Genomic DNA, 51,170 nt, shown 5'->3' on the forward strand with positions numbered 1-51,170 from the left:
CATTTTCACTCTCCAGAGGAGGGATGTCCGTGATCACTCGATTTCTTTTAGAGAGTACTACTACTACTACTACTACTACTACTACTACTACTACTACTACTACTACTATTACTACTACTACTACTACTACTACTACTACTACTACTATTACTACTACTACTACTACTACTACTACTACTACTACTACTACTACTACTATTACTACTACTACTACTACTACTACTACTACTACTACTACTACTACTACTGCCTGTACAATCGTCATCGTATCTTTTTGAGCTCGATCTTACTATCTGTGCACCCAACACAAATAACCAACAACAACAAGTAATAAATAAAAAAATATATTTACAATAGTTTCAAAAATACATATGTAATAAACTATCAAAAAGTTTGATTAAAAAAAAAAATCATTAAGATCATAGCTATCACATCATTCTCGACCTTCCCATGCATAATAACAATAAAACAAAAAGTGCAACGAATTTAAAAATTGCTTTGTAGCAAATTGTGCCTTCCCTGTCTATGTCATTTACTAATGAAACCACGTTGTTTAATCACTAGAAATTATACTTATTTGAAATCAGGAATAACGTAACAAGACAGTGTTTATAGATATTTTTGTCATCAAGTGCGAAATTTGTTCTAAAAACCTTTTACATGTTTCCCGGCTATTCGATTTTTTAAAACATGATAATATCGTATCTTTACTATTTTTCGTGTAATTATAAAGAGTAACAAACTAAAGACTCGACAGCCAAGATCCGTTTTTTAATTGTTTAATTTGGTTAACGAATGTAAAGCCAAGGGTTCGAAGGGTCACGTCAATTTTATAAAACTTGTAAGGTACGATCCTTGTTCAAACGCATAATTGAATAGAAATTTACACGGTAAGAAAAATAAACTGTAAAAGGGAGTTCTACTCTGTTTAAATTGGCTTCTTAGAACCAGGACATTTTAGGAACAGGCGCGGATCCACGGGGGGCCCGACGGGCCCGGCCCCCCTCCCCCCCCCCCAAAAAAAAAGGGAAAGGAAAGGAAAGAAAAGGAAAGGAAAGGAAAGGAAAGGAAAAGGGAAGAAAGAAGGGCTAAAACACGAGTTAGGAGTGGACCCAGGGCCCTCACCTATCCGTATATAGGCCAAGCTCCCGCTGTTCAGCTGGACAACTGTGACCTCGCAAAAGACTGCCAAATTTTGCAAACTGATTGGTCTCAAAAGTTGCGAGACACTTAAAAGGGAAAAGGCACGTCACGATCTGAAGCAGGTTCGCGGCAGGCGTGGATTTTGTAAAGTGTGATGAAGGGGGGAGGGGGTCAAAATTCACCTCAGTAAGAATAGAGTCAAAGACTATCTGAGGGTTTGCGTCATATCACCATTATGGAACCAACATAATAACCGCGCCAATCTTCACACGTTGAATAGTGGGAAACACCCAAATACCCGATAATATAGACATCTGGATGGGAATCCTTTGTTGTTTGAAGGCTAGCAATCTTTTGTGCGTGCATGTATGAAGCCGTGATCGTGGGAAGAAACAATATTATATAGCAAGAAAATGAAAATAATTAAAAAGCAAACCACACGTGACTTTTATTATTGCTTACGAAATTGAGTACACATAATTATTTGTTCGTGTCCACATTTCCAGCACAATTTCTTCTCGTCATTGCACTAAGTCTGACTAAGATAACCAATAAACACACCAAAAAAACAAATTTAATGGCAGTATTTCCTTTTCCATCAAGACTCAATGAAAAATGATAGATTCACGCAAAATGATCTTGAAGAAGTAATTTTAAATTGATAGTGCGGGGATGAGGTCGAAATTCAACTCATTCAGAATAGAGTCAAAGACTATCTGAGGGTTTGTAGTCCAGTAGACGGTACCATATACCATGTGCATGACCTGGAAAAGTTGATAAGTATAAGGTTTTTTTGTTGATTTGTGTTCTAGATGGGTATTGAAGTAAATTCAGATAGGTTGCCAGCTTGGCGACCTTGGGCAACTTTTTTAATAGCCATATTAGCATATTCATCTAATTAGCATATGTGCAATAATTATGTAATAATGTTGCCAATCTCAATCCCGGAAGCCTGAAAATATGGATAATACGACTTTTCAAGGGTTCTCTATGACAAGGAACTCATTTATGACACCAATTTTTATTTTAAAGTAATACAATTGTCTTAAATAGCATAATTAGCATATGTACAATATAATGGACTTCATTGTCATTGTTTATCTATAAAGCCTAAAAATGGTGCAATGCAAAATTGTAAATCACTTTTGAAAGACTAATCATTAATTCATAAGAAGATATTCCATAAAGATGTAGTATAATTAGCCTAATTGGCATAATCATCTAATTAGCATATATGTGCAGTATGTAATAATTTTGCTAATCTTAATCCAGGAAACCAGGTCTGAAAAACTTCTACCGGACTATTGCGTCATATCACCGTATGGAACCAATATAATAACCGGGCCAATCTTCACACGTTGAATAGTGAAAAACACCCAAATACACGATATACAGTTGGTCCCAGAAAACACGCAACCGAGAATTATCGATGTTTTATCATATCTTAATCACAATTATAATTCAGTTTCAGTTTCAGTTTCATTTTTTCTCCCTTTTCAACGGAACAGTGATTTTGACAAGAAATTAGATATATAATTCCATATTCAATAATATAATACATTTACATAGTTTAAAGTAATGAAATTGAATGTATTCAATTCAATTCAATTCAATTCGGAACTTTATTTCAGACTCATCTACACAAGGCAGAGGTCCATAAAACATATGTTACATAGATATATAGGGAGTATAAACATGATGAGTATAATAACAACAAATCTTACAAAGAGTATAACTAAACTATACTAGGCCTACGTACAAACAATCTAAACTCTAAGAATAACATGTAACCTGCATACATGTATGTAAGGTTGATAACAGCATAACAATCTAACAATCTAACAATCTAATCTGTATATCTAAATATCCAGTATAATGGTTTTTTAAAAGTTTGGAGTTTCTTGTTTGTTGCTACGGCAGGCAGTTAGAGAAAAGAATTCGTTGAATAAATAATGGAAATGCAAGCACAACTTTAAACGAACATAACTTTGTTATTCCTGGCTCATTTTTCCTGATTGAGGTGTCATATAAAACAGCAGAAAATGAACTTTCTGGAAATGTGATTTTCTTTTTGAAAATCAGATACCGTTTGCAAAATTATCTTTAGATTGTTTTCAATCACTCATGCGTGAAATATGCATCATATGAAATGCATCAAATGAAAGGGGAAGATCTAAGCTTCACAAATATGTGTTACTTATTAATTATAACTGTGATAAAGTTATGATAAAACATCGATAATTCTCGGTTTTGTTTTTTGCGGGACGCACTGTATAGACATAATTGGTTGGAACCCTTCGTTTTTTTTTAAGGCTAGCAATCTTTTGTGCGTGAACATGGAAAAACAACAAATACGCCAAGAAAATAAGAATAATAAAAAAGCAAACCACACGTGGTTTTTATTGTCGCTTACAAAAGTGGGTACACAATTATTCGTGTCCACATTTCAATCAAAATTTCTTCTCGACATTGCACTTTATTACGAAACACACACACACACACACACAAAAACAAATTTAAAGGCATTAACTTTTCCATCAAGACTCAAGGAAAAATGAGAGATTCGTGCAAAATGTTCTAGAAAATGAAATCATTAATTACAGCCAGTTATTAAGATGCCCAACCCCAGCCCCACGACAGACTCAGACAACGGCACTATATATATATATATATATATATATATATATATATATATATACATATATGTCCCTAATACCGGACTCCTCTTAATACCGGACATGTCAAACATATTTCCTTACACCCGTAGGTATACCGACCATAACAGCTTACAAAAAAAAGACTTGTATCATTAAACATTTGTCCTCATTTAGTGGAACATTAAAGCCCTTTAAGTCTCCATAATATCACAATAATCCGGTATTAAACACAAATCATATCTTCTATCAAACATGGGAAAAGCTATTCGACTATATTGCAATGTTTAACTGGTAGACTAACACATGGCACCAAAAAAGCGATTGAGCTGTTAAAGCCTGCATAAGACCTGGCTACATGTTGCAATTTCCTAAGGTTTGTCCAAAAGTTAGTTATTCTGAAGGTTCGTTACACCCAAGATTCTATAATTCCGAATATCATTCAGGTTTACGAAAATGAAAAAGAACATAGATGCCTATTGTTTTTTTTTAATAAAGAACTTTTGGAAGACCGAACCCTTTTTTAATTTTCGGAATTATGTACCCTATTTCATTTTCACAATTATGAACCTTCGGATAAACGAACCCTGATTCTAAATAATGAACCTATTTTATTTTCGGAATTATAAACCACCTCTATCCACCTGGCATGGAAAATTTCTATGTCAGAGTAACAAACCTTGGGTAAACGGGTGCTTCCCTAAAGGTCTTCAGGCTTTTGATACATTTAGAATTAATGTAATCAAAACAAAATTCAATTGAATTATCCAATTATTCACTTATGAAAGAAATAACACTTACCATTTTCTTGAGCGAACACACTTATGGTGAAACACGAAAGAAGGATGCACAGGAATGAAAACATCTTGACTGTTCTGTATCTCAACAAACAAACAAATGATGAAAAATGCCGGTATCATGCTATATATATATAGCCTCTTGTCGATGGCACTCGCGTTGTTGGAGTCCGTAAATTCTGACGAGCTTCGCTTGCCAGAGAAACCGAGGCTAGAATTATGCCAGATGGGATGATAAATAAAAGCAAATATTGTCCAACGACTACTGGCGGTGCCTGGATTTTTAAAGTTTAGGTTAAAGCAAGTTCAAGGGAAAAAATGGATTTTTTTTTTTCTCGAGAAAGTGCAAAAATAAATCAGAAATGTTTTCTCCCTTTCGCAATGATGTAGACTTTCTAGATTTACTTTGTTAGTCAAGATTTCTTTTCTTTAATGTATAAGTGGGCTCTAAGAAGGATAATCATGCCAAAAACGTTCTTCGATTATTTTTTTTTCTTCTTACATCTGCCCCGATCCTTAACATCAACCCTTTTCCAAAAAGAAATCTTACACCAGTCCCCCTAATGTCCGTAATAATTGGACTGAGCAGTGGCGAATATCAAAGGTAATACAAAGTTTTGGGAAATTTTGAAAAAAGGTGGATAGGGATTCTTTACAATTTTGATATATTTGGATGCCCCTGTTGATGTATTATAAGCACTAGAAAATTTAGCCCCTAATACACGTCTGTTTTCGAGAAAAATTGAATATAAACATTTACCGGTGCTCCCGGTAAATGTTGATAAATTTCAAAAAGCGCCTACGGCCGTACAAAGGTAGCTGCGACCATGAAAATCTCAGAATATGCAGTTGTGATATATAATTTTCAAACGGGAAAAGCTAATTGGTCGATTTTAGTCAAGAAACATTCTTTTATAGCTTAAGAAATGTCTTGACCTTGAGAGGGAGCTATACAACATAAAGAGTTTATTACCTACAATTTCATAACTTTCGACTCGATTTCAACCTCGACAACGATCACTGAATATTGTAGTATCGCATATGCTTCTAATATGTTCATTTGCACCAAATTCATGACCCATTACCAAAACTTTGTATTACCTGTGCAAGAGGACACGTTCCTATTTCAGCCCTTGAAGGGACACAAAAAGGCGCAAATGGTGAAGGGTTTCTGCCCCTCCCTTCTTTTGTCTCATTGCCGCACAAACCTTCAAACCTTTCAAACTTTCTCAGGTCTGGCAACAAATATCTGTGCCTTTGTGCCAAATGCGTTGTAGTTGCAGAGCATCGCACATCAAACTTTTCCAATAAAATCTCCTCTAGCCGAATGTAAAAGGGAAGGAGAGATGATGTGCGAGGTCGAGGAAATATAATGGAAGATGAAAATGATTGGAATGGAAGATGAAAATGAATTAAAAGCAGGGACAGAGGGAATGTGAAAAGAAATATGTGTATACAAAGGATAAGATTCAGAGTGAGAGACGGCTTAAAGAGAAAGAGATATTGAGACGAAGGAAACATAATATAGAGAAGATTTAGAAATGTTCTATATTTTCTTTCATCCAATAATTTTCTCTTCTTCCAATAATTCACCACCCCTGCTCACAACACCCTCTCCCCTTATGTCTCTCACTCACGCTCTATTCATATCTCTCAATCACATACTTTTAACTTCTATAAATTATGATGAAAGTTTCCATCCATTTCCATTCACTAATAAATCCCTACTTACACACGGCTGCATACATTATAATAATATTATAATCTGATTATCACATACCCACTAAATAGTTACTATGTCTCCATTTAGCCTGTATCGTGCAAGCTCGCTCTCATTTTCCTACTCAAGCATTTAATATGGCTCTAGCAGCACCATGAAATGTTTGTATTAATGTTAATAATTTAAAAACTCAGAAACATGAACACATTTTCATTTTCCTTTTTGTTCTTCTTTTCTATCTTCCAACTTGTTATTTAGATACTTTCTGCATTTTGTTTTAACGTGACATTCCATTCTTCTCCTATCACAGTGTAATGTGGCGCCTCGCTTCTGGCTGCTATTGAATAGTTTGTATAATTTTGATTCTTATTAAAGGTCTCCAAAGTCTTTCATGATTTTATGGTGCTTAGCTAAAATTCCTTAACGATTGTTTTTTCCTCTTGTTATGATGCTGCGACCTCACAAATCTATAAATTAATTGCTCGTTGCTTGAATCGTTTGTAAATGAATATTCAGACCATCACACCCAACTGCAAAGTAGTATCTAGGACCATGTTAGGAGAGAAACAAAATATTGAAATCATCCCTGATAACGATATGACAATACCAATGTCTAATAGTTGTATTTTTTCGCATTCAGTTTTCCCCTTTGTAGGTGCCATTTTGTTTTACATCAAGTCCCTTTCGTTTGTGCCCCCTCCCCCACTTTGGAAGACAGCCCCCCCCCCCCCCCGCCGCTGTTTGTTCATTCCTAATCATATGAATTCATTGACAGGGTACCTATGAATATCAGGTATATTGGATGCTCTCTTTCAAATGCACCCAAGACTGCTGAGCCACCGATTCTCTGCTGCTTCTTCTCCTAAAACCAAAATGTGGCTATAACGCTACTGGCAGCGGGCTTCGCTGTGTCCAGTTTGTACAGCATTCGAGATTTCCCTCAAGCCAGTTTCAAAATGATTTTTTTTTGTGTGTGTGTACTGGATTTTCCCCCAACCTTTTATTTAAATGTTAAAGCCCCACTGCTCTAGACTGGCCAGGAGGGTTAAGACATCCTACATGGTCACTGACACGCGACATCTCATCAAATCAGCTCTCAATTAACATAAGAAACAGGGGACCATGGGGGACCAATGGTCCAGTTTTAACACGTTTTTTATATTTTTTTTAAACTGGATTTTCCCCAAAACGTTTACATAAGTGTTAATTTTACTTCTCCTTGCTCAGTCACTCTCTATCCATCCATGCATTTTCTAGTCTGTAAACTATTTTCCAATATGCAAACAGTGAGAGTCGGACATGAACTTATAACAAGGCGGTACAACTTGCATGAGTGGAACTTAAAGACTAGAACTTCAATCGTGTCAGAACGCAGGCGCGGATACAGGATTCAGGCTCCTTCTTCATGTTTGAAGGCGCAAAGGGTGGGGGAGCCATATGTTAGAGTTTCCTCACTCGTGTACAGGGTTCCCCCTGTCTCATTCGCTTTGATAGGCAATAGGGTAATATTTGACTCTAGGGCTTTTTACTCTATAGGGTAATTTTCTTGGGGATCATAGTTTTATTTAGGACCCCCTTGTATATCCAGGGGCGCACTTGAAATGCTGCATGCGGTACTTGTTTGCTTCAACCCAAACAAATTGGACTGATCTCGGCAATCAATAATTCCTCCCTGTTTTTATCATCCGATTAATATTCTTTTGTCTCATATCCGGCACATCTGCCTATAGTTGTGTCCTTCAATCCTTTCACACTATCTCAGGTCTGTTAACAAAATTTGATTTGGCCCTTGAAATATTTTTGTTTTGCACACTGTACGTTTCCACTAAAATCTCCTCTAGCCGAATGTGAATAATAATAATAATAATTATATTTGCTTATATAGCGCCTAACACTTACTTTATCAGAAGTTCATCTCGTACATCAACAGACAATACTTTTTGTTCCCCTAGTAAATTTCATTGACTAAAAAGGTTATAATTTAGACGCGAAAAAAATAGGCCCGGCAAGTGCATACACAAAATAGTCTTTTGTTTATTGAAAAGACGAATTTTCTCTGGAGAAGAAGCGATATGGAGAACATGGTGTAAAAAGTGAGATAGAAACGGAGAGAGAGAAAGAGAGAGACAGAGACAGAGAGAGAGACAGAGAGAGAGAGAGAGAGAGATAGAGGGAGGGAGAGTGAGAGAGAGAGAGAGAGAGGGAGGGAGAGAGAGAGACAGAGAGAGAGAGAGAGTGAGAGAGAGAGAGATAGAGGGAGGGAGAGTGAGAGAGAGAGAGAGAGAGAGGGAGGGAGAGAGAGAGACAGAGAGAGAGAGAGTGAGAGAGAGAGAGATAGAGGGAGGGAGAGTGAGAGAGAGAGAGAGAGAGAGAGAGAGAGGGAGGGAGAGAGAGAGAGAGAGAGAGAGAGAGAGAAGGGTGGATAGAGGGGAGGACAAATAAAGAGACAAACAACTTATTTTCAACTTGTTCTAAAGAGACAGCTAATAAGATAAGGGGGAGTACAGGATGAATCCTTTAATTTATACACTACTATGTGTATTGGGGTGTGTAACAAGTTTATGTGGTATTGGTTTTATTGAAAATTCATTTGCAACTAGATGGCTGAATTGCAGATTTGTGTACATTGCGTAAAACCTAAATATTTATACAAACATAAATAAACTACAGTAAATTATCCAGCAAATATATATGTAAGATAATGCTAAGGATGAGAGTGCAATATCAGACATATCAAAAATAAGGTAAAAAGTACAATTTCGACAGAGAGAATACTGGTAGATCCATAAATTACATTTTATATTTTTATTGGTGAGTTATGGATAACGTATTGATAGGAAGCTATATGCAATCAAATGAAAGACATGAAATATGGTAATTTTGAGGTTTTCTGGTAATACTAAAACCAAATTTCTTCACTTTCAATCCAATTTTGTTCTCATGTCCCACAGATCAGATTACGAATTGGGCAGTCTGTAATTAAGCCATCCTTTGTGGCTGGTAATATCTTGGTGTTGTTATGGATTCTTCCCTCACTTTGTCTCAAAATGTAGATGCCATTTGTAGCTGTAAGGAAATTAGGAAAGATTCTTATCCACGTCACATCTAGGCTAGATTGTTGCAATTCCCTTCTCTTTGGTCTTCCTGCCAAAATATCCTCAAAGCTCCAGTGTATCCAAAACACAACAGCTCGTCTTGTTTCTTGTGTTCCTCGTATACTTCTCATATTCCACCTGTTCTTCAAAAACTTCACTGGCTTCCTATCACTTCTTGCATCACTTACAAACCTCTCCTCCTTAGTTTCAAGACTTATCATGGTTTTGCTCCTTCATATCTTTCTAAACTCCTTCATCGATACACTCCTGTCCAGACTTTGCGATCTGCTTCTCAATCTCTCCTCTCTCTCTCTCTCTCTCTCTCTCTCTATCGGTCTCACCCTATTTCTTACAGACAATACGGTCAACGTTCTTTCGTTAATGCAGCTGTATTTCTTTGGAACTATCTCCCCCTTTAAACTCGCAATGCCAATCCTTTAAATATATTCAAAACAATGCTAACTAGATGGATCTTCGACTGCGCGCAGTCGAAAATAATACCTTCGGCCGCCATAGAGCGATTTTACAAACCAAAACAGAAGCAAATAAAAAAAGTTTGATTGTAATCCATTAATAACAGGTTATCAGAATATCGTGATTACAAGCTATTTTTCAAATACATGTATGACCCTTTGATCTTTGACCTCATGACCCTAAAATCTAATCAGTTCATTTATTTATTTTATTTTATTTTATTTATTTCTAATATTTTGACAGGGTAGCCCATTCACCAACAAGTAGTGGTCTTCCATGGGGCCCTGAATGAACATATTTACATCGTTTATAACATTTATACAGTCATTGGCTCTGCAATATACATAGGCCTACATGTCCTGAGTAATCCATCAATCTGTTCTACGGACAATGCGTTCAAGAGCTATGTGTGCATACATAATGAGCCCCATGACCTTTGGCCTCAAAACCCCAAATTCTAATCAGTTCATATTGGCTCTGCAATACATGACCCAAGTTTAGTGGTAATCAGTTCTTGAGATAAAGCGATCACTCTATCTATTTGTGCATACATAATGAGCACTGTGACTTTATGAACCCAAAATCTAATCGGTTCATTGGCTCTGCAAGATACACATGCCTACATGACCCAAATTTGGCGGAAATTCATCAATCGGTTCTTTGAGTTAGCGTGATCACGAGAACGAGACGTACAGACGTGCGGACGGACGGACAACAGGGGCGGATCTAGCTTTTTGCTAAGGGGGGGGGGGTTGACCAAAATAATGACGATGCAGAGCATCGTCCACGAGCCGCGTAGCGGCGAGCCGATTTTTTTGGGGGTGTTTATTTGAACCCCGTGATGTTTTCCTGGCATCTATTAACACAATGGAGACCATAAAAAGCAGTGCATGATAACGTCTTTTTAAATCAAGTAACAGCTTAATACACAGTTATATCCAGCCTTTTTATCATGTGTTTGGTTAAGTTACCAGATGAGTTGAATATCTTCTCACAATATTTGCACTTGAAAGGGTTTCTCTCCAGCGTGCGTTCTTTTTTCTTTCTTTTTTTCTTTCTTTTTTTTTGTTTTTTTTTGTTTTTTTTTGGGCCGCCCAAGGGGGGGGGGGGGGGTTTGAACCCCCTAAACCCCCCCCCCCCCCCCCCCCGTAGATCCGCGCCTGGACAACCCACAACATAACACCGGCTACTTTGTCGTGGAGGCATAAAAACACTTTAAGTCTTGTTCCTGATACGCCCTCTGCCCTTTTGCCTTTTATATCTTTTTGTAGATTAACGTATACTATTAATTCATGAACTATTTGTATTTTGGTTGTATTAGTGATTTGTAATTAACTAATTATGTACATGTATTATTTTCAATTGCAAAGTTTTAATGTTAATTGATTTGATGTAATTTGTAATGCTAATTCCGTTTCCTTTGCTTATCAACTGTTTACCTTCTTAACCGCTTAGAGGCATAATGCAGTTTACGGTATAGAAATGAATCTTATTATTATTATATAGGATTTCCCGGCCAAATTCGCGAGTTTGTCAGTAAAATTAATTTGTCTTGCGTTCAAATTCGACGGTTTTAGTGCTGTTGGGTATATCTCGGGTTTATATTCCTTTTTCTAGATTTCAAATCTATGAAGTTTTCGTTAGAATCTATGTATGTTTCATTCAAATTAATGAACAAAGTGCTCATTTCGCTATTTGGTCATTCGATTTAGCGCAACACGATTTTCTGACATCGCGACGGTGTACTTCTAGCATTCTAATTCATTTGTAGCATTCAAATTAGCACTTTGTGCACTAAAATTAATGGTCAATATACATTTCTATATCATTTTATAGCTCATTCTTTTTCTTTCAAGATCGTTTTTCATGTGTATTTTATCCTATTTCATTTTCTTGCATTTATACTCTTTATATGCTTTTAGATTTATCAGATATTCACCAGCCTTTAAATTTGATTGCTTAAAAAAAAGACTTACATCTACGGACTTGATGGTCTCAATATTTGTGTAAACTTTCATGTAAGGAAGTTGTTTGTCTTGTGTTTCATCATAAATTTATCACAATTTCATTATGATGGAAGGGTATAATATTGTGACTGGGGTAGGTGTTTTTGTATCCCTACTTTTCCGGGTATATTAACATGTCCATTCAAAGATGCCATTTCCCTTGATTTCACCCCTTCTTTACCTAATGTCTGACTACAAACATATGGTTTTTCCTCAAAATTAATAAATTGCATAACAGAAAAGACCCCAATGGCAAATCATGTATTTAATTGCATTTTTAAAAAACTGTAAACGTGTGTTGCATTTCTTCCCCCTAAAATTCGTAACTTGAATAAACATAATTCGAATACGAATGACAGGTGTTAATTTGAACGATAAAAATGACGCCTCGACAAGTGACGATTAATTTGAATGCTAGTTGAGCAGTTTCTAAATTGAATGACAGATCTTTGAAATCCTTCGACCAAAATCCTAAATTACATACAAAATCGGAAAAATTGAATGATAATTGGCATGGCAAAGCTGATCTGCGCTATCTTAAATGCAAAGTAAATGAATTCGAATGACAAACTCGCGAATTTGGCCGGGAAATCCTATATTAAACACAACGACCACATGAATATGTAAGATTTTTTAGTATATTTTATAGACCACTTCACATGGACTACACATTCAGACTTTATTGGCTCAATGGCGTATTGAGGACATATTTGATGTACATGTATACAAATAGATTTCTAGAGATAACTTTTAAGTAACACCGCATATCACCATAGGTTTGTTGTCATATGATGGATAATTAAAATACCTTCCAGATTTTAAGCAGAATTTTTTTTTTTGAGGATATGAGGATATCTTTCCCTCCCTCTAATTTTGGCCAGTATCTCATAAAATTAACTGGAAGATGGTGATTGGACATTTAGTAATACGGATGGTTCAACGGATTAGGAGTGTTAAGAACAATTGACAAGTACATGCACTTCTACAAATTTCATATACCGGGTATTCATGTTCAATTCAATTTGTTTTATCAAACCATTTAAAATCAAAATCAGTATACAAATCATGCATGTATGAAAATTATTAATACAGTGTAAATGGTCAGGGTGCATTTGTCTTGGCCATGGGAAAGATTTTAGCAGAATTTGACCAGCAGTTAGAAGGGGGGTGCAACTGCCCGTGCCCACATTTTCTGAAACATCACAGAGTATAGAAGAAGTACTGCACTCAACATTCTTTGAAATTTCTGAATTACTAAATGTACACTGTAATTACACTGTAAATACAAGGTCCAACAGAAATTATGTTCTATGGGGTTTTGGAATCCTCAACAGAATTAACAGACTAGCTCAATGTTGATGATGATCAATAAATATAAGCAATGCATGGGAAGACTACATAAACAGGTTGCAACACAATTCGGTTCAAAGTTGTAAACTATTTCTAGTAAAACAATAAACAATATAAGACAAACAGTAGGCTAATTGCAGGTGCACCATGTGAGAGAGAGTGAGGATTGAGGAGTCCTGCAAAGGACACTCGGTAATCTTTCTTGAGGGTTTGCAGTCCTGAAAAGGACTGTTTCCTGACGACAGATAGTCAACCTGTTTGAAACGTCGAGCCACTCCAGCAACTCATCCTCTCCAAGCACTATAGTTCTCCTTAGAACTATAAGCTAAGAACGATAACCAACAGTCTTTTTCAAGACTATACCAACAGTCCTTTTTCAGGACTACAAACCCTCAAGAAAGATTACCGAGAGACCTTTTCAGGACTCCTCAATCCTCACTCTCTCTCACATGGTGCACCCGCAAGCCTACTGTATATCTACATCACCATGCAAGCCGATACTTACAAGCAGCATCTAATATTAGACAATACTTGAAGATTAACCCAATAAGTTACTGCTACTAGGGCACATGGGAACAAAAAGAAGGAGAAACTCACAGATTGTTTTCCGTCGATACCCGGAGCACAATCTTCCTTTTAAATCTATCTAAGGAGTAAAATTCAATTTGTAAAACAAATCTAACTAAAATGCTCCAAAAGTTGTTTTCTGAATCATCATGTTTGTAAAGCTATTATAAACATAAAGAGGGTTATCTTACCAGTAAATCTAAATTATGTCTACGCATTGTAAACATAACATTAAAACTAAAGATTAGAACAGCATTGATGCCCCTACAGGTCTACATTAAAAACAGATAAAATCATCTTATCAGTACAAAAAAACTCATGTCAATACAAAAATTAAAAAAACAATCCATAACAGCAACCATACCCCTACATTACAAAAATGGATTATGTGATAACATGCACCTAAAGAGAAGGTTGAGTTCTGGGGAGAGGTGAAAAATAATTTGTGAGCGTTATCATTCTTATTATGCAAGTGTGGTAGAACATCAGATAAGACATGTTCCCTGAAAAGCATGGCTCTTCAAATGCCTTCATATTCTAAATATGTCATGTAACATCGTAAAACTCAGGGGGTAGGATTTTTACGGCACATGTTCCTTTAGTCCCATATACATCTTTCTGTGTACAGTGTTTTTAACTTTACCAAGACTTGGCCAAATTTCTTATCATTTTGATGATTCCAGAACCTTGCAATACACACAAATTCTTATATGCTAGATGATCAACCTTTTCTGGTCGATTCCACACCGTTTCTTTCACAATGCAATCACATGACCAGAACTCAACTTCATCTTTAAAGCATTGACCATTTTTAAGCCCTAGTAGACAAGCTTTCATCCACCGCTATGGGATTTCAGAAGCAAAGTGATTCCATCATTCTTCATACAGTTCCTTGCAACCTCCTGCCTCCCTCCCTCAACATCACTGCGGCGGCGAAGATAGGTCACAACGAATACCCAGATCTTTTTTTATCCAAATAAAATATTACATCTTTCTTGGCCAGAAATATATTTCAAATTCAATAACCAAAGCATCATCCTATCCAATATCATGTCCAGCATTTAAGTATTCTCTGAGGCTATCATCCCCATAACCACAGACTCTACCCACTGGACAAATATTCCCTACTAGGATAATGGCCCCTTGACACCTTAAAGATAAACTCCAGTTCTGGTAAAAAAAAAAAAAATTAATTCTCACAGAATCAAACGAAACTTACACTGAATGTTCAAGATTACAAATAAATGACATGTGCCATTCAATTTTGGAAGAAAATGTATACTGGCCGAGTAATGAGCATAGAAAGACAAGGACGTCAAGGTAGTACTAGCCCCGACACCATATGTGTTGTCCCATATATAGCTTTCTGTGTACAGTGCTTGTTACTTTACCAAGACTCGGCCAAATTTATTATGATTTTGATGACTCCAGAACCTTGCAGTACACACCAATACTTACATGTACATGCTACATGATCAACTGTTTTTGATCCATTCCACACCTTTCCTTTCACAATGCAATCGCATTACCAGTACTAAATTTTATCTTTAATTAGATATCCATCGGCAGTCAACCCAGATACCCTAGGGCTACAGCAGTTTATCCCAGTCGATGCCATTTACAAAGTCAAAGGCATATTGGGATGTGGATAGCTAAATCATTGATTCGGTTGGGCATGAGCCATAGTTTTCCTCATAGCATTTATCTACAAGTTCTCGGTGACCCAAGGGCACTTCTCTCACCGTCATTCTCCAACGTTGACATTTCTCTTTCAAGTCCCGAAAGCTTGCTACCAGGGAGTAGAATAGAATAATAATAATAATAATAATATTTAATTTTTATATAGCACTTAATACGAATGTCTCTAAGCTCTTTACAAATATACTATTACCCCCGTCATTGGCTTCAGTGCTTGCCCGCACACAACCTGTGCACAATCTCCACTCCCTGGGGTGCATTCCAGCCAGGCGTTACATGAGGCTCAAAAACTGTTTGACCGACAATGACGGTCGCATCCTACGGGGTACCCATTTAACACCTGGGTGGAGAGTAGCAAGTGCAGGTTAATATCTTGCCAAAGGATATTAGTGCCGGTGTCAGGATTCGAATGAAGTCCGCAGTTCAGTTCCTCATAGCATAGTATGGGTTGTAGGTATGATAAAGACTCCGCTCTTCAGTTCCTCATAGCATAGTATGGGTTGTAGGTATGATAAAGACTCCGTTCTTCAGTTCCTCATAGCATAGTATGGGTTGTAGGTATGATAAAGACTCCGCTCTTCAGTTCCTCATAGCATAGTATGGGTTGGAGGTATGATAAAGACTCCGCTCTTCAGTTCCTCATAGCATAGTATGGGTTGTAGGTATGATAAAGACTCCGCTCTTCAGTTCCTCATAGCATAGTATGGGTTGTAGGTATGATAAAGACTCCGCTCTTCAGTTCCTCATAGCATAGTATGGGTTGCAGGTATGATAAAGACTCCGCTCTTCAGTTCCTCATAGCATAGTATGGGTTGTAGGTATGATAAAGACTCCGCTCTTCAGTTCCTCATAGCATAGTATGGGTTGTAGGTATGATAAAGACTGCGCTCTTCAGTTCCTCATAGCATAGTATGGGTTGTAGGTATGATAAAGACTCCGCTCTTCAGTTCCTCATAGCATAGTATGGGTTGTAGGTGACCCAAGGAGACTTCTCGCCCTCGTCTTTATTCTTGGATAGGAAGAGGGACTTGTATACTTCGGTCTTCTTAGAGTTATACTCTGGTCTAGTGGTGGATGGGTCTAAGTCTTGCTTGTGTGACCTGCCTGGGACATCCTCAGGTTTTCCAGTGATTACTCCAGTGGCGGTGCCTTCCTTTTTACCTGGTATGAATTTCTTGTTGAGGCTGATGGCCTTGGTGGACTGTTTATCACTGCTGCTATCACTATGTGCGCTAGGTGCTCCTGCTGGTAAGAAAATAAAATTGGATATAAATTTAGTCAAAGGTAGTGCATTAATTACGTATTAATTGAGTATTTTCGCTATATTATCTATTAGTGACAGTGGTACTATCCTCGGTATAAATTGCTTCATTGTATGAATTGTATAAATTGCTTTATTATACGGAAAGAGGCTTTAAACTAACGTCCTAACATAATGAACTGATCGCAACTAATATTCAACCACTTCATCCTTTCCTTCCTAAAGCTAGGGTAATAAAGTCCAAAGCTCTTTGGAAGCGCATAGAGAATTTATTTCATAACGTATTATGCGCTATACAAGAACTGAACTATTATTATTATTATTAATGAATTCTTTAAAATAACAAGCCAAATAACAATACAGGAAATAACTACTAACAATTTACTGACATTGTTAATTGCACAAACACAACGCCTCTATGCTATCGTCGATCCAACAGTAAAAGTACTAAGAGAGGACCAGTAACTACGACCTTTCACATGCATTGCCTGGCTGAAATCATCGAATGACGATGGAAACGCCATTAATCACAACAACAACAACAACAGCTTTGTTGATGTATTCAAAGGAAGGAGATGAAGGCAATAAAATATTTTAAAAAGAAAATAAAGGAAGAGCAATTTTGAGAGGAAAAGAAGGATCAAAGAGACAAGGATAGACAGGGGTGATAGTGAGCACTAAAAAAAAAAAAAGTTTTTTTATTTTCCCCTCAACCCTGCCCCCCTTGAGTAAAAAAAAAAAAGAGGATTTGCGGGGAAAAAATGGCATCTAACAACATTTCCCCCATTCGAGTAAGAAAATTGGGAGAAAAAAATAGGGTAAAAAAGGGAAGAATAGAGAAAATAAGAGGGAAACCGGGAAAATCAGGATAAAAAGGGAAGAAAAAAAAATTGGTTAAAAAAAAAAATATAAAAAAAATATCTGGATTTTTTTTTTTTTTTTTTTAAATCGGGAAGAAAGAAAAATTTGGGAAAAATAAAAAAAATCGGGAAACCAATTTAAATCAGGTTTTTATCAGGCCTGGATAGAGAGAGGAGAGATATAGATATACAGTCAAACCTGTCAATAACGACTGCCCAAGAGAAAGACAAAAAGTGGTCTTTGTAGACAGGTTCCTTTAGTACATGTTTCATCAAGAAACAAAAAAAAAGCCTATACCGGTAAAACAAATGCAGGGGTGATAGTGAGCACTAAAACAAGAAAAGGTTTTTTCTTTTCCCCTCAACCACGCCCCCCCTTGAGTAAAAAAAAAAAGAGAGAGGATTCGCAGGGAAAAAGTAGCATCTAACAACATTTCCCCCTTTCGAGTAAGAAAATTCGGAAAAAAATAGGGCAAAATAGGGAAGAATAGAGAAAATAAGGGGAAAATCTGGAAAATCAGGATAAAATAGGGAAGAAAGAAAATTGGTAAAAAAAAAAAAAAAAATCTGAAAAAAATCAGAAAAATCAGGAAACAGATTTAAATCAGGTTTTTATCAGGCCTGCAAATGTCAACTGACGTCAACCTTGACCTACTAGCCCCAAAATGTAAATGGATCATCTTCCTATAGTAATACCGTCACCATGTTTAGATATTGCTATAGCAGGGCTAAAAACCTTAAATTTCAGAAATTGACCTCCGTGACCTTTGACCCATTTACTTTTAATCTAATGAGACTATCTTCCTATGGTGATACATACTATCACCAAGTTTGAGGCTAATAGTTTGAATGGTTCTTATTAAAGATATCGCAATACCAAGGATAAAACCTTAACTTTCAGAAATTTACCTCTATGAACTTTGACCATTGATCTAATAGCCCAAAATCTAATCAGATCATCTTCTTTAATATGGCATTACATATATTGTCACCAAGTTTGAGCCTCCAACCTTGATTGGCTTTTGAGATATTGTGATACCGAGGCCGATACCTATAATTTCATCAGTTAACCACTGTGACCTTTGACCCACACTGTAGTTACTCAAAAAAAATCTAATCAGATTGTCTTCCTATGGGGGTAAATAGTAAGCGCCATGAGCACCGAAAGGTGGACCTGTGCGCTATACAAGTAGCCACTATTATTATTATTATTATTATTAATACTTTCATCAAGTTTGAAGTTCATATCTCAAGTGGTTCTTGAGTTATCCCATTTTAACGAGAAAGCGGACATATGGACGGACGGACTGACAACTCGCAAACATAATGCCTCCGCCCCCACCTTCGAGGGGCAGAGTCATAACAATAGATGGATATCTCTGATGGTCATTTAGTCTAGGAAAACTGAGCCTATGCTCTAGCACAAGAACTAGGCTGCAAGCACAGACCCTAATTTGACACTTTATCAAAAAATCATTGTGCTTTGAGAGAAGCCTAGCCCAGCTACCTACTGGTTGTGTCAGCCACAGTGCATGGCCTATGGTAGTCTTATAGTGCAGACTCACTTTTAAGACTGACCAGGGTTTGTGCTTGCAGACTACACAAGAACAGCACCTGACTGGGCTGTGATTCAATCAAGGATTGGAATAGAAATTCAATTTCATCTTACCACTTTTTGTTTCAGCCTGCTCTTTTACACCATCCACTTTCCTCTTTTGGGCCTTTTTCGCTTTCTACAAATAAGAGATAGAAATAACTCAAATTTAAAAAAAAACTCTTAAAAGGTAATACAAAGTTTTGGGGAATTTTGAAAATTGGGTGGATAGTGATTCTTTACAATTTTGATAATTTGGATACCCATGTGGATGTATTATAAGCACTAGAAAATTTAGCCCCTAAAACCCTTCTGCTCTCGAGAAAAATTGAATATAAAAATTTACTGGTGCTCCCGGTAAATGTTGATAAATGTTGAATATCGACTACGGCCGTACAATGGTAGCTGCGACAATGAAAATCTCAGAATATGTAATTGTGATATATGATTTCCAAACAGGAATAGCTAATCAGTCGATTTTAGTCAAGAAACATTGTTGTAAAGCTTACTTAATATATTGACCTTGAGAGGGAGCTATACAACATATAGAGTTTATTATTTAAAATTTCACAACTTTGAACTCGATTTCAACTGCGACAACGATCAATGAATACGCATATGTTTCCAATATGTTCATTTGAACCAAATTCATGACCTCATACCAAAACTTTGTATTACCTTTAACAATATAAAATAAGAAGGAAGAGAGGAGAAAAATACAGAAGAGAAACAGAGGATGCAAAAGAAGAGAATAATAATAATCTTGAGATAACGAAAAAGGGGGCTGGAGGACTAACAGGCTGGTGGATGGACAGACAGAAAACCTGAACACATATTCCTCTGGTACTACCTTTGAAAGGCAGGGGCATGAAAATGAATGTCAAAAACATCTAAAGAAAGATAAATACTGAAAAAGCAAGCAATTTAATACTGAACAAGAAGAGTAGAAAACTAGACCCTTGATCGTCCCAACAATACACAAGTGTTCTTGAAGAAATATTTATTCATAGGAGTACTAATAAGTTGTTTAAGGTTATAATTGTCATAATGATATTCAACATCCTTACTATGATCGGAGAGATATATTGTGATGATGATGATGATGACGATAACAATGATAATACAATAACAAATGATGTTGAAATTAACAGTAATCATACAAATGGTGATGATGACGATGACGATATCAAAGAATGCAAAATTTAAGAAAACCCAAATTATTGATTTTTGTATCAATATTTGTCTATAAACACATTTTTTTTTTTTTTTTTTTTTTGGGGGGGGGGGGGGGGGGGGGTGGGAGAATCTTTTCAGGAGTGTGTCTTATATGGCATCCTCTTTCACATTATGATACAATTTAAGTGAAATTTTGCCATCAAATGTTTGGGGCTCTTACTTTTTAGAGGGGCTTTAAAGAACTTTTTAAATACCTTTTCTGCTTTGGCAAGTGCTCTTCTCTTATTCATTTTTTCTGTCAGGATTTTGACATCTTCTTCAGATCCATTGATGAGGATTCCATCTTCTATTGACAAATCTTTGCCACACTACAAAAAAAAAGAGATAAAATAGTTTAGCCAATCTAAATAATAACTAAAATTACTTGGAGGAATGCACTAAAAGAATGTAGAGGTGCCGTGGTCGAGTGATTATGTAACTGGACTGTAGATGACAAGGTCCGCGGTTCAAGTCCCGCGGCGGCACTAATGTCCTTTGGCAAGACTCTGAGAAACATATAAAAGCAATTTGATATCAATTCATATCTTCACATTTCTGCTTGTACATGAATATATGCAATTATAGCACTTTTTTGATGACATGCGCATACTAATTGTTATGTAACACCTTACAGGTATATCCGATTTTGACGAAAATGGTATCAAAATGTGCGCAAGACTTGAGGGGAAAAAGTCATGAAACAACAATTCAAAATTCCAAGCGGTTGCGGCGCGATCTCTGAAAATGTCAAGGGGGGGGGCCTCCCAGCCCCCCCCCCCCCAGTACAGTAAGGGTTAAAGATACTACATGAGCATTTGTCTACATCAATAACCCACTTCTTGTAATGGCCAAAATTAAACTGATTGAATCTTTGCGCAGCATAAAACGTACGACCATTTGGTACGACCATTCGGTACAACAGTCTGAAAAATCAGACTATTACTTACTGGCTATATAGCTCCTAAGTCGATTCAACAACTAATAGTCGTTATTTTCCCACTTAGAGACATTTTCAAGTCCCCTTTTTTTAGGGAAGTTCTAAATTAGTATTGTCTTCCAAATGCCGTTGAAATTTACCTTTTTTATTTTTGGGGCCTGCAAATGGGACATAGTACCTTTAACTTACCTTATGACACACATCTGATTTGACTTCTTTGAAAGCTTTTTCTGAAACCACACATCCACAGTGCCAGATAAAACAAAACCTTATGGGAAGAAGGGAAAAAAAGAAAATAGCCACATACGACACATCATGTATTGTGATAATTTGCAGTTCAAATGATGTTCTTGCTCATATCAACCCTTGGAAATCATCCCCTAATGGCCTTTCATACTAACATAGTAATGCAGGGTATAAAATGGCGTCTAAAATACCCCATTTGACAGATTTTTAAAATCCGGCGTCGATATACCTGGCACTTGGCCACCCAGAATATGCTTGCAAGATTTTGAGCAAAACAAATTGGGGGCTAAAAGCGTTCTGAAAACTGACGTCATAGTCAACTTGTGTTATAATTGGGTGGGAGCCAACTGGAATCTGTATTGTGCCATTCTTTCAATTGGGATTTACTCCAAACGTTTTTTGTAAACATATACTGTGTTTAGTATCCTTTGAAAGAGCATTTCATTGAAGTCATTGCTATGCATACGTAATGTAGTACAAGCATGACGTGTTAAAGTGTTATGGAATGCATGGTAAACTCATTCTTTGGGCGATAAATTCATGATGACGTCATCAAATTCAACCAAATCTGGCAGACGTGTCAAGTACATGTACATGCACATGTCTGCCAAGTTTCATAGACCTACATTGTAGGTATATAAACTTAGTAATTTCAAAGCAAGATGTAGTAATTTTTTTTTGTGTAGTAATGGTTTATTGAAATAAAATCAATCACGGCTCAAAAGCCAAATTACAGGTTTTGTACTATAGTAAAATCAAACATCAAAATTACAGGAAACAAAATTGGTAATAAGATGGACATGTAATAATCAAAGCAATGAGATCATAATGACAAAGATTAAGTACAAATAACATAAATTATTTCTTACAGGCAGTGCCAGTTAGCACTCGTTGACTACACCACTACACCATACTACTATTGATATCATTATTATTATTATTATCATTATTTTTACTATTTTCAGTATCAACATTATGATAACAATAATTTATATCAATATCGTTACTATAATTACTATTCACAATGGTAAATATCAAATAGTTTACACAAAATATTGCACTTAAATCAAGTTCAAAGTACATACAAATTTCAAATTACATAAAAATTATTTTAAACAGTAAAAGGGCAATTAAATCTATAAGGGTTATATTGCAATGTAATAAACAGATAAAGTTACTTCAGAATTTTCAGAATTTTCTGCTACTACTACTACTACTGCTACTAAAAGCATTCATGATTTTCAACAGTAATTTTTTCACAAAGTCAGTCAGTCAAAGGGTATATTTTTTTTTAATTTGGCTGAAAGGGATATATCTTGAAATATTTAAATTTAAAAAAACGGTACAGGCATGATGGAGCTACATTGAACGGCCACACAAACAGAGCCTTTTAAAAACTTTAGAGGGCGCTATTTATATCATGTGTGACCCTTGGTGCCCTTCATTTGGCAGGGGTGTTTGCATGCACTAATAATATAAAGATACTCTGAAGAAGAAAAAGGAATTGATGGGAGAAATTTATTGCAATTTTTCATTTTAGGGGTCACTATTTGAAGAACGATTTTTGATACAGTTTTGAATTTAGAGCATGAAGATGACATTTTGACCGGCAGGTTGTTCAGCGCCGATAAACGAGCGATTAAGGATAGTGGAGATAGGTATGCCAAAAGAAAGGCATAAAGTGGCCCTAAACGGACAAAATAGCGTTTGGACGGTCACGCATGAGAGATATCGGGAAATAAATAGCTCAGTGACCTTGATGGGATGCTAGTGACTATGCCTACGAAAACTTGGAAGGAATCAGGATAAAGGAAGAGACCTACATGTACTGGTAGGTAGGGACTACGTGTAAACCGAATGGGATTGGGGGAAGTAGATCAAGAATAAGAAGAAGAACTCAGACCGCAAACGAAAACAAGGCATCGACAGAGGACATCATTACAATTATCAACTCGTTCCAGTATTTTTTTCATTATCAGAACATTCTTTCATCTTTAATCAAATATGGGCTGAGATAACTCAGCCTTGAATCCATAACAACCAATATTACAAAAGTGTATTGAACCAAAATAGGGACTTTTAGATTTGCGTGGATTGATACGTGTGACATCGATTCAAGGCAGTGCATTAAAAGGACGTCGATCGTAGCAATCCACATTGTCTTTGTGCGAATCTAAAAGTCCCTAATGTGTAGTCCATCAGAAAAACCATTTTATCTATAAATGAGGAAACTCACCTGTACTTTCCATTCATCTCTAATCCAGTTACAGGGCATATATACGGAGCAGTATGTGTGTCTACATAGCCATCACCTTTCTCTCCCTTCTGACCTTGGTATGCTGGATTGTCTGTCAAGACAAGCTGTTTCACATCCTGGTTTAAAGATAAAGTTGAGTTCTGGTCATGCGATTCATTGTGAAAGATACAGTTAGAAAAGGTTGATCATCTAGCATATAAGTATTCGTGTGTATTGCAAGGTTCTGGAATCATCAAAATGATAAGAAATTTGGCCTAGTCTTGGTAAAGTTACAAGCACTGTACACAGAAGGATGTATATGGGACTACACGAACATGTTGCGTAAAAATCCGCCCCGATTTTTACGATGTTACATGGCATATTTAGAACTTGAAGGCATTTGAAGAGCCATGCTTTTCAGGGAACATTTTTTATCTGATGTTCTTCCACCCTTGCATAATTATAATGATAATGCTCACAAATTATTTTTTACCTCTTCTCAGAACTCAACCTTCTCTTTAAACAGACAATTGGGTACATGATTTGTGACACACACCGGTATGTCAAAATTCATATGATTACAATATGGCAGGATATAAAAGTTACAAGGTCAAATGAAAAACAAAATGCTCCTGAGTTGTAACTGTATTCACAGAAGTATTTAAATGTCTGTGTACACTTGCAGTGCTTTGCAATGTTTGGTATTTTAGCAAGACTTTGTCAATTTGCTATCATTGTAATAATCAGACAAACATAAAATGTAGAAAATATGGATATATTGTATATACTTGCTACCTATCCACTTGGAATAACTCCTTTCAAAATATAACTATAGTTCACAATAAAGTTGTAAGAACTCAAAGTACTCATATTTGGTGAATAAATAAGGAGATAGATTAAGCTCCAAAATTTGCATTTCTCAACAATAATCCTAATCCTAAAAATACATGTTTGAAGTAAGGAAAAATAATTTAATTTTTGACCTTTTTGGAGACACATTTGGTATATGTTTTTAAAAAACAGTGCCATATACATTACATATTTGCTACCTTACCATCCACTTGGAAAAACTCCTTTAAAAATATAACCATACAAAATTATGACCAGGGGGGTGTTTCACAAAACTTTTCATCAATGACAATTGACAGTTTGTGTTATAAGCTACTGAAATCCTTGCTTCTGATTGGTTATCAGCAGATTTGTCACTGATTTTTGTCATTTGTCATTGACAAAAAGCTTTGTGAAACGGGTCTCAGTACTCAAATGCTTAAAGAGAATCAGAGAAGAATCTGAACTTTGAAGCAACAGAAACATTAATTGATATTCATGCTGAACATTTTCTTTTAATATCATCTTTTCAGCATAAACCTCAGATGTATCTCTCGATTGGTGGGACTTTGGGCGGGCACGATAGGAGGGGGCCCTGCTGATATGACTTTACCTTGAGACTCTTGATGTGTAGTGCTGACTCAGATTTAGATTTATCAAGTAAACATTCAAGTACTGCCTCCTTGTTGTATAACCTACATGTACAGTACATGCAAGAAAGAAAACAAAAATTCTCAAATCAGAAAGCTGACAAGTTATGTTTTTTGAAGGGAGGAGGGGTTGTTTAATGGGAGAAAGCTGACATTTATTTTCGCTACTGCTTCCTTATATCAAAATGGTCAAATGTTTTTAAAATAAAGAATACACAAACACATAACGGAGGTGCAATAGCTGAGTGGTAGAATAGTGGTCTCGTAACCGGGAGATCCCAGGTTCAAAACCAAGTCAATGTGCACAGTGCTGGTGCCCTTTGGTAAATCATTAGTTATAGTCCCCATTTCTAAGTCCCTTGGAGAGGACCTAAAGCCGTGGGTTCCCTGGTTGCTTTAATACTTAAAAGTATACACATGCTTTCTTAGCAGTCAGGTCCAAACAAATACAACACAATAAACTGATAATATTCATGAAAGTAATTTGGTAGAAGATTATTTTGTCATGTTTTCATCTGTTATGTTCATTTAAATCTACATTTTCTCTTAACATTAGGCAAGATGAATGTGACTTTGCCTCTAATAGCCTCCACCTACATTCAGTTAAGACTACAAGTACATGTACATATTGTACAGTGTGCAACAACAGTAAAGTACACCCTGAGCAAAAGTGGAATGTTGCAATACAATATTTTTTTAAGTGGTATTAACAATGCAAATTTTAAGAGATGATAACTTTGACATTGTGTGATATATTTTGAAGGTACAAAATATCAATAAAAAAAGTTAACCAACCTTCCTAATTCACAAGCCACCATTGGCTGTCTAAGTTTCTCTTGTGTGAGGGCACAATGGTGCCATCTTGCTACTCTCTCCATGTTCTGATCAGCCTGAAATAAGTGAATGGAAGTAACTGTTAAACAAGCCAATGTTTCATTATTATTGTTATATTTCCCTTTCTTTTTCAAACAGAAGATCTGACAAAATGCATTTCCACGATTAAATATTAAAAAAATAACAAATAGTCTTAAAACTGGGTTTTGGCAAGAAGTTTGGTAAGAATCTATCAGTCGGTTCTCGAGATAACGCGATCACGAGAACGGGACGTACGGACAGACGGACGGACAACCCAAAACGGAGGCATACAAATTATTCTGTACGTTTGCATTAAATTATTTGGTACGTACGCTATAATATTCCGTACGTAAGTGACACGCTTTGCATGCATCCAACTATACCCGTGTAGTTGTGAAGACAACGATTGCAGTTTCTCCAACACAAAAACTGCAACTTCCAAAATGTCTGAGCGTCTTGTTAGACAAAGTTTTTTGACTTAGATGTCTAACACTCAGTAGAATTTTATGTTTTGATGACAAAAAGTACAAAATTTCTTTCTGGGAGAATCCCAACTCAAAATAGAGACAGGCAAGGGCTTCCCGTCTTTCTCTAGTGTTAAAGACCAAGTTTTGGGTAAATCTTAAAAAGTTGATATTAAAATACAGTGGGTAGACATGCGTGCGCATATTTATTAACACTATCGCACAGAATAATTTATTGCGTATACGTAAAGAATTTTTTTTTTTCGTACGTACAGAATATTATTGCGTAGGGGTCTACGTACAGAATATTTTAATGCGTACGTACCGAATATTGTCTGGTACGTACGGAATAATATCTTGTAGACCTACGTACGGAATAAATTTAAAAAATTGGTTAAAAAAATGGCATGTTTGGGGCTTTGTACAATAGTGTGTGGTGTGTACATGTATAGACTCTATGTGTGTATAGAACTGCCTCTCAGCAAGTATGCATAATTGCTAGAGCGAGGTCAATACGCATTAGTATTGACTCTATGCTTTGCTGGAGTGGGTGGGTAGGTAGTAACTAGTATAGGCGGTAGGACCACTCCAGCAAAGCATAGAGAGTCAATGCTAATGCGTATTGACCTTCAGCAAAGCACTACGTGTTAATAGGCAGCATTTGAATACACGAATAGTTAATACACTAAAACACATGGATGCACACAATCATGCCGATGCGGCTGATCGGCAAGTTTAACAGTGGACTCACAATTTGAATTTTTAAATTATTCTTTCTAACATCGGAAAGCTAAAAAATTTGTATTTAACTGCTATTTAGGTGTCATCAATTGTCACTAAAGTACCGATTTTGAGTGAAATCAGTTGAGTTTTGTACAGTGGTGTTTGAAATGTTGAAAATCAAAAGCACAGCTTTTACTACACAGCCAGGATAGTGATGCTCCTATGTGTGAAGCAGGACCCGATTATTAACATAACAAGCGACGAAAGTCACGAAACGTTACCTTTTCGGGTTTTCTCTTTGTCCTGACGAGATCCTGACGGCCAGGAATACTTCCCCCATCTCCTCCCATCCTCAAATACAATCTTTTTACAAGCTAAATTAGTCTGAAATTCAACAACACGCAGCTTTTTGATCGGGGTGTTGGATTGTGTTGCGCGTTGCGTGACCGTACCAACATGTACATTCGCTCCTGCAAGCAAGCTTAAAACTAGCGACCATTCCAATAAGAGTGGTTATAGAGTCTCCAAAACGTCCAATTGAAAAGGAAAAATAATTGTTTACACGTCTCGGGTGACGGTATACGGCAAGAGGAATAAAAGATTAGATTTGTATGGTTTTAAACTAAATAATGAACTACATTATTTTAAAGTTGGAATCTTCTTTTTTTTTACTCTAGCTGGTATAAGTCACAAGCCGGAACTTCTTGTCTGGGTCTTATTGTTTTCAAGATTGAAGTTAGGACTCAAACCGCCAAATCAGAAGGCTTATCCGCACTGTACATAATTATGTAAACAATAATGGCTAAAATACGTTTTCAAATTTGTGTGGCCATGCCTTGAACCATAATGCATGGCCCTGCAGAGAATTTTTTCCTGTTGGGGGCCGGGGGGAATTCAATGAATTTTTGACAATTTATTGCATTTCCTTCGTTTTTGGGGGATTTGTGGAAGGGCCGGGCCGCGTACCCTAGCAAACACTGCGTACAGTCATGATTCAGGGGCTAAGCAATGGCCTCGTTACTGTGAGGCCCCAGGATAAAAATCGTGTCGATCAGCTATATATTAGTGCCCTTTTGTGAGGCATTAATCCTCATTACTGTCAATTATGACTTAATGACGTAGGTCCCTTAGCTGATTAGCATAGTAGCACACATATGATTTAACAGTCACGCAAAACAAACACTCGCAAATTAATATTCAATAACATCTGAGAATGTATGCCATTATCTAGATCTATTAGAAATAAATAATTTTTTTAATCCTTCCCTAAACTGGGGTAAAAATAAATATTCCACCATTATGACCAACAGTGTAGTTAAGGCACATGAATATAAATCGAACAAATATGCCCCATTAGTTACCGATATACCGACTTCAAACTATTATTGTACGCAGATGACAGCGTACTACTCTATTCAAATCCTGGTCCTAAATATATTGAGGAAAAGCTCAGAGCTGTCTACGTGTGTCGATTGGATAACTGATAATAAGCTTTCTTTACACTTAGGAAAAACAGAAATCATTTTATTTTGTTCTAAAAGTAGTTCTAAAAAGTAATTTGAATTCAAAGTGACACACAATAATCAAGCAATCAAGAGAAAAGAGTCTGTGAGAAGTATTTAGGCATTGAGTTGGCTAGCGCAATTTCATTTTCATCTTTAGTAGAATCAGTTGTAAAAAAAGCAAATTCTCGTCTGAAATTTGTGTACAGATATCAAAGTTGTATGGATTTAAAATCAAGACGTACACTCTGTTTTGCTCTTATTCAATGTTTATTTGACTATGCTAACCCAGTAACATAAACAAGTCATATCAAAAGAAGTTGAAGATTATACAGAACAAAATGGTGAGATTTATCAATTGTTCTGGTCCAAGAACTCATGTTGGCTACACCCGGCCCCCCCCCCCCCCACTCAGTGTTATTTAGGGTACGCATATGCTCGTACCCTCTTTTTGAAAGCACCCCCTATCTGAGGACTGCCAACATTTCCGAACCCCCCTTTCGCGGGCTTTTCGCGGGCTTTTCCTGCCTTGGAGACCCCCCTAAATTAGGAAAATTTCTCAATGTACCCCCCTAAATTCGGAATAATTTCTCAGGAGTCCAAAGAGATGAGAGAGAAAAAGAAAAACACCCCCTTTTTAAAGAAATCTCTGGGTGAAAAGTCAAATACACCCCTTTTTTTACAAATCTCGGGCCGGACTTTGTCGCACGAAAAGTACCCCTTTACCGGACATTTTGGCAACACGCATGCGGTCATTCCGACCTCTGAGTGGGGGGGCCGGGTGGCTACAGCGAACTTTCTAAAGCTGGTTTTCTTGAAGTCGACCAAAGATCAAAACAACTCGTATTGCATCACGTGCATAAAATATATCATACTAGGTGGAATCATTATATTCGATCCAACTTCGATCTTGTTACTGACGTACATGATTATAATACAAGAAATAGCCGATTTAACTTTAACTTACCAGAAAGAGTACGTAGTATTGGAAATTCGTTTTATTACAATGCCATAAAACATTGGAATTCCCTTCCCAATGGTGTAAAAGAAATAGGAAACTATGATCATTTTAAGAGGAAATTAAAGGAATACCTAATACTTGACAGTCAGAGAAGAGAAGTGAATGACATGTTATATGATTGAAATTTTTATTCTTCTGTCGGTTCATACTTTTTCATGTTGTATACTTATGTTTTCGTACGTTATAGAAATTCTACAAATTAATCATTATTTTCCTCTTCTTCCTTCTCCTCTTTTTCTTCTTCTCCTTCTTCTTTTTCTTCTTGTACTTAATATCATTCTATCATCAGTTTAATGTTGTTATTATTATTATTATCTTTAATAAGTAGTTCTTTTAATTTTCTTATCTGTCTGTAAATATTACTATTTTAACTTATTAATTTTATACATGTCTGTAAGGGACCCCACTGGAAATAAGCTCTCGAGCTTTCGTGGGTTATCCTGTTCAAGCTGACTTCTTTTTTTATCTGTTATTATTGTATATTGTTGTATGTTGGAAGCTTGTCGAATAAAAATCAATCAATTATACAGGCTAATGGATATTCTGTGGTGTATCTTCCTTTGGGAATCGGCTCTAGAGGTCATATTTCGCCAGACAATGTGACGAGACTAAAGCAGCTGTTGAAATGAATTGGAAAACCTGTCCATTTGAAACAAGTTCGACAGAATCTATCCAAACTATATATTGTTTCTTCGTTTGTCATCTACTACTCAAAGAATGCCAATAAATGGGAAACCAAAATTCCTCTTCGCATTTCAAGTTTGTAAGGGATTAATTACTCACTCACACACACACACACACACACACACACACACACACACACACACAGACACATACACACACACACACATACACACACACACACACACAAATTGTTTAATACACCTTGTTACCCAGGCGCGGATCCAGGATTTCTTAGGGGAGGGGGCCCAACTTTTTTTTTTTTGCTCCCGAAAATTTGAAAATCGCGCCGGCCGAAAAGTCGCTCAGTGGGGGGGGGGGGGGGGGGGGGGGGGGGGGGGGGGGGGGGGGGGGGTAGTGAGCACATTTTTTTTTTTATCCTCAAAAAAATTTCAATTTGCACCCCCCCCCCCCTTGAGCGCCAGGGGGGGGGGGGGGCCCAACCCCAAAAAAAGGTAAAAATCACGTGATTTTACATGATTTTTTTCTCAAGGGGGGGGGGGCCGGGCCCCCCGGGCCCCCCCCCCCCCTGGATCCGCCACTGTTGTTACCAGTCTATAATATTTTCTTTCTATTGCTCGTCTCTGTTCATTGCCTGGCACTGACAGAATCCTCTATGTATTAAACATTAACTCAAATGACACTCTTATTATGTATGCTTACTACTTATTAAGTTGATATATCAAATCATTCAAATGAATTGGCAATAATTATTTAGCTCCTCTTATTTCATCTATAGCTAGGAATATCCATAGCTTCTCAGTTTTCACTATGCTGTAAAATTTGTTATTTTTATTTGTTATTGTTATATAACGTTATGTGCTTTTAATGCCCTGCAGTTTTCCAGTAAAATGTAATAGTCCTGGGCTATTGTATCTTCTCCTATGTTGTGCAAGTTTGAACAATAAAGTGATGTTTACAAAACTGAATGTATATTAATCATGTTCAGTTACAATGCCAACATCAATTATATTACTTAAATTCATTGAACTGGATCGTACATGGCAAATTATGATAACAATTTGAACTTTTATATCATATTGATGGAAGCTTATTGCAAATTTTGCAAGCATTAACCATAATATTGATTTTAAAATGTGTCCACACAGTGTGTGCGGGCAAGCACTGAATCCAATTACCTTTGTAATAGCGCTTAGAGACATTTGTATTAAGCGATATATAAGAATTAAATATTATTATTATTATTATTATTATTATTATTATTATTATTATTATTAACTGACATAAACAAAAAAAACATTGGATTCAACACTTGATTTGTTCAAATTGGTTATTTACAACGATAAGACAAAAATATATCACATTATTTTGAAAATGTGTCCATCTTTTACCGGCCTGCCTTTGAAAACATTTGATTGAACACTTATTTTGTTTCAAAAGGACACTCAGATGCACGTTTATAGGGAAAATATGAATTTTAATTTCTTTATGATGATTGCTTATTTGCATATTATGCAAACTGGGTACAACAACTGGACATCAACATGTGTCTCCTATGTTTGGTAACATTAAAAACATTAATTTGGGGCATTTGAATTATTTTGGTCGGTCGGGTATATATTGCAAAATGCACAATTCTGATATATGGATTTCTTTTCATGGCCGATGTTTATGAGCATACTATGTACAATTATATGACGTCATATCATTATTCAGATAATATCGTCAATGTGTTCACTGCAGTGGTGGATCCAGGGGGATCCCGGGGGTCCGGGCTCCCTCCCCTATAAAAAAAAGAAGCTAAAAATACGTTAATTGTTCCTTTTTTTGTTTAAAAGAAGAAGACGGGCCCCTTCCCTGGCCAAAAAAGGGGGGATGGGTGTTGATTTTGAAAAAATGGTTCTCACTAACCACTATCGGCCAGCGAGTTTTTCACATTTTCTCACGAATTGGGCCCCCTCTTTGGCTCCCTCCCTTGCCGCCGTGATCAAGGGATCCAATGAGCAGGGAGCACGCAGAAGGCGTAACCACTCTCTTTCCAGTTGGACAGGTACAGCCAATAGCAGTAAGAATATACAAGGAAAGGGCATTACACATGCACCATCATTTCAAGCTTTATCGAAAGCGCAGGCACGAAAAAGACAAAAGTGTTGCAAAAATCTGAGAATTGGACAGCTTTACCCAATACAAACGGGCATCGAAGAGGAATAGGCATTACAATCAACTCCATATTTGGTAGCGCTACCTTCCTTTGCATATTATTCTGGTACAGCCGATAGCATGTAGGTAGTAATGACGTCTTTGATTGTATTTACATAATGTAAAATGATGCGAGAGGGGTTTAGAGAGTTTGGAAGTCTTTCTTTTCCATCTCTTCCTCGCCCTGGGTTGCGTTCATTCCAGGGTTCATCATAAACCCTGAAGTTCAGAAGTTCATGAGCCCAGAAGTTCCGGGCTCGATCACTTCCCATGTACCCGCACCCACGCATGAAGGGATGATATGGGGACTGTGTCTTTTCATCCATTCCTCAGCCTTTGTGGGACTCAATCCCTTTCTGTCTTCGTGAGACTGCAATCTAGAACATGTCAAATAATACCTCAAAACATATCTATGTCGGCAAGTGTGAAAAATACTTCCTTCATTGGAGGGGCCTGTGCCTTTGAACGTTCTTTAATCAGAAACATATCGCCATATAAATGGTGTGAATTATCATTATCATTATCATCACTACCGTCACCATCATCACCATCATCATCATCATCAACAGCATCTTCATCATCATTATCATTATCATCATCACCATCATCATCATCATCATCAATCATCAACAACATCATCGTCACCATCACCATCACCATCACCATCACCATCACCATCACCATCATCATTACCATCATCATAATCATCATCATCACCACCATCTTCATCATTACCATCATCATCATCATCATCACCATCATCATCACCATCATCATCATCACCATCATCCTCATCATCATCATCATCACCATCATGACATCATCATCATCATCACCACCATCATCATCATCATCACCATCATCATCATCATCATCACCATCATCATCATCATCATCACCATCATCATCATCATCATCATCACCATCATCATCATCATCATCACCATCATCATCATCATCATCATCACCATCATCATCATCATCATCACCATCATCATCATCATCATCACCATCATCATCATCATCATCACCATCATCATCACCATCATCATCATCATCATCACCATCATCATCATCACCATCACCATCATCATCATCATCACCATCATCATCATCATCATCACCATCATCATCATCATCATCACCATCATCATCATCATCATCACCATCATCATCATCATCATCACCACCATCTTCATCATTACCATCATCATCATCATCAACAACATCGTGTCAACATCATTTATTCCTGTTATATTCTGGCCCGTCTCCTTGGTCCAGTGGTTAGCCAGCGACCCTTGTTCGATTCTCGGTGGAGACACTTTTTCCACAATCGCAATTAATCCAGAAAAGGGATGACAGCAACTAAAAGTATTTAGGAAACTATGTTGGATTTCTGTTTCGCCTTCGATATTCTTTCTCTCTTTTAAAATATTCTTTCACCTTCAATTCCTGCAAAATTCAAAACCATCTTATTTTATGTAACCGCGGACGTAGTAAAAAAAAAAGTTGATTTCAAGGATTTGTAGTTTAATTGTTTTAATCAGCATTAACTATGTTGGATAGAAACTTTATAATGAAAAAATATGCATCGGTATAGACAAACTTGACACTTCTGTGTCGTGGGAAAGCGGTCTACCCTATTGTTCAGTTAAATCAAATTCTGATCAATGAATTTGTTCCGTCAAATTATTGACGTTTGCAGTTCGACAGGAAGGGCATCAGTCTCTTTCGATTAGAAGCCTTTTCATTATGAAGGACAGTGCTATCTTAAACAGACAGTGAGGTGGCAATTTAATTGTGTAGTAATACAAACTAAAAATTAAATAACCAACAGATGGAGCGTTCTCATTTATACATTTATTCATTTATGTGTGGGAGGCAACCCTCTCACTCCCTTACTGCACCAGTGTTAGACGGTCGTGGCAGAAAAAGGTATTACAAAGTTTTGGTATGGGGTCATGAATTTGGTTCAAATGAAGATATTGGAAGCCTATGCGATCCTACTATATTCAGTGATCGTTGTCGCGGTTGAAATCGAGTCTAAAGTTATGAAATTATAAATAATAAACTATTTATGTTATATAGTTCCCTCTCAAGGTCAAGATATTAATTAAGTTATAAAACAATGTTTATTGACTAAAATCTACCGATTATAGCTATTCCCATTTGAAATATATCACAAAATATTATGAGATATCACAACTACATATTCTGAGAATGTCACGGTCGTATATAGCTACCATCGAACAGCCGTAGGCGCTATTATCAACATTTACCGGGAGCACCGGTAAATTTTAATATTCAATTTTTCTCGGAAGTAGAAGTGTTTTAGGGGCTTAAATTTTTAGTGCTTATAATACATCCACAGGGGCATCCAAATATACCAAAATGGTAAAGAATCACTATCCACCCAATTTTCATAATTTCCCGAAACTTTGTATTACCTTAAAATTTTTTTTACTAATTTAGCCTTTCATTATTTTCCAAGTGAATGTTCTATTAAACTGGAGTGAAATTCGACCTCTGTATAATTTAATAGGAATGATTTTGGCAAAGATTTATTCCTAATAGATCTAGATAATAGTATACATTCTCATATTTTATTGAATAATTACAATTTGCGAGTGTTTGTTTTGCGTGACTGCTAATGCATGTGTAAGCTGTGCTTATCAACTAGGGGATCTACGTCCTTAAGTCATTACTGACAGTAATGAGGATTAATGCCTCAGTCTAGGGTAGGGGGCAGCCCCCCCCCCCCCCCCACACATATAGAGCTTATCAGTGCATGGTATATTTGTTTATTATTGTTATTATTATTAAAATGTCCGAAATCACTTCTGGGTTCCTCAAGGCACCGCCATCTCTTGTCACAACCGCGCCATGTGCTTACTTGCCGCAGCTTGAGAAACTCCAATAATTTGTCCTTCACCACGATGCAGAACTCGATCAGCGCTAAACAATCGACAGTTCCCTCTCTTGTTCGTTTGCTAAATTCAATCAACTGAAATCGTGTTAGACCTGTTTACAATGTGTTGTCATTTTTCGAACTCTCTCACTCTCTCTCTCTCTCTCTCTCTCTGTCTCTTTTCCCTTTCCCCCTTTCTCTAGCTTTTTCTCTCTCTTTCTCCTTTCCCTCCATCCCTCTCCCACTATTTCTCTATTTCTGTCTTGTATTTCCTCTTCTCAATTTTCTGACAATGTGATAATTACTCATTAATAATTTTCACCAATATTTATAGTCCATTCACTAATGTTAAACAGCCTTATAACAATTCCCATAATGGCTTTCGTATTAATGAATCATTTGACACTTACGTATTATGTGCATTTTACTTTTACAATGCTTCATTAAGCTGAATCAACTCAATTTTCTTTTTTCTCTCTTTCTCTCATCCCTCATCTTTTTCTTGTCTTGTTTTCCTTTTTGTTCCTTCTGTCTCTCTCTCTCTTTCAAATTCGATCTCTCTTTATCCTTTCCCTCTCCCCTCTATTTTTCACTCTATATATCTCCTTTCTTCTCAATTCACTGACAATTTGATTATCACCATGATTTTCTTCAATTGTATAGTAAACTTATCTTTCTTATTAAATATCTCAAATATCAATTTTAATCGATATCTTTATATTGTAGCATTGATATTGATATACTATTTTATAATTTTACAATCATTTTTTTTGTTCGTGATATTTTTTCGTATTTCAACTTATTACTGAATTTTTTAGTTTACTGTTTTTAATGCATTTTTATATGATACAATGTGAACCAATTATTGTTAGTCTTTGGACTTTTTATTTGGTATATTTCTAATGAAACCAAAATTGAATTGAATTGAAAATCTAAGAAAATAATTTTTCATAATGTTATTGACAGCACAGATTATGTTCATGCAGATCTTTATCCATCATTTGGATCGGGGGGGGGGGGGGGCATGATGATGGGAGGTGCACGGTCATAACACCTTCTTTTCACACCGTGACCACCATAATTCCTTTTGATCCTATCTCAGAATAAGCGACCTAACAAAACAAAAACGAAAACAAAAATCCGCACTGTAGGCCTAGGCATACATACTGTAGATCGAAGATTGCCAGCGAGAGCCCCTGAAAAAGTTTTTAAAAAATAAAAAGCTGAAATCACTATACGTATAGACACTTCAAATTGGCGGACTCAGCAGTACAAGTGCCGGAGAACTTTCCCATTTGTTCAAAAGCACAAAATGACTAAAAATGTCCATTTTTCAAAATGGTTGACCCAGGAGGGTCACTTCCATTTCGCAAAATTGACATCGACAAATTGACATTTCTTTGTAGAGAACCTTTTAAAATATATGCTCCCCGCAATATATTTTAAGACATGACCCAAGAAAGAAGAAAAATAGAAATTTAATATATTTGTGTACACGACAAACGGTGGAGTTATCCATGAATACGTTACTATCCAGTGACCAAATTGTCAATTGGCGATTTTCGCCATTTTATTTCTTTATTTTTCCCGCTAATTTACTAATCTGTAGTTACGATATTGAGGCAACAGATCTGAAAGAGCGGAATATTTCCTTTATTCATATAAGCCTACACCAGAGGTATAATTGATAATGAAATAGACATTTCTAATATAAGCGAGGGGAGTTTTCCTGTTAAAATATTATGATGCGGTGATTCGGCAATGGAAAACAAAACGAAAATAAAAACACTTATATATAAGCCGGTTATAATCGCTGGTTCAACCTTCCTCCCACTTCCCGATTCCCACCACCCCCCCCTTCTCTCCCCCTCTCCCTCCCTCTCCATCTCTCTCCATCTCTCTCTCTCTCTCTCTCTCCCCCCTCTCTCTCTCTCTCTCTCTCTCTCTCTCTCTCCCCCCTCTCTCTCCCTCTCTCTCCCTTTCTCTCTCTCTCTCTCTCTCAGGCAAAATAACTGTCTAGTGTCGTTGGTGTCGATAAACGTTTCGCTGAGGAATGTGTCGAGAAACATTCGTTTATAAAAAGTCAACTATGTTTCTGATCATGATAAGTTTCATCATGAAAACAAAAAAAATTGTGCCCAAATATAGGTGAACATGAGACTGGAAAACGTCCGAAATAAGAAAGAAATAGTCACTTTGAGTCCTCTTGCTTGTTTCCTCGAGTAATTTTATTCAGATTTGTGTACAAAACATATGGAAATCTAATTTTTCCCCCAAAAGAGACAAAACATTGGTTATTTGGTCTTGTTTATAGTTTAGGTGTTTATTTGGGGGTTCAAAATAGTTTAATTATAGTAAGAAATGAAATAAAGCAACAAATAACAATAAAATACAGAAGTTTAAAAAACATAGAAATACATAAGAAATTATCAAAACAATAGATAACATAAGGAATAACCTGGCTCTTCCAATTGTTTTTGTATTATTATCCCAAATGGTTTTTAAAGAATATGTAGTGAAAACTATTGTTTAAGTATGAAGAAAATATGATTATAAGTAAAAATGTGAATGGTATTACCTTATTTGCATATTACCATAAATATGCAAATGGACGAATTTCTTGTAAAAACAAATGAATTACCTTAGAAATCTATACAATTCACTTGGCATGCGTGTAAATTTTCGCGGCGAACAGCAGTTTCACGGCCAAGAGCTCAAGATCATAGGGGTACATGCTATGTAGTTTCAGAAAAGCCCAGGCTAGATAGGGTTAAGTTGGCGAAATGTATATTCTTTTCACATACATTACTTTCTATTTTATTACAAAACATAGCATTAAAAATAGTTGGAAGAAGCACAGCTGATCACTTTAGCCATTTCACAAAGTCCGTCCTGAAAAGGGTTACCATTGTGCGTACGTAGTGAGCAAGACTACAAAACTAAAGAAAGACTAAAATTCGTCATGGATCGCGTTTTGTTTAGTTTGTCGCATCCCAAAATATCGTGTTTCTAGTTGAGCATCATCTCGATGTCTTCGTACGAACGCTGTAAAGGCACTGATGCAGTTTCCAATGAAATGATCTGCTTCTCCCAACACATACATATCAAGCTGAGGCCTCTCTGGATCCATCGTCACCACATTCAGCTGGAACAATAATAAACAAGATAATGCACTTCATAAATAGTCTACATCAATGATGACATTTATGAAAAGAATACAACGTCACTTAGGATGAAATAAAAATAAAATGAGTGGGCATGTTGAAGCACTTAATCAAACTTAAAAAGACCCCCCCCCCCCAAAAAAAAAGAGATTATAAATATTAACTCCCTTCTGTATACATTGTCCCCTCACAGTTTGGGGGTTTTAGGGTTCTTGCTTTCATTTTCTAAATGTGCCTGCCGATTTGATTTTTTTTGTGGGGAGGGACTAGAAGGTTTCTATTTTAGGGGGGTGAGCCCATAACCCCTATAATTTTCACTGCACATAAATAACTGAAATAAACAGAATGGCTGACTTACATCCGGGAAGTCTCGCTGTAAATCGTCTTGCATAGACACGTGATCAGTCGCGATGAAGATTGTCCTGGTCTCTTTCTCTTCCAAGAGCGCCCTCACCTGTTTATATCATGATGTTCAAGTTCAAGTTCAAGTTTTATTTCCACATGTGGTTCATAAAAACAAGTATACATACATGTTCAGACATATAAACAAATATACAATTAACAAACAACAATATTAAGAGAAACAAATAGCGAACAAAATCTAAAGTCCATAAACAAAGAACAACTATAGTCACTATTGTTTTCAAACACAAACATGATACTCGTGAGTAAAAGGATCAAGTTTTATCTCTTGCTGTGCCAGTGTCACATGTATATGACGAACATAGTTACAAGATACTTCAACTGCACACTGTTTCACTCAGAAACATATATGTGGTGATCAATATACATATACATCAATGCTTAAAGCATGAATCAAACTGTCTAGATAATCATTAAATGCTACCATAGTATCTTAGCACTCAGTTACAGAATATTATTAGCCCGGTCATCGGACTCGATCGGGCTTAATTGCCCGCTGCGACAGAATGTATGCACATTCTACACTCCTTAGAAAGATTTCAAGCTAGGCAACATTAATTTTCACTGACGCTCACCATCATGACTGTTATGCTGAGCAAACTTCAATGACTTATTTGAATGCCTTGCTTAAAGACATATTGGCCCGAATTCACCAGGTTTGTCAAAACGCGTCAAAACGCGTCATATGACGCACGAAAAGAGATAGAGAGAAAGAGATATAGTAATAGAGAGAGAGAGATAGATAGAGAGAAAGAGAGAAAGAGAGAGAGAGAGATAGAGAGCGAGATAGCTAGAGAGAAAGAGAGATAGTGTTATAGAGAGAAAGAGATAGAGAGCGAGATAGATAGAGGGAAAGAGAAAAAGAGAGAGAGAGAACGAAAGAGAACAGAGAGTGCAGGGTGGCCTTACCTCTTCCGATACGAGTTCTTCTGACTGCATGCAGAGTTGCCTATGAACAGTGGTAGTACTAGTAGGATGAACACCAAGACACTGATGAGATGATAGCAGACGAGGCATGGTACCATCAGCTAGATCACAGGTACGAGCCTGTACAAACAAAATAATAATATCGAATAGTTAGGAGCTACAGAAGAACCTACAGAAGAACAGCCTTTGGATTAAGTTGGTGCCGTGCAAAAATAATGAATATACTGAGGAGCGCTAAAAACAATAAGTACCATTCGCTTACAAATACAAATAAACAGTACAGGAAGTATATCACATAGATCGTTGGGGGAAAAGGTGAGTTTCGAGGGATCTTTTGAAGGTGGCAAGACAGGTAGGTTCCCTTTTGGAACAAATATTTCGGTAGGATCTCACGTATGTATCTGTGGAAACAAACTAACAATCGAACAAAGAAACAGCTCAATAACGGCTCGATCAGATATGAAGCATTAAACCGCCTTACCCCCCACCCCACACTTTTCCCCATAAATTATGTGAATGAATAACAACCGAGCGCACAAAAATTGGCCATTCGTGTATAGAGTGGTGAATTAAGTGTGACGTCATAAAAACTCTATTTTTGGAATTTCTCAATTTTGTCTTCATTTTCCGAAATAGCATTAAAAATAATAATGAACAAATGTCGAGAACCAATATGTTAAGTATTGGCTGAGATATGACCATCTGAATAAATGTATTTCCTATAGGAACTCAGTGTTATTTGCTCTAACCATTACGAGCCAGAGCAAATATGGAAGTGCAGTAGAGCATGCAATTTGTAAATGAAATATATAAAACTAAGTGATAATAATTACGAATAGAACAAGAAAATGAAGGAAGAGCAAATAGGTAGGAGCAAAATAGTATTTCAATGAAGAAAGAAGCTTGAGAAGAACAATTATGAGATAATTATAAACCCTTTGTTCTACTTGGCTAGAAGATTATTAGCGTTAACAAAGAAACATTACCACATACGTCACAGGCATGTGTATAATAAATTACAGACTAACAATACCACACTGAAGGTAGCCTACATCACTCATTATGGGGCGATGCAAGAAAGTTGCAATCGATTGCAAATCCCCCAAATCAAGCGTAAATTCTTGCGATTAATTGCAAATTTGCAATTGATCGCAACTCAACTTTCTTGCAACGCCCCATTTGTAAGAGAGAGAGAGAGAGAGAGAGAGAGAGAGAGGGGGGGGGAAGGGGTGGGGGGGGGGGGTAAACGCTAGGTCAAGTTCACTGAATTTTATTGTTTAAACTTTAATCCTAACCAAATCTTAGGAAATTTAGGAGACTAGTGGGGTGTTGCAAGAAAGTTGAGTTGCAATCGATTGCAAATTTTTCAACTTGCAATCAATCCCAACTTTCTTGCAACGCCGCCCCAATAGAGTCTTAATGCGGAGGATTACTACTCAACTCTTGCACATGCAGTCACATAAGGAATGACTTCAATAAAACGTCGAAAGCTGTGAACTTGCCCGAGAAAGTACCCTTTTTTAAGGGGTTGGGGCGATCAGTGTTTGAAAAACACCCATTTACAAGGAAAACGTCGACGATGCCGTATAGCTGAAAAAAAAATACCCTTTCGACGCTTTTTTCTGGACGCGGTTGCGTAGCCAGTCACGTTGAGAGTGACCCCCCCCCCCCCGGCCCAGCCCGTAAGTAAACATTCACTCCTTACCCAATCGGCGCCATTCCGTAAATGTAGTCCCACATATGGTCTTTCGATGTTGTCTGTGATGTACGTGTTACCTTCATTCTCAATATCGGCGGACCATTTGAAATACTTATGAAGATAGTTCTTCTCCAGTGGTAGCGGTGTACTGGTAGGTGCATTCATAAAGGCCAACACGGGGTGTTCCGAGGGAGGAAACCTGTCAAAAATAGTATCATTGTCCTCAACATTAATTCTCTTTTGAAACACAAGCGGCGTCATGGGGGTATGGGTTACAGTTTACCCCTCTAAAATATTCCAAAGCGTCCCTTCAATTTAGTTCTGAAAAGAGCCCCCTTTCAATCTGATGAGTACCTTTTCAATTAACACTTCTGATAATTGCCCCCTTTCTCTTTCTGACAATGACCATTCTTACCTGCATTTAAACCTCTCTTTACTTTAAAAAATAAAGTGTCCTAAAAGTCCTCAAAAGAATCTTTAATTTTAAATAAATTATGAAGCTTCAAATAATCGGAGCGGCTTTTTTTTCATTTCGGCCATCATCCATCACCCCTAAACACATTCGTTTTAGAATTGAGTAGAATGAATGATTTTAGTTTCATAGCTTGTCCTATATATACATGCATATATATCTGTTTTGTTTGTATTCATATTCATATTATTATTATTATTATTATTATTATTATTATTATTATTATTATTATTATTAATATTATTATTATTATTATTATTATTATTATTATTATTATTATTATTATTATTATTATTATTATTATTATTATTATTATTATTAGGCATTTAGCTACGCTATTCATAGTACACTATATCACAGCGCTTACAATAACATGCAATATGACAATATAACCACAAATCTTAACATAACATTGAACAAACAAAAATAATACAAATCAATTGGTTACATAGGTAAGATTGTGTTGTATGTTTCTTACGTTTCTGTCCACATGACCCGCCATGGTTCATATTCCACGTTATAATGGAGATCTCCAGACCAGATCTCAGACCGTGTAAACTCAACATTCTGTGCCTCCCAAAATGTCGAAAATGGGTTTCCTTTCTGTTAAAAACGATACAAGATATAACAAAAAAGAAGGTTCATGTAGATTTGGGATGAACTTTCAACTTAATAACACAATGTAAGTATACGCCTTAAACGTATGATCCTATTTGACAGTTGATCATTAGTATATTGCATTAATGGAATGAGCTCTGTTATTATAAATCGAAACTACATTTTCTTGCATGACTATATCTTATTTGATATGTTAAAGTCGCTTTAATGTTCGCCTTAATTAATTGAATGGATTATGTGATTGAGTGTTGTACAGGGATGTACTGCTAAATATGACGAACAATTAGGAGTATGAATTTCAAGCATTGTAATCAAAGGTAGACCGACACGTGCCTCCATGATTACAGGGACATTTGTTTCGAGCTTTTCAGAATTCAGCTGTACTGCGGAGTAGGCCTACAAATTTGCATAATCATACATCGAACGAATGTAGATCATAGAAAAGGGAAATTAAGAATCACAACAAAAGATTGTAGACATAACTAGTAACATTAGAGTCAATGAAATTCAAGTCACTAAACATTTTTAGAGAGCATTACTACATGTCTTGAATAACCTAGCAGCCTTAATCTAAGTTCGCAAGATAGTAAAATAAGGAACAGCATCTGTCAATCGTCTTTAGGCTATAGTGGATAGTCCAATGACCGTTAAACACACGATTGATGCACCATTACTCACACCAGTCAAGCAAGTAAAGGAAATAATGGCCAATTGACCAATAAGCATGTTTGCTTAGATTATTAGTGATTTAAAGAAATGTCTGCAAGGTTGATTTTGAAACATTTTTTTAACACTATCGCATGTCGCGTGAAAAACAGCATCAATCGCTACATCAGTTATACGTCAGACAGATCACGCCTCGTGTGCACAAGACTCACGCTATTACGACTGCGCCAACAACTGCGTCAATCAAGCCTGCAATTCAACGCATTCTGAGCACTTCATCTCACGATCAAACGCATGACGTCATGCCAAGACTGCAACAGCCGATGACGTAGTCGTCCTATACGTCAGGCAAATTGACGCATCATGATTAACGCACGTACGTGCTTGACTGTTTATAAAACCACCATTATGCTTCATGACTCAGTGGCGGATCCAGGAGGGGCCTACCCCCCCCCCCCTGGCAAAAAAAACGTGTAAAAAACACGTTAATTTTACCCTTTTTTTATTTTTCAGGAGCAAAAAAAAAATGGGCACCCACCCCCCCCCCCCCCTTAGATATCCTGGATCCGCGCCTGTTATGACTTGCCAATTATGACTGACAAGGGATTTTGCCTGCAAACTATCCCATATCAACTACCACCACCACCACCACCACCACCACCACCACTCCACCACCACCACCTCCACCACTACGCCACTATCATCATCATAATCACCCCCGTCATGTTCTTGATTTACCCTTGGGCACACGTCGTTATTTCCTTCAGCTGCTTTGCTCGAACAATACGCCACTCTCTCATCTAAAGGCCAATGTGTCGGGGCTAACTCGTACATGAAGTCTTCAAATGTGACAATATCGGCGTAATATTCCCGCAATGCATTTAAATCGAAGTACTCTGTGACTGGAACGTAAAGCTGTAAAATAATGGAAAAAATGAAGCACTGATATAGTTTGTATGAACTCCCCAAATGGGAATATCAAGAAATGTCACACCGACAACAGTCCAGTGGTTGTGAGTAAATGTGGAAACATCAATCTTAAATGTCCTCCTAAGAGGTGGGATGATAATAGTTGGACATTATTTTGAATCAATCCTCCCAAGTATATTTTATTTCCGTGTACTTCATTTTTATCCTGTTCAGGACCATGATGTAAAACAGATTTTGTATCTACAATGTATATCTGATTCTTGTTATCTTGAATAAATATATTTCAATAAATAAATAAAAGTACGACAATATTGTTATGTTAAGGCCGTCCTTATGGCTGTACGAATATAATTATTATTATTGGGTTTTTATGAGTTTGAGCATTAATTTTCCATATCAATTATATCAAAAGAGTTAGAATTTCAATTATTTATTTCTAGCTTGTCATGTAGGATTAATTAAGGCTTACATTATCTTTTCTCTGTCCGACTGCATGTTGGTAGTCGATGAAAGGCGGTAATACCAGGACGCGATCAAGCGTCTTCGCAAAAAATAACGACCCCAATAGCAGCTCGGCTTGATTACTGAATCGCCCTGTAAAGATAGTAATAGAATACAGCATTACTGTCAAAAAGACGAGAAAATTACCCCCATATTATGTGACTGTTATGGCAGATAGATGCTCATAGCGCGGAGCTGTACTAGGTTGAGGTGGGTTTTTGTATTATTGCCATGAAAATAAATAGGACGCAGGATAACAATTTCAGTGGCGCTATTTGAAGTAAGAATGAGTGACCCAAGATATTCCTGAATGCATGATGCAGATAACTTTAGATCAACCTGCACTTTAATGTCAAGTAATATATCAGAAGACAAGTTTGGGTAAGATTTTGAGTTGTGTCAAGTGTATAGATCTCTTGAGGATGACGTAACCAATGAGGAACGTTTCGTCGGAAGGGCCACCAGGCACCAGAGATTTTAAAGTTGAAAATGATGTGGAAAAAAGGGGGAAGCGGTCCCGCTTCCGCAATTGGGAATACTTATTCATTGATTTATTTATTTGCTTGTTTGTTTATTTATTTCCCCTTCGAGAGTCCTCCGTTGCACAAAGTTTCGCCCCCCCTCCCCCTCCTCGCCCACGAACAATCCTAGATCCACCCCTGGTCTCAAGCATATCGATAGCATATGAACTGAAATAGCACTTTGCATGGACGTTCTGGCTACCACCTTTCATCTTATACCAACGCAAGCCAGACAGAGATTGTAGAGTTTATATCAAGTTGCATTTTTATCAGATAAATATGACAGTCGGTATTTAGGGCGAGTACAGTCATTCATCTGGATAGGGGCATCCCGAGTAGACCAGCATCTAATCACACTCGAAGTTTTACAAAGCCCATGAGACCGATATGGCCCACAAGACTGGCAATCCAAAGAATTATTGAAGCAGAAATAGAAAAAGAAGGGAAAGGGAGGGGGGTACAAATCACAACATTTAAAAGAAGAAAAAAGTTGTGTTAAAAACATAGACACGTAAGGAAAGATAAGAGAAAATAATGGAGAAATACAAAAAAATGTACTAGGCCCTATTTTAAAGAAACGTAGTGATAGAAAACACAAAGAGGGAGGGGGAATGAAGAAAGAACCAACATGGAAAGACGAAAAAGACATTAATATAATTGAAATTTGTACAGAAATATATAAGAGATAGAGAAATTAAAGAGAAAGTATCGAAAGAGAAAGTATCGAAAGAGAAAGTATCGAAAGAGAAGACGAACCCTTTGAAAAAGTTTACATAAGGCAAACGACACCGTCACTGTCCATCTTGTGAACTGCAGCCAATAATACTTAAACAATAAGAGGAGAACTTGGAGGGAAAGAGGGAGGGACAAGGCAGAGAGAGAATATGCAAAGAGAGAGAGAGAGAGTGAAGAAGGACTAGGATGAAACAAAGATGCTTAATGAGACCAGGTTAAGATTAAAGATATCGTGGACAGAATTAATTGACGTTTTATTTACATTTCCTTCTTTTCTTCCCGCCGAAACTTGTACGCCGTAATTATGCGCATGCGTTTTACGACCACATGGATAGTTGATAAAGGGAGGGAGGATTACGACTCGATCGATCATTTTGGCGAAATATAAGGTCCCCAAAAGCTGTTCCACTTGCCCAGCAAACTGTCCTGTATCGGGATAAATATAAATAAAGGGAAAGGTCTTAGAAATATGAATACTATCTCTTGCGTTCAATTAATGACACATCAGCGAACTGTCCTATATCGGGATAAATACAAAGTCAAATACAGGGAAAAGTCTTGGAAATATAAATACTTTCTCTTGCGTTCAATAAATGACACATGCAGTGAGATGCGTGAGAGAAACATTAGCATAATAATGTTACGAAATATAGAATATCCCCCAATAACGTGGTTTTTATCTTTAGTATCAGATTCTTCATCCAAACCTAACAATATGATTTTGTAGACATGTAATGCCTGAGATAGGGGTCCTGGGGGGGGGGGGGGGTTCATAAAGCTGTTCGTAAAGTTATGCATGACTTTACGAACGACTTGTATATGAAGTGCCAGATAGGATGCCCAAAGTTTTTTCTGATATTTTCAATAACCTCAATTAAATTATGGCATAAAATATACTTTGCATTAAAAATGTTTGTTATAATAAGAATGTTAATCTACATCTGCACAGTTCAACTTTGGTTGATGTATTTAATAATGATTGAGCATCCGATGTGGCACTTCATATACAAGTCGTTCGTAAAGTCATGAATGCGTAACTTTACGAACAGCTTTATGAAACACCCCCTGGATTCTATACTATACTAGCTCGGTGCCTATACATCATTGGGCAAAGTGTTTAGGCCGCATGTCTCTCTCGACCCAGGTGTACTTGTAACGTATATATATATATATATATATGCAGTCAAATATTTCAACACTATACTCTTCACCTATATCTTGCCATTATGCATGCCATACACTACATTGCTACTATTTAACATTGAATACAATATGTAGTTGCATGGGTTGTTCTTTTATTTTGTTAACTCGGCAGAGGCCACGGCCATGTTCAAGCATTTACGCTTTAATACGACATGTGGTCTCCTGCTTTTTCCTTTTGTATGAAACTTTTGTTTTAACTAGAAATAATTTTGTCAAACTTACATGTTATTTCATTATATTTATTTGAATGTTTCTTTGTATTGATATGAAAAAATGGAAATAAAACAAACAAAACAAACAAACCATGTTGCAGTCCTTTTCTTTTCCTCTCTTCTTTTGAATAATTGAATTGATTTGAATTGAATTGAATTGAATATTGAAAGAGCGGCATTAATACTGTCGAGGCTATAACTGGGTATACACAAGACATGATTATTATTATTTTTCTTCTTATTTTTGTTGAACATGTTTATCATTATTATTATGTAATTATTATGATGATTATCATTATTATTATTATTATTGTTAATATTATTTGTATTGTAATTATTATTATTATTATCAATATTATCAGTACATGCACAATTATAATTTGTATTAGTATAATTATAATTATTATTATCATCATTATTATTATCGATATTATTGTCAATATTTTTATCAATAAAAATTTTATAGAGGTGTCATCACTCCATCAACATATAATAGACCTCATGCATTGTAGGAGTATGTGTACCCAAACTTATCTATATATAGGCCTACATGTGGGACGGGATGCATTGTTTTCTGGGCGAGCCGTCCAGTTCCGTTCCATTCCGTTTCGTTCCGTTCCGTCCCGTTCGGATACGTTCCGATTATGTCAGCAGCACGATTCCCTCTGTTTGAGTTTAATTCAGCTGTACCAACAGTGAGTATTAATAGGCCATTTTCGTATTGATATCAAATTTGATGCACAAATCTTTGTTAATTAAGTGCCTCGATGGTCACAAATTATTTCATTCACCTGTTAGGAATAATTGTATTTCAATAGTCAGAATCCAAATTGCATGCATCAACTGTTTGCTAGCTGGGTTGGACAAGCCATAATGTTTGTTCTACCTAACAACAAGTATATGCAGTTTGCTTTTTGACTATTGAAATACGATTACAGGTGAATGAAATAATTTATGACATTACGAACATTGCCTATTGAAGAATCATTATATATGCAACGCTTTGTTGCAGTATATAATACAACATGTTGTATAAATATGTATACAGCATTATTCGATCCTAAAAATACTAGGACCTGTCTCAATAGTCAATCTATTATACTGCTTTGTAAGGAAGTGTTCTTATTTAGAACTTTAGACAAAATGCTAATGATAGTACCAACAACACGGAACAGCAGCTATCGAAGCAGAAATAAAATATAAAGATAAGAGATGTACTTACCCGAACAAGGACAGTATAGTACATATCCTTTAGGATCCCATTCCAACTCTGTACCCACGTTTCTACCGTGAGCAATCCCACATAGAACTAGGATCGCTGAGAGAATGTAATCCGCCCTCATGACGAGTATAAACAGCTCCTTATCACTTTACAAATAATTATATAGGCGACACTCTATAAGAAAATCAATTTGAAAACGCGCTTTCAGGAGCGTACATTTAATATGAATGGCATATGAAATGAGAGAACAGTTTTTTGCAACGTGTACAATCGAATAGGCGTCTTACCTATGCATTTTTGTATAGGGCTCTTATATTTGCGTTAAGAAGAGTTTGTACACGTTGCTTTCTGACTGCCAAACCTTTGATGATTTACTCGAGCGGAACACAAAGAATGCGTTCTCTTGCCCTGCCCTTCTCTCCTTTGTCAACCACTCCTTACATGACCCAACTGCCTCAGTCACACCGCACAACCAAACACCTTAGATCAACGACACATTTCTGTCAGTGGAACGTGCTTTCGCAAAACATTCGCTGTGCGTGGATCTTATATTACTTTGATGAGGTAATCCCTGAAGCAGCTTTTCCAAGCTATACTGGGATGGGATGACTGATGTGTTGTGTTAATTGTGACAGCAGGTGAAGGTGCAGAGAACAAAAGGGTGTACAATTTCTTTATACAGTAAAACAGTGACGTGTCATAGTGAATAAGAGAAGAGCTCAAAAAGTAACCGCCTTCAAAAAGTTTCTTGGCTATAAGTATAACTCCTCTAATAATTATTTCTGAGGGTACCTCGCGTAAATTTGCAGCAATATGGGTGCATTTGACATTCGAATAAATTTTTAACTGCATTACATGTATAGGTTAACACGCACAGACAAGAGTCTTTTAAGAATGATTATCCTACCCCTTTAATATTTTTGAAAGTATGTGAAATGGGATTTATACAAACTCAAAGACAATAATAAGAGAGACTCCAAAAGGTAAGGAGACTGCATAAATTTGCAGCAATATGGTCCTTTTCATCTTCGAAAAAATCTCAACTCCTGAAAGCTACTAATACCCAAAGACAATTCTTTTAGAAATGATTATTCTCCCCCTAGAATCTCTTTAAAAGAATGTGAAATATGGGATTGATATTAAGGCATGGACGACCATACCGTAATCAGGCTCACAAAGCTGAGGAGACATCGGATAAGTTTGCAGCAATATTCCTCATCTTGGTCTTCCGAAACAACTTGACAAGGCAATTCGCCATTTTGACAAAACTGTTCATGCGCATTCGGTGGAAAGAAACAACTCACCCCCCCCCCCCCCACTCAGTACGGTTATTTAGGGTACGCATGAACTATGAATATGATGGACAAAGAAAGCGGACAAAATGTACAGTTCCTCAGGTAGACAAAGGAACATCCCTTCACTGCTAATATGTAAAAATGTGTAGAACATAATGAGTTTAGTGTATATAAATGTAATGGCATGTCAAACCTTTCAAAAGGGGATATGACCCAATTCTGATAACTAAATTTTTTGGTTGTAAATAAACAGGATAGGGATTAATTCACAATCAAAGAAACCAAACTTTCAAATTGAAAAACCACCGGAATGATATTAAGGACGGCATTCGTTCCCTCTTGAAACGCCGAACATACAGCGGTGTGTGCAGCTGAATATACATGTACAATGGCGTCTTATTTTGTTTACAAGCGACAGATTCCTTTATTTTTGTATCGCTGCATTTGTCATCAAAATAAAACCATGCGTGGGGATTAGAGTGAAGGCAATATATTTTACATTTAGCCTGACGGTAGTGAAGTAAGAGAAAGAACTCAAGAGAAGATGAAAACACAGGCACTGAAAATCTGTGAGATGTCATGGGACATCGTCTGCTTGTGCAAATCATGTCCATACTGTGATCTCACACATTTCAGCAGCGTTCGGAGAGCTCTTCAGGTGCTATGCCGGGGCTGTACGTATTCAAGCGTTTTGTAATTTATAATAATCATTATTTCGAATGTTTCCAGGCATTAAATTCTGATAACCTTGTCAAATCAAAGTTTCAACTTTGCAATAATGAAATAAAAGTTAGTTTTTAAAATCAATGAACATCTACTTTAAGTACCCCTTCTCATCGCTGATTAGTGCCCCTATTCCAATCCGCGAAGTGTCCCCTTTATTTTCACAGTGCCCTTTTCCCTTTGTTATAAGTGCATATTTTATTTTATAATACTG

General features: G+C 36.7%; 2 protein-coding genes across 5 annotated transcripts; both read right to left on the reverse strand.

Annotated features, from left to right (window-relative positions):
* Positions 1–15,840: 15,840 nt before the first annotated feature.
* Positions 15,841–27,823, reverse strand: LOC754268 (replication termination factor 2). Of its 2 annotated transcripts, none has more exons than XM_030983459.1 (8): positions 27,655–27,823; positions 26,127–26,221; positions 25,295–25,376; positions 23,854–23,990; positions 21,561–21,639; positions 20,650–20,763; positions 19,295–19,358; positions 15,841–16,746 (listed from the first exon to the last, which is right to left on the reverse strand). In XM_030983459.1, the coding sequence occupies exons 1-8, from the start codon at positions 27,721–27,723 to the stop codon at positions 16,448–16,450; spliced, it is 939 nt and encodes a 312-aa protein (XP_030839319.1). In that variant the 5' UTR covers positions 27,724–27,823; the 3' UTR covers positions 15,841–16,447. The 2 variants fall into 2 exon arrangements, with proteins under 2 accessions (XP_030839319.1, XP_030839317.1); XM_030983457.1 differs by having other exon boundaries at positions 15,842–16,749.
* Positions 27,824–38,119: 10,296 nt separating this feature from the next.
* Positions 38,120–49,247, reverse strand: LOC763780 (GDP-fucose protein O-fucosyltransferase 1). 3 transcript variants are annotated; one of them, XM_003726270.3, is made up of 8 exons: positions 48,939–49,247; positions 46,564–46,727; positions 44,353–44,529; positions 42,809–42,933; positions 41,865–42,057; positions 40,142–40,279; positions 39,168–39,263; positions 38,120–38,790 (listed from the first exon to the last, which is right to left on the reverse strand). In XM_003726270.3, the coding sequence occupies exons 1-8, from the start codon at positions 49,057–49,059 to the stop codon at positions 38,596–38,598; spliced, it is 1,209 nt and encodes a 402-aa protein (XP_003726318.1). In that variant the 5' UTR covers positions 49,060–49,247; the 3' UTR covers positions 38,120–38,595. The 3 variants fall into 3 exon arrangements, with proteins under 3 accessions (XP_003726318.1, XP_001199864.2, XP_030839320.1); XM_001199864.4 differs by lacking the exon at positions 46,564–46,727 and adding an exon at positions 45,014–45,138 and having other exon boundaries at positions 48,939–49,244; XM_030983460.1 differs by lacking the exon at positions 46,564–46,727 and having other exon boundaries at positions 48,939–49,244.
* Positions 49,248–51,170: the final 1,923 nt, after the last annotated feature.

The sequence above is a fragment of the Strongylocentrotus purpuratus genome, unplaced genomic scaffold (assembly GCF_000002235.5).
Source record: "Strongylocentrotus purpuratus isolate Spur 01 unplaced genomic scaffold, Spur_5.0 spur5_scaffold_13, whole genome shotgun sequence".
NCBI lineage: Eukaryota > Metazoa > Echinodermata > Echinoidea > Camarodonta > Strongylocentrotidae > Strongylocentrotus > Strongylocentrotus purpuratus.

What these genes read in the sequence shown, in the direction of transcription:
- LOC763780 (XM_003726270.3), bottom strand. Translation starts at nt 49,059, where the DNA reads ATGAGGGCGGATTACATTCTCTCAGCGATCCTAGTTCTATGTGGGATT. An exon ending in CGGGTCATGTGGACAGAAAC is followed by an intron (nt 42,058 to 42,808) that starts GTAAGAAACATA and finishes TATTTTTGACAG; the next exon opens with GTTTCCTCCCTCGGAACACC. An exon ending in TACAGCGAGACTTCCCGGAT is followed by an intron (nt 38,791 to 39,167) that starts GTAAGTCAGCCA and finishes TTATTGTTCCAG; the next exon opens with CTGAATGTGGTGACGATGGA.
- LOC754268 (XM_030983457.1), bottom strand. Translation starts at nt 27,723, where the DNA reads ATGGGAGGAGATGGGGGAAGTATTCCTGGCCGTCAGGATCTCGTCAGG. An exon ending in CAAAGAGAAAACCCGAAAAG is followed by an intron (nt 26,222 to 27,654) that starts GTAACGTTTCGT and finishes CACTTATTTCAG; the next exon opens with GCTGATCAGAACATGGAGAG. An exon ending in CACTTGCCAAAGCAGAAAAG is followed by an intron (nt 19,359 to 20,649) that starts GTATTTAAAAAG and finishes TCTTATTTGTAG; the next exon opens with AAAGCGAAAAAGGCCCAAAA.